Source organism: Glycine max, chromosome 9 (genome assembly GCF_000004515.6).
Source record: "Glycine max cultivar Williams 82 chromosome 9, Glycine_max_v4.0, whole genome shotgun sequence".
In the NCBI taxonomy this organism is placed as follows: domain Eukaryota; kingdom Viridiplantae; phylum Streptophyta; class Magnoliopsida; order Fabales; family Fabaceae; genus Glycine; species Glycine max.
Window position 1 is genome coordinate 21,606,135 of NC_038245.2, and position 72,089 is coordinate 21,678,223.

General features: G+C 35.7%; 2 non-coding genes across 2 annotated transcripts; both read left to right on the forward strand.

Moving 5' to 3' along the window:
• Positions 1 to 31,445: 31,445 nt before the first annotated feature.
• Positions 31,446 to 31,528, forward strand: TRNAL-UAA (transfer RNA leucine (anticodon UAA)). The gene has a single exon. It is a non-coding gene; the product is annotated as a tRNA-Leu (tRNA).
• An 11,014-nt stretch (positions 31,529 to 42,542) lies between these two features.
• LOC112997935 (small nucleolar RNA R71) lies at positions 42,543 to 42,649 on the forward strand. Its single transcript, XR_003262983.1, has one exon. It is a non-coding gene; the product is annotated as a small nucleolar RNA R71 (small nucleolar RNA).
• The last annotated feature ends 29,440 nt before the right edge of the window (positions 42,650 to 72,089 follow it).

Sequence of the window (72,089 nt, forward strand, 5' to 3'; positions counted from 1 at the left end):
AACAGAACAACGGTTATCCAGTTTAACAAGAAAAGACAAATAGGAATTATGAACAAATATTCACAAAAATAATCAAAGAATAACAAATAAAGAATAGACACCTAAGAACGAGCTAACTTCCCAAATAAAAAGAAGTTCCCCGACAACAGCGCCAAAAACTTGTTCGGCTTCTAGCAAGTGCACCGGATCACACAAGTAGTCTAAAACGGTAAGAACCGAGTATCAAACTCTCGGGGAACTTGTGTTATTTGGTAAGCTATTTCAACAAATAGGTGTCTAGTGTGTAAAGGTAAGTGTGAATATGAACAGGTGTATGAACTATCTGTGCAAAAAGAAAGAAAATCACGCGAGAGAATGATGTGTAAAAAAAAGTTGAGAACACGTTGGGCTTCCTAATAGGTGCTTGATGCTAAAAAGATATTCTCCATCTAACAATGCTCATGTGTTCTTATGGTGTCTCCTGAAATACTAAACCCCGATTCCTCATGATAGTTTAGCCTAATCCTCATCAAGCATCATCCGCAAATTCCTCTTGTAAGACTAAACTCAACCAGGACCGCATTAAGACACACACACACAACTAAATTATCGCACCCCGATTCCTCGTGATAGTACGACAACTTAGCCATGCACTAACAAGGACTTTAGAGTCAGACCAGTTTCCACTGTTGAATGACCCTAACAAAGCATGCATCTACATGATCAAGGTAAAGGCATACTGGAGTGAAAAGTAGATAGCACAGAGAACACACAACACATCATTAAATAGATAAAAAATATATTTACATCAGGTACCTACAGGGAAGATCCAACAGAGGATTTAGCTTTCCATACTAGGAAGCCTTCTTTACAAAAAAGAGAAGAACAAGATGAAAGATTGCAAAAATACAAGTGGTGAGGATATCTCCTTCACCTCTAGGATCTCACAATCACTCACAAACTCATCTTAAGCTCTCAAACTGGCTCCTGCTTCAAGCTCTGGTCTCTGCAGATCTTCACACAGCAAAATCTCTCAAAACTCTTTGGAACTTGGACCTTTCTTTCTCTAGAAACCCTAGACATGCAAAGCTCTGAATCCCAGTCCAAACTCCCTCTCTAAAATCTGATTTCAAGCTTGAATAGGTGGTCTTGTTCATGCTCATCCACTTAGCGCACTTATGGACCGCTTAGCGCACATTAGTGAATTTCGGCTTAGCGCGTGCCTTTCTCGCTTAGCGGATGAACTGAAGCGGTGCACTTAGTGAGATGAAGCGGTGCACTTAGTGAACCTGCATAGCTCATCTTCTTCTAGAGTCTTCCTCGCGCTTAGCCCATGAGTGTTGCGCTTAGCGGACGCTCGCTAAGCCAGCAGATTGGCTTAACAAGAAGGTGAAAAGCAACACTTTCCAAAGCTTTCCTAATTAGCCTGAAATTGAGAGAAAATGATTATTAAACACACAAAATGGAAGTACTAAGTATTTATTACCTATACTTAACAGAAAATACTTATAACACTACAAAATAACCATAAATTGGAAGAGTTTGATACAATTTACACAAGTTTTATACACAAAAGTTAGTCGTATTCACCGACTAACAACTCCCCCAAATTTATAGTTTTTCTTGTCCTCAAGCAAAAAGAGAACAACTCACTTGTCCTCAAGTGACAATGACATGCAATGACTATGTACAAAGGTGTATGCAACAAAAGTTACTGATTGCATGATAAGAGAATGGAGTAAAATGCCCTCATCACTTGTCTTTCACAAGGTATGCAATTATCCAAAGAGAAGAATAAAATGTAATCTAAACAATTAGATGGAGTTAGACATTAGACAGATATCAAGGAAAGTAGCTTAAACCACAGTCTCTCGGCTATTGTTTTACTCACGCACAAGTGTTTAAGCTATTTATTAATAACAACTAGCAAGAGGTCCAATCTTTGAATTTCATCTCATGCCATAAATTCATAAATGTATAAACAGAATTAGAAGGAATTTCTTAGGCTTGTAGTGAGGCTTGGCTACAAAAATTCATTGGGTTTTCTAGGATTCAAGGGTTTAGATTCTAAAAGAGCATAAACCCTAGACTTATCCTAATAATCTTGTGTCATACAAGTAGCTTTCTCACTATCTTTTCCTCTTAATTTTCTTTTGACCATATTGTAATAGCAATTTTATAAAAAAAAAAAAATATACAACTTATTTGTTGTATGTGTTGATGCTCTACCTTTTTCTTTGCATTCTAACTAACTTTACTCCCCCAAATTTGGGGTAAATTTTGCCTTGAACCATATGCTCTCCTAGAATCTAAGCAAGGTATCAGGAGATAATTATTTAAGTCCAGGGTTCAAATTATGACAAAATCATTCAGCTTAAAAAGGGAGCAAAGGATACAGTTAATTTGCAAGGTAAGATGTTTGGTCAAAAGGTTTGTGTGTACACAAATCATGGCCTTCATCATGTTCTCATTTATACATTTCATTCTAAAATTCAGAGATTCATGCAAAGATTATTACTCATAGCTAGTCATTCACTCACAGTTTAAGTTCACACTCTCACCGGTTTTGGTTCAAGCTTTTCTTTCTCAATCAATCTGTATACTGACTAACAATTCTAATTGCAAGTTCACATTCTTGTTCTTTCTTTTTCTAACATACACACTTGCTCAAACTCATGAAAAGAAACACAAATTCCATCAAAATCATGCACTCAATTCAAAATAAAGACATACACCCATTTTTCATAAAAAGACAAAAGTGTTTTACTGCCATGTCATCAAAAACTAAGTTAAACTGTTCAAAATGCTTCAGAATAAGCAAACCAACTATTCATAAATAAAACTAGTAAAAATAAATTACTGTACTAAAACCATAATTAAAATAATAATAAACCAAATGGCACAAAAAATATCATCAGGAATTTAAAAATCCTGTGATCGGTCCTGAGTATCCTGTGTTTGAACATCCTCCTTGTCTGTTAAGTGAAGCATAGGTGTAGCTGTAGGAGAGGTGTTCGGAGACAGGACTGGTGTAGTCTGATCCTCAGGAGTGGAAGGGTCTGCTGCCTGCTGAAGTGAAGCTGAATCTGCCATTGGTTCTGAAGGCTCAAAAGTGGCTTCAAGAGATTTCTCAGAAGTGGCTGCAGCTTCTTCTGTTTGATTTTCCTTCTTCCTTCTGACCAAGGGCTCTGGAGTGGTAGTTTCGGATGACTCATCCTCCATCTGCTGTGGGACCTTCATCTTCCTTGTAAAGAGAAGACTGAGTTCCGGGCCAGGCTACCCACTCATTAAACTGCTCTACCGAAGGAATAGAGTCTGGAGGTGCCATCATTTGTAAGCTTTGTAATAAGATAATCTGCTCCTGATGGATGCTTTGAAGCATGGCTTCAAAACACTGAAAATCTGCAAGAGCTGAGGCAGAAGGAGCTGCTAGGCTACGTGCTAGAGGAGGAGTTGTAGATGTGGAAGAGGCCTCAACTGGCCTTGTCCTCGCTCTCCTGGCCCCTCTGATAGTAACTGTCAGATCATCAGGGTTCCAATAGTTTTTCCTAATATAGGCCAAGTTAATGACCGGGCTCAGGCGTTTGAACCCAAGTCTAGAAGAGTTAGGCTGGGCCATAGATGTAATCTGATCAGAGATGAGAGCTCCCACATTCATGTCCATCTGAGAGACTAGGCTAAAGATCATCCTAGCTCGATCTACTGTCAGGTCCGAGGTGTGGGAAGTAGGAGCCAGGTTGGAGTAGGAGAGAACACTCCACACCTAAGCAAGAGTTGTTGAATCTTTCCTGAGAATATTCCCAGCGTGGCCTTCAGCATTCAAAACAAACCCCCGACCTGGGATACATAAGGCAACCTCAATTTCTCTAATATCAGCGGGCAACCTGCAGTATCTAGAATATGCGGGTAAGGTTTCACCCTCAGCTAGTACCACAGGTGTCTCCAGAAAGGTGTTGAGGCTGTCTACATCAATCTTCACCACGTGGCCTCTGACCCTGACTTGTTTTGGTGAAGGTCCTTCGGAGCTGTAAAGATTGGCATAAAACTCCTTCACCAAAGCTACATCTATGCTACTGTCAACTAAATTAGTGAGGCATTTATGGAAGTTACGCCTCTCTAATTCAGCCTTAAACTCGTCCAGCTTAGTGTGGTATATTTCTACCTTCCTCTCATGTAGTATATGTCTTCCTAGAACATTATTTGTGTTTCGGGTCTAGGCCTCAAAGGAGTGGAACCTCCTTGTATCATACTGAGATGTGGGCCTTGTACCAATACTCTTTCTCTTTCTAGAAGCCATCTGCAGACAAAGGAACCAAACAATTAATCAGGACACAAGTTATTCAAATTTCAAAAATTGAAAAATAAAACTGAAAAAGACCCTGGCCGCTTAGCAAGACATGGTCTGCTTAGCTAGCCTTTGCAAAAGAAAAAAAAACTACCGCTTAGCGACATGTGAAGCCACTTAGCGGAAGTTGTAGAAATTCAGCTTCTGCAGAATTGGCTTAGCTGGACAACGCCCGCTAAGCTGAACATCTGCCGCAAGGATATGCGCTAAGCTCCTTAAAGGCTGCGCTTAGCGACACAACCTCTTCAAAAATTCCACTAAGTATTGGGAGCTTAGCGAGCGAAGCTCGCTTAGCTCAGCGGATGCCGCAACAAATTGTGCTTGGCTTAGGCAAGCTCGGCTTAGCGCGCGGCTATTAACAAAAAAAATGTCTAAGTTACCTGGGCTTAGCGATTCAGCCTCGCTTAGCCACGGGTAGCTCAGTAAGAGGATGAGTGTTCATCTTCAAAGGATGAACTCGCTTAGGGCGGTAGGTGCGCTTAGCGAGTTCATCCGAGAACGCCTATATACACAATGAGTACTGATGAACTCACTTAGTGCAGCATGCTCGCTTAGCGAGTTCATCGCATTTTTCCAGAAAACGCGGTTCGTTTTCTTGCACTTTTCAAGCCTCTAAAAGGCATATCAGACATGCAATGTGTGCACCATACTCAATACAGTATACAAGCGTATATAGTCCTAATCTTAAACTAATTCTAACAAATCATAAAAACCCTAAAAATCTAAAACTACAGTTGAAGTCTTCTACCCTAAAGTTTAGACAAGAAAAAGAGAAAAAGAATCAAGGAACTTACTTGGATTGTTAATGCTTTGGGATTGGAAGTAGACAACACAAAGAGAAAGTACAAATGCAAAATGTGCAAATTTTTGGAGAAAGAGAATGCTGAGAAGGGGTTTTCGAAATTTGGCAAGTGTAAGTGTAACTACTGTTACACTCACTTAAGCAGTTTTCGACACTTTCGCTTAGCGGAACGCTGCGCTAAGCGAGCCAGAGAGACGTTTGGTTTCTCAACTAGGCTCGTTTAGCGAACCTGCGTGCTTAGCCGACGTTTCAAATTCAAAATCAGTTTTTTTTTTAACAGAGGCTTGGCTTAGCACGAGGATCAGACCGCTTAGCAAGGTTTGCAAATCCGAAAAGCAGCAACTCTAGCTAAGCCAGGCTCTGGCTGGCTTAACTAAAATGATGTATCTTAAGTACAGAGGAGCATGCGCTTAGCTGATAAGGACTCGCTTAGCGCTCACATTGCCGCAATGAATTCAGCTTAGCTGCCATGACTGGCGCTTAGCTTCATGAACCTCAAATCTGGCCGTAAGGAATTACACTTGGTGACACTAAGTTGCGCTTAGCCAAGGATAAGGGGTCGCTTAGCGGTTTGGCTGTCGCTTAGCCGAACTCAGATCAAATTCGATTAGGCTCAACTTGGCCTTGGCTAGCTTAGCGGAATGAATCAGCCTTAGATGCAAGGGTTGGGCACTAAGCGCTCGAGACTCGTGGCTTAACGCATGAACAGAGATGCGCTTAGCGCGAGGCTTGCGCTTAGCGAAAGGACTGTTTTTTAGAAAAATGTTTTCTAAGTTATTTTTCAGTCCTTTTTCCAAGAAATTGAAACCCTTATGTTAAACATTCAAAGATAGGCTAATATACTCCTATGTACAAATTATACAGCAAGTTCCAAAGGATTAAATGCATGAAAAACAAAAATAGCAGAAATTAAAATTGGGTTGCCTCCCAGGAATCGCTTCTTTAACGTCATTAGCTTCACGCTTTTACCTCACTAGGTGATCTTATGTTTTGGTTCTTACCTTCAGAACCTCTTGACCTTCTTCCATTACCTGTAAGCAGACATTGTGCTCTGGAGTAGGCTTGTTTTCAACAAACAAATCAAAATCAATTTTCTAATCTTCAAAACCTAGCTCCAGCTTCCTCTTCCCCATATCAACTATGCAGCTTGCGGTCAACATGAATGGCCTTCCCAATATCATAGGGATGTCAATATCTTTAGAGATATTCATTACCACAAAGTCTGTTGGGAAGATAAAATGTTTTACTCTGACCAACACATCTTCAATTACTCCATATGGTCTGGTAATGGAGTGGTCAACTAATTGTAAAGTCATTCGAGTGGGCATTATTTCCAACTCTCCCAATCTTCTGCACATGGAGAGTGGCATCAAATTGATACTAGCTCCAAAGTCAATAGGAGCTTTTCCCACATTGACTTCTCCAATTGAACAAGGAATAGTTACACTCCCGGGATCTTTATGCTTGGGTGGAAGGATGTTTTGGATCACAGCACTGCAGTTTCCTTCCACTATGATGTTTTCCTGATGAATATATATATGCTTCCTTGTTAACATATCTTTCAAGAATTTAGAGTAGAGTGACATTTGCTGCAAAGCTTCTCTGAAGGGCATGGTTATTTCCAGTTTCCTGAAAATATCTAAAAATTTCACCAGATGACGATCTTTTTCCTTCTTGGAAGGTACCACAAGATATGGTACTTCCACACCTTCATACACAACTTTTTCACTTCTACTCTTCTTTGCATTCTTTTTATTTTTTTCTTCCTTTTCATTTTTTTCATTTTCTATTTATTTTTCTACTTCTTTTTTTTCCACAAAACTGTTGGATGACTTGTCAGCTATTTGCTTGGCCAGTTGTCCCACCTGGACCTCAAGGTTCTTCAGTGCTGACTCAATGCTTTTATGATTTGACATTGTTACCTACATAAACTGAGTCAAGGTCTCCTCCAGCTTGGTAGTCCTCTGGAATATGTTAGGTCCTTGTTGGATTGGCCTGTTTGAAGGCCCACTCTGGTCTTTGTTGAACTGGTTACTAGGGTGTGTCCTCCACTGTCCTTGTTGATTATAGGGACCCTGCTAAAAGCCTGCAAATCCTCCTTGAGTATACCCTTGTCGCTGTTGATTTCCCATATAATGAATTTCTTGAGTGTTTTCTTCAGTGGGAATGCATTGGCCTGTTTCATGAGTCTCACCACAAATGGTACAACCTGTAACCTGCAAAACAGAAGAGTGTTTAGGTTGACCTATAGACAACTTAGTTGGCAGCTTATCGAGTGTTTCTGTTAAAATCTCAAGTTGCTTAGAAAGCAACTTGTTATGTGCCAATAAAGCGTCCTGTGATGATAGCTCTATCAAGCTTTTCTTTGTGGGTTGATGGGTTCTATCTCGTAGAATGGCATGATCACTAGCTAACATGTTCTCAATTAGCTCAGTTGCTTCTTCTGGGGTCTTCAGTTTTATCTTTCCCCCTGCAGAAGCATCTAACAGTTGCTTGGTTTGTGGTCTCAGCCCATCTATAAACATATTCAATTGGATTGGCTTGGAAAACCCATGAGAGGGAGTTCTTCTCAACAAGCCTCTAAACCTCTCCAATGCTTCACTCAGAGATTCATCAGGAAACTGATGAAATGAAGAGATTGCAACTTTCCCTTCTGCAGTCTTGGACTCTGGGAAGTATTTCTTTAGGAACTTTTCAACAACTTCTTCCCATGTTTTCATACTGTTACCCTTGAATGAGTGGAGCCACCTCTTGGCTTCTCCTGCCAATGAGAATGAGAAAAGGCTGAGCCTAATGGCTTCGTCTAGTACACTGGAAATCTTAACAGTGTTTCATATTTCAATGAACATTGCCAAGTGTGCATAGGGGTCTTCATTAGGTAATCCTTGAAATAAGTTCCCTTGTATTAAATGAATTAAGGAATGTGGGTAGTTGATGTTGTTAGCTTGCACTTCAAGACGTGCAATGCTGGTGAAAAATTGTGGTACTGAACTACTTGAGTAATCCTCAACGGTAATCCTCTGGTCATGCTCTTCTACCATGGTAATGACTTCAGGTAATTGAGTGGCGGATTCACTTGATGATGGTGAATCAGGTGATAATAAGTCAGAGAAATGAGTCTCCTCCTCAAGAATGGATGCAACTGTTCTGTCTTGCAGAAGTTTCCTTCTCCTCTCGGCTCTGTTCCTTTGCAATGTAGCCTCAATTTCTAAGTCTAGAGGAACTAAATTGCCTGTGGGAGATCTATGCATATACAATACTAACAGAACAACGATTATCCAGTTTAACAAGAAAAGAAAAATAGGAATTATGAACAAATATTCAGAAAAATAATCAAAGAATAACAAATAAAGAATAGACACCTAAGAACGAGCTAACTTCCCAAATAAAAAGAAGTTCCCCGGCAACGGCACCAAAAACTTGCTCGGCTTCCGGCAAGTGCACCGGATCACACAAGTAGTATAAAACGGTAAGAACCGAATATCGAACTCTCGGGGAACTTGTGTTATTTGGTAAGCTATTTCAACAAATAGGTGTCTAGTGCGTAAAGGTAAGTGTGAATATGAACATGTGTATGAACTATCTGTGCAAAAAGAAAGAAAATCACGCGAGAGAAATGATGTGTAAAAACAAGTAGAGAACACGTTGGGCTTCCTAATAGGTGCCTGATGCTAAAAAGATATTCTCTATCTAACAATGCTCATGTGTTCTTATGGTGTCTCCTGAAATACTAAACCCTAATTCCTCATGATAGTTTAGCCTAATCCTGATCAAGCATCGTGCATAGATTCCTCTTGTAAGACTAAACTCAACCAGGACCGCATTAAGACACACACACACACAACTAAATTATCTCACCCCGATTCCTCATCATAGTACGACAACTTAGCCCTGCACTAACAAGGACTTTAGAGTTAGACCAGTTTCCACTGTTGAATGACCCTAACAAAGCATGCATCTACGTGATCAAGGTAAAGGCATACTGGAGTGAAAAGCAGATAGCACAGAGAACACACAACACATCATTAAATAGACAGAAATATATTTACATCAGGTACCTATAGGGAAGATCCAATAGAGGATATAGCTTTCCATACCAGGAAGCCTTCTTTACAACAAAGAAAAGAACAAGATGAAAGATTGCAAAAAAACAAGTGGTGAGGATGTCTCCTTCACCTCTAGGATCTCACAATCACTCACAAACTCATCTCAAGCTCTCAAACCGGCTCCTGCTTCAAGCTCTGGTCTCTGCAAATCTTCACACAGCAAAATCTCTCAAAACTCTCTGGAACTTGGACCTTTCTCTCTCTAGAAACCCTAGACATGCAAAGCCCTGAATCCCAGTCCAAATTCCCTCTCTAAAATCTGATTTCAGGCTTAAATAGGTGGCCTTGTTTGTGCTCATGCGCTTAGCGCACTTATGGACCGCTTAGCGCACATTAGTGAATTTCGGCTTAGCGCATGCCTTTCTCGCTTAGCGGATGAACTGAAGCGGTCCGCTCAGTGAGATGAAGCGGTGTGCTTAGCGAACCTGTACAGCTCATCTTCTTCCAGAGTCTTCCTTGCGCTTAGCCCATGAGTGTTGCGCTTAGCGGACGCTCGCTAAGCTAGCAGATTGGCTTAGTAAGTAGGTGAAAAACAACACTTTCCAAAGCTTTCCTAATTAGCCTGAAATTGAGAGAAAATGATTATCAAACACACAAAATGGAACTACTAAGTATTTATTACTTATACTTAACTGAAAATACTTATAACACTACAAAATAACCATAAATTGGAAGAGTTTGATACAATTTACACAAGTTTTATACACAAAAGTTAGTCGTATTCACCGACTAACACGCACAGCTGCGCTTAGCATGCCAACGTGACGTTTGAGTTTAAAACACTAGTGCTTAGCCTAGCCTCGCGCTAAGCGCAACTTGAAGTTGTAAAATCCAATAAGCATTTGGGGCTTAGCGCGGCAGCGGCGCGTAACACTTTCTGCAACACCAAAAATCTTTCTACAATATGCACTTAGCCTGGGATGTGAGGCTTAGCGTACATCAAGCTTCAACTTACATTGAGTGATTCAGGCTTAGCGCCACTACCTGTGCTGAGCGCACTTCCAATGACTTCAAAATAGAATGATGTTGGCACTTAGTGCATCCTTCCCCGCTAAGCTCAGCTTGAAAGCTCAACTTATAGAATGAATCTGGGGCTTAGTGCAGGATGGTATGCTTAACGTAGCTATAATAAATTTTCTCATAGAGGAAGTGGCGCTTAGCACATCATCCACGCTAAGCCCACTGCTTAAGGTGCAACTTACAGTGAAGATGTAGGGCTTAGCATAGCGATGTGCGCTTAGCTGAACCATTCAGCCAATCAATTAGGGGTCTTTGCGCTTAGCGCGAGAAAGCTCGGCTTAGCGCATGAAGAGATGGCACTTAGCGCAAGGTTTGCGCTTAGCGGATAAGCAATCTGAAAATTTTTCTAAGTCATTTTCTGCTTATCTCTTCACACATAATTTAAAAACCTTTTTTGTTCATTACTAAACAAGATGAAATCAATCACAATCACAAGCAAGATGTCCTAACTACATGCAAGAAATAAAAATGAAGATAGAGAAGGGAAAGAAAAGTTGGGTTGCCTCCTAGTAAGCGCTTCTTTAACGTCACTAGCTTGATGCATCATCCTGTTATCCAGGTTCCAATAATGTTCCCACTTCAAGGACCTTCTTCTCAGGTCTTCTTTCCTCCATCACATGAACTTTAAAACAGACATTCCGGTCAGGTGGTTCTTTATCTTCATGAAATAGATCAAAGCTGATTTTTTGATCTTCTATGCCCATTTGCAACATCTTCTTTCCCATATCTACTACACAACTTGCAGTAGACATGAATGGGCGACCAAGAATGAGAGGAATATCAACATCATCTTCTATGTCTATCACCACAAAATCAGCTGGAAATATAAGGTGTTTCACCTTCACCAAAACATCTTCAATCACTCCATATGGTCTGGCAATGGAGCGATCTGCCAACTGAAGGGTCATGCGTGTAGGTATTATCTCTATCTCTCCAAGTCGTCGGCACATGGAGAGAGGCATTAAGTTGATACTAGCTCCCAAGTCTATGAGAGCTTTTCCTACAACAACCTCACCAATGGAACACGATATCGTGGCAACTCCAGGATCTTTGTGCTTAGGCAGAAGAATGCGTTGAATCACAGAACTACAATTGCCTTACACCACAATTTTGTCACTGTGGATGTACTGGTTCTTCTTTGTCAGCATATCTTTTAAAAATTTGGCATAGAGACGCATTTGTTGAAGTGCTTCTCCAAAGGGTAAAGTAATTTCTAATTTCTTGAAGATATCAAGAAATCTGGCCAAACGTCTTTCCTTCTTTTTCCGAAAAGGTACCAAAGGATAAGGTACTTCCTTGCCTTCATTTGGAGTAGTATCCTTCTTCTTTTCAGTGTTTGCTTCACTCTTGCCTTTCCTCATTTCATCATCAACAACTTCCTCCTTTTGTTTTTCATTTTTCAACTTTTTTTCTTTTTCTTTTTCTTTTTCTTTTTCTTTTATTGGTGTCTCTTCTTCCTTATCATCTTCAGTCTCCTCATTAATCTCTTCATGTTCTACAAAATCAAAAACAGGTTCAAGTGTTGGTTTAGGCGTCAGCTTTTGTTTATGTTTCTCCATCTTTTGTCCAGCTTCACTATCATCTCCTTGGATTGCCATTCTACTTCTAGTCATCATAGTTTTATATTCCTCCTTGGGATTTTTCTCTGTATTAGCTGTAAAACTGCTTGATGATCTATCTACCAATTACTTTGCAAGCTGTCCCCACTTAGAACTCAAGATTCTTTATGGCGGACTCTGTGCTCTTCTGATTGGACATAGAAACATGCATAAACTAAGCTAGAGTCTCTTCCAGCTTCATTGTGCGATCATAGAGACTAGACCCTTGTTGTTATGGCCTTGTGGATGGTCCACCTTGATCTCTATTGAATTGATTTCCAGGGTGGTTCCTCCATTGTCTTTGCTGTTGATTATATTGTTGGCCATGTTGGAATCTAGAAAATCCTCCTGCATTAAAATTGTTTCTGGGTTGATTTCCCATGTAATTGATTTCATGAGTGGGTTGTTTTTCAATAGGAATACAACATCCAGATTCATGAGCTCCCCCACAAATGGTACATCCTACAACCTGCAAAACAGAAACATGTGAAGTATGTGCAGAATGAATTTGAGTTGGCAACTTACTTAGTGTTTCAGTCAAGGCTTCCAGTTGCTTAGACAACAATTTGTTTTGTGCCAACAATGCATCTTGGGAGGTTAACTCCAATAAACTCTTTTTGGTAGGAATGTGAGCTCTATCTCTCAAAATAGCAATGTCGCTTGCAGCAATATTTTCAATGAGATCCATGGCTTCTTCAGGGTTATTCAATTTGATTTTCCCACCTGCAGAAACGTCTAATAGCTGTTTGGATTGCGGTCTTAACCCATCTATAAAGATATTGAGCTGTACCGGTTCTAAGAATCCATAAGTGGGAGTCTTTCTCAATAAACCACGGAATCTTTCCAAGGCCTCACTCAAAGATTCATCGGGAAATTGGTGAAAAGAAGAGATGGCAGCTTTGCCTTCTGCAGTCTTAGACTCAGGGAAATATTTCTTCAGAAATTTCTCCACAACCTCATCCCATGTCTTAAGACTATTACCTTTGAATGAATGAAGCCACCTCTTGGCTTCTCCCGATAAAGAAAATGAAAACAAGCTCAGTCGGATTGCATCTTCAGGCACTCCAGCCAACCTAATAGTATTGCATATTTCTATGTAAATGGCTAAGTTTGCATATGAGTCTTCATTTGGTAATCCATGAAGCAAATTATTCTGAATCAATTGAATCAATGATGGTGGATAAGTAATGGTTTGTGCTTGAACTTCTGGTTGTGCAATGCTGGTGAAAAATTGTGGTACATTAGAACTTGAATAATCTTCCAGAGTAACTCTTCTTGGCTCTTCAGCCATGATGTAGTCTTCACTAGGATCTAGATTAGAATGTTCTGCAATAGGAAAACTAGAAGATGCCTCAGAAGATTGAGGTTCTTCCTTTGGAATTGCTGCTACCTCTAAGTCCTGCAAAAAATTTCTAATTCTCTCTTGATTACGCCTTCTACAAGTGGCGTTAATCTCCAAATCAATGGGAATCAAATCACCTGTAGAAGATCTTCTTTGCATACAAAAACAGTACAACAGTTATCCAATTCAAAAGAACAATGAATGTACTAAAACTACTATGTTAGTCAAAAGAATAAAAAAATATTGAAAAAGTAAAATTAAAGCAATGCTGCAAAACTGAACAAAACTCTACTAACAGTTTAGTTCCCTAGCAACGGCGCCATAAATACTTTGTTTGATTTCCCCTGCAATTACTTTTTGTTCCACTTTTTCTTCGTTCAAATATATTCAAGGGAAATCCGGTTTACCGAAAAGCGCACTGGATCGTCAAGTATTTAAAAATTAAAACGGGTGAATCTGAGTATCAAACACAGGGAACTAATGTTAGCCTGAATTAAGTTCAGAAATGAAGCATAGTTGAGAGAACATGTATGATTGATAATTTCAAACAGAATTTAAACTAACTTTTATGCTAAAACTATAAAAATGCAAGGTAAATAAAATGACAGCAGTAGGTAGAAATGTTTGGTCTTTCTAACAAACAAGTTGATGCATAGAAATATATTTCTTTAATCAATCGTGCTCTTGTGTTCTATGTTGTAGCCTAAATTACCAAACCTTCGATCCCTCGTCAGGCCGAATTAATCCAAGCTTCGTCCACAGATCCCTCATGTAAGACTAGGCCCGATTTAGATAGTCCTCTTAGGTTTAGACTAACTTAAATTGAGTTTCGTCTGTAGATCCCTCATGTAAGACTAGACTCAACTCAAGTAGCTTACGAAAGTTTAGCCTAATTTAGCCTAAGCTTCATCCGCAGATCCCTTATGTAAGACTAGGCCTAAACTAAACAACATTATTGTAACAACATAATTAAAACCAAAACTTAACCCGCAGATCGCTCATGTAAGACTAAGTTTCGATCCTGCTTCAATCAAGTTCTAAGGCAACAGTACATTTCCCAATGCTAAAGTCACCTAACTGCGCACACAAATGGGTGATCAGACCAAAAGCATACAAACATCAAGCATTGAATGAATCATTGAACACAAAAAACACAATCAATTAGATATTATGTATTTACATCAGCTATTCATTAGAAATCCCCAACTAGGGTGTTTAGCTAGCCATTACAGAAGAAACCCTAACAATAATAAGGTTACAAAACCTAGGTATCTCTGCAAAAGCTACTTCTCTTTGCTGCTTCTAGGGCTCTTGTCCCAAAATGGGCACTGTGGCTGCTGTGTAATTCTGTGCACTGGGTCTTGTCTAAAGTGTGTAAAAGCTATACCCTAATTCTGCACAAGACAAGCTTTAAATAGGCTCTGAAATCGCAATGTTGCGCTTAACGCCACCCTCGCACTTAGCGCAGGTAAGTGGATTCGGGCTTAGTGTCAGTCGTGCGTTGAGCCTGGCTAAAGATACCTGCTGCGCTTAGCGCACTGATCTCGCGCTTAGCGCGCGGCCTTGATATTGATGCCCTGCCAGATTCTTCTGTCGCGCTAAGCACGCTGAAGCTGCGCTTAGCGGTGGATGCGCGCTTAGCCCAACTGCTGAGCTAAGCTCAACTGTCACTTTTGACACTTCATGACTTAGCCTCTTTTTCACCTGAAATTGCACATATTTCATCATTAAATCCAATGGACATATTCTAGAGACAGCTTTATCCATAAAACAAAATTTATTTACAAAAATCACTACAAAATAACCATAAATTGGCGAACTATATAAGTTTTGAAAAACGATTTCTATACAAAAGTTAGTCGTATAAAGCAACTGACAACTACCATTTCTAATTGTTTCTTCACTTGGCAAGTAAGAGTATCTCTCAAATGTCATCTATTTTTTCTCATGGCATTAAATCGATTCCATAAACTCCCGTTAATCAAGCCAATGTTAATTAACAAACTTCTTTTGGCTCAAATTTTACTTATTTGTCACTCAATTTGCCCATATCTACCAGGGACACTACATGAAAATGATATTTCAAATGTCCCTTGGTTCTCCCATTATCCCATGCATAAATTGTGACTTAAACCCTTCTAACATTATTAATTAAGAACCATTTCACTAACTACAGTTGCTAATGGAATCAAGATTAATTGTTGTGAGTTGATCACTAACAAACTAATCAAAAAATAAAGGCAAGTATGAAGTATCATGTTAAAAGACCATCACAACCTTACCGCTCCCAACCACAAGAAAAGGCAAGTTTAGTGTCTAAGGTCTTGTTTGGACTTTGGATAAACTTCTCCATAAACACTTATAAAAGAAGAAAATAAAAGGATAAAATAAATCGAGTTTTTTTTTTTTTTACATAAGTTAAAATCTTCAAATGCACTTAGCTTTTATAGATGCTTTCTCGTTTAACTTCTCCAAAAGTTGCATTGCACAAGTTGATTTTAGCTCAAGATAGAACCTCAAACTATTTTATCCTTTTATTATTATTATTATTATTATTATTATTATTATTATTATTATTATTATTATTATTATTATTATATAAGTACTTATAAAGAAGTTAATCTAAAGCCTAACAATGAAATGTACAAAAGAATATCATTATCCTTGAAGAAAAATTAAAAGTGGTTATGTTAGGACTTAGGATGATCACTATATTATCTTATACCTAAAATGCCAAAGGTATCATCATCATGCCAATTTTTTATATTACATTTTCCCATGTTGGTAATCCAAAAAAAGTTGTTATTAAGATTAAATTCATGGCATTAACAATTAAAATGAAAAATAACAGAGCAGCAACTCTTCTAGTTCAAGACAATCCATCCAACACGTGAAGAAAAAAGGGTACCTTCTGAAAGACAACCCCAATTAGTGTTGTGTAGAGAAAGCAGCGAAGTGAACAAGGCAAAGGCAATAACACTATGCAACGATGTCAAAGACACTTGTGCACCAACCAACTGCACCAAAAGCCTAAACAATAGAAACCATAATAAAAATTGAAAATTTTATTCATTTTGATATTTCACAGTGGAGTGAAACAAAAGGGGTAGAGCAAATATGAAGGTGCAGTGAAAAATGTGATTTTTATTATCGGGAAAACAAGAGGGTGTATTTCTAGGAAGAAGAAAAAGAGGCAAGTCCATTAAGCTTAGTGGCACACAAAGATCGATGAGAGAAGAGGGTTTTGGTGGTAGAGGAAACAAAAATCATTCGTGTATATCAAGAGAGTACAACATTATAAAAAAGGAAAAAATCTAAGGAAAAAACAAAAAACAACAAGCATCATAAAAAGGTGAAAAGAAATGAAAATTGAAAGTGAAAAACCTAAGTGTAGAAGCAAGCTTCATGATGTTGAATCAAGATTGATTCAAGGAGTTTTGATGATAACAAAGATGATGACAAAAAGCCCAAGAGAATGAGTTCAAGATTGAATCAAGAACACTTCAAGAATCAAGAGGAAATTTGATTTCAAGATTCAAGAATCAAGTTTCAAGAATCAAGAATCAAGAATAATCAAGTTGAAGATTCAAGAATCAAGAAAAGACTCAATCAAGATAAGTACTAAAAAGTTTTTCAAAACATTGAGTAGCACATGAATTTTTCACAAAACCTTTTACCAAAGAGTTTTTACTCTCTGGTAATCGATTACCAGTAGCAAAGATTGTTTTCAAAAAGCTTTCAACTGAATTTACAACATTCCAATTGATTTCAAAATGGTGTAATCGATTACAATGATTTGGTAATCGATTACCAGTGTGTTTGAATGTTGAAATTCAAATCCAAATGTGAAGAGTCACATCCTTTCACAAAAATGCTTTGTGTAATCGATTACAATGATTTGGTAATCGATTACCAGTGATAAGTTTTGAACAAAAATCAAAAGATGTAACTCTTCCAAAGGTTTTCAAATTTTTCTAAAAGTTATAACTCTTCTAATGGTTTTCTTGACCAGACATGAAGAGTCTATAAAAGCAAGACCTTAACTTGCATTTTACAACACATTGAATACAATCATTACAATCCTTTACAACCTTTGAATCTCTTTAAGCATCTTCTTGAATTTCTTCTTCTTCTTCCTTTGCCAAAAGCTTTCTAAAGTTTTCTGATTTTTCCAAACCTTGAAAACAAAACTTGTGTTATTCATCTTTTTCATTCCCTTCTCCCTTTGCCAAAAAGAATTTGCCAAGGACTAAACGTCTGAATTCTTTTTGTGTCTCTCTTCTCCCTTTTCCAAAAGAACAAAGGACTAACCGCCTGAGTTCTTTTGTGTCTCCCTTCTCCCTTGTCAAAGAATTCAAAATGACACAGTCTAAGAATTCTTTTGATTCTTCCCTTTCCCATAAACAAAAGATTTCAAAGGACTAACCGCCTGAGAATTCTTTTGTTTCTCCATTCACAAAGTTTCAAAGGACTAACCGCCTGAGAACTTTGTCTTAACACATTGGAGGGTACATCCTTTGTGGTACAAGTAGAGGGTACATCTACTTGGGTTGTTGTGACTGAGAACAAGAGAGGGTACATCTCTTGTGGATCAATTCTAGTGGAGGTTACATCCACTAGGTTGTTCAAAGAGAACAAGGGAGGGTACATCCCTTGTGGATCTTTGCTTGTAAAGGAATTTACAAGATTGAAAAGAAATCCCAAGGACCGCAGGTCGCTAGGGGACTGGATGTAGGTACGGGTTGTTGCCAAACCAGTAAAAACTCTTGTGTGTTTGTCTTCTTCTTCCCTACTCTTTTATTTTCTGTTGTGCACTTTAATTATTGCTTTTACTTTTGGTAACATTAAGAAGGATAGATTTTTAATTAGTAAAGGTTCATTAATAATTAATTCAACCCCCCCCCCTTCTTAATTATTCTGAGGCCACTTGATCCAACACTAAGTTCTAGTTTCATTACATTATGCATCAAATCAAACAAACAGAAATCGAGTTCTAAAAGAATCCAATCCTTGGTTTTGGTGGCAATGGACCAGTGAGTGCGGAGGTCGGTGTCAAGAATGTGAAGTGCTTTCTATGACGATGATTCTCTCGATATCACTTTCAGCTTAAAAGGAAGAGCCTTCACATGAGGCTTCCTTTCAATCTCTTCCTCCTTGTCCCTGAAGGTGGAGACCTTGACATCTCTTCATCTTCCTTCGAAAAATCGCTTCTCATGTTATATGGGTTGCCCCTTTTCTTGCGTCAAACCCACTTACCTTACCCCCTTTGCCTTTATGGACCAAACATTTACCTTCACAGAGAGGGAGCTTCGACAGCAGCAGCACAGGAGTAAGACCGAAAGAGTGAGGTATGTGAGCAAGAAAGGAGAGGAACGGGCACAGAATTGAGGAGGGGGAACGAAAACGAGTAGGTTGGAGGAGAGGAAATATAAAAAATGAAGGTTCGTTCATGATGATTCCATTAAAATCGACTTTGAATATCTCATTTTAAGACGGCTATGACAAAAGCCATCTTTGAAAACTTTTGATTATTTATAAAAATACCACCACTTTTTTAAAGATGTCAGTTTTGTAGAACCGTCTTAAAAACAATGTTGTAGAAGAGTGTTTTTGTGGTAGTGTTCCTAAATGATCATTTTGGTCTTTTGAATATATAAATTAATAATGATTTAATCTATAAAGAATTAAAATTTTAATTTAATTTTTATATTTGTAAAAAGTGAGACAATATTCTTCTACCATTGAGTGCATCATTGTGTAACCGTCATAGAAAGAAATAGTGTCTTAAAAGAGTGTTTTTGTACTAGTATTCCTAAATGATGATCATTATGGTCTTTTAAATATATAAATTAATAATGATTTAATCTATAAAGAATTAAAATTTTAATTTAATCTTCATATGTGTAAAAAGTGAGACAATATTCTTCTACCATTGAATGCATGTTTGTGTAAACGTTTCCATCATTGTGAGGTGCAAAATAAATCCAAGTTTGTTATTTTTGCATTTTATTCACAGAAATTGGGCAAGTGCATATTCATCGAGGAAAAAAAAACATCTTCAAAGTCTGTGAAATCATTTTGTCATTCAGTTATAATGTTTTTAAGAACTAATTTGATGATAAAATATATTTTTTGAAGACCAAAATGAAAGTTATTGAGCTGGATATTTAATTATGTTTTAAAAATAAAAATTTAATAAAACTTATTAAATCAATTAAATTTGAATAAATAAAAATTATAAAAATATTATTTATTTATTATTTCAAAATGCAAAAGAATAAATTTAGTTACTTTTATTGAATTTTTAAAATATATTTAATTAAATAAAGTTGACACAAACATATGTCGTTATAATATACAATTACATTTCATTAATTACATATACAATTGTCACCGAAAAAAATAATTGCATTGCATATACAATGTAATTATATTATATTAATTAAAAGGATTCATTTCAATTGGCTCCTAATATTGAGCATGGAAAGAATGACACCAAATATCATAAGAGTCAAGTGGAATAACGTTCATTTTTCTTTCAAAATGGATTAATGGTCCATTTTCATTCATTTAAAAATATTAAATGAAATGGACTACATAATGGACCCTATTAATATTTTTTATTTCATTGATTAAAAATATTATGAAATAAAAATTTGGTTTATATATTAAATAATTATATATAATATTTTGAAACTAATTTAATTTGTTAATGTATTATCTCTTAAAGAATGAACATGTTATTTTAATTTTAATCTTTTTTATTTTCAGATTTTGTATAAATTAATTATACATAATATTTTAAAAATATTAATAAATTTAGTTATTTTAAAGTAATTTATAGAAACATTCGTTGAATTAATATATATATATATATATATATATATATATATATATATATATATATATATATATATATATATATATATGGCATATCAGGTGAGCGGAGTATTTTATTGTGTTTTTCTCTCACTCCATTTAATTAGCAATTAAATCTGATTATTATTTGATTTTCTCACCTCTCATAATAAAACACTCTACTATATATATATTTTCTAAAATTCGAAAAGAACCTTTGTTTATTTCTACTACTCCGACTTGATAAGAATCTACTGGAATTTAATCATCCGTTTTTTTTCTATTTTGATTTTTTTTAATTAGTAAAGATACTGGAAATTGGTTCACATCGAGATCCATTTGTTTAATTGCATTAGAGATTATAATTCTTAACAAAGTCAAGGCATGAAAATGTAAAATATAGTTTTTTGTCATCTGTTCACACTGCACATGTGAACATGTTTCTTCTTTCTTTGTTCAGTAGGTGAAAATTTCTTCATTTGAAGTCAATTCTAGAGCTAACAACAAAACATCACTAATCAAATTAGGTGCTTAGATATTAACTTAACCATTGGTGTGTAGTCCCATTCCTGCATCCTTTTACGTACCTCCAATCAAGGTGTTCATAAACTATATATTATTTTCCCAATGGTCACTTTTCAACTGTAGTGATGAAGAGTGTAAACCTAGTCTACACATTTCTCTCTAATGACATCAAAACATAATAAGATAAATGAAAGTTCTCTTGCAAAACACATTTTGTAAAATGATAGAAGAGATTTAAATCTAAAATTTTAGTTTTAGTTTTAGTTTTTGTAAGATAATAAAATACTTAATTTGTACATAATTTAGCAAACTCGACTGTTAAAAGTTGCATTAAGTACTAAAGACTACCACAACTAAAATTCGACTGTAAAATGATAGACACTATTAAAATAATGTAAATAACATCTAATTTTAATTAAGGGTATAGTTAAGTAGAAAGAAACAATAATTTAGAAACAAAACAAAGCCAAACAAACTACTGTTAGTTGAAGATAAACATGCCAGCTTTGCACTTCTAACTATACATGTTTTAAGTTTTTTTTTTTATTATTAGAATAATAATTTAATGAATCATTAGTTTTCAGCACATGTTGGAGGAAAGTTGACTGACCAGAATTTCCTGGTGAATAATCCATCGATAAGACAAAGGTCCTTTAGCAGCTTGTATTAACAAAGTCAAGGAAATGGATGTGTTAAGATCAATAGCAATCATTAACGTCATTTATTTTTTTTTTGCAATTCTGACCAAATTAACTATCAAATAACAATTTCGAGGAAAAGTCATATGTGTCACAACTTGGATTTCGATTTTGTATATATCATGAGGTCATTGATGGTTTTATTTAGTGAATTTTTCTTTCTTTGAATATTTTTGTGTGTACAATGTTGCATTGAAGTTATAACCTATTATTCTTTCGCTTAATACTGATTAGTGGTTTCACTTATGCACAGAAAGAGTCTACATCTCAAAGTTGGAATGTCAAGGTCCACACTAAACTTTTATCCTGTGATCGCAAATATTACACTTGAATGGTGTAGCCCATCATTATCACCCTCTTCTAATCATATTGATATGATCTAACCAACCACAAGTAAAAAAGAAAAATTAGTAAGGGTATTGCTATTGGTAGCATTGTAGCGTTTTTGACCGTGGATTTTTTAATGGCTCACATACTATGATATTTTACATAATGATATTTTACTTAATATTCTTGTTGGTCAGAACCCTCTGTAAGTAGTCATTTTTGATACCTTGATAATCAGTTATGTCTGCTTCCAGGATCAATGATTAATCCCGCAAACCAACACGAGATTTTTGAGAATGTTTTGTCTTCATTCTCGCTTTTTAGGAAACATCCCAGAAGGTCATTCATCCCGAAATCGCTCCAAGCCAAGCACATTTAATTGTAGAGTTTTTAAGTGATATTGAAAAATAGATGTATCTTGTTAGTATAGGTAATACCAATTAATTTTTTTTAAGTTATCCTTAACTGTACAATATCATACTTGCACAAGTTCTCGATTCTTCTCATTCTAGTGTGATTTGTCTGGGTATTACAACTACCACTATTACTAATGGCACTACTAATTTTGAAGTTGCCCCTTCGATGGAAACATATTTTCGTTACATAAATGGGGGAGAAAAAAAAAAGAAAAACAATGAAAATATGATTTTGTTGTACAATATGGGAGTGAGATAATAAATAACAGCAAAAATACGATTCTGTTTCATGTTATTTTTCACCCCTTCTCAATAAAAGCAAAATTTCATTGCATAATATCAAACAAAAAAATTTATTGGCAAAGCGATCAGAACAAAAATACATCCATCGTCTCTCTTCCTCCCACCCTTCCCTCCTCCCCCTCCACACAACCCTTTAGACCAAATCAAAACAAGATCAGTGCAACCCATTATAGATCTGAAGAAGAAAAGTCATGTGTGCATAGCCTCGGAGGTTGTGATTGCGCATGCAAGGGTTATGGGTCCTAGGAGGGATGGCAACGCGACACTGTTGGACCATGGTGGTACTGCGGTGTGGTGAGGGGTCGTATGCGAATCTGGCCAGAGTGGGGTGCCTCGGTGAGAAGCTTGAGGGGAAGGAGGGGTGGGGGTGTAGGGATTTAGTGAGTGGGGAAAAGAGGAATTTCCTAAGGATTGGTAGTGCCAATAGCATTATTGGTAGTGAGAATAGTAATTCCTAATTAGTAAACCTAGATTCTAGTTGGACTATAATACAATTGTTAGGCCCTAAACAAGATTATGGTTGATAGAAAAGGCCTATGCTATTTACGTTCCTTCTTTCTTCTTCCTATCCTTCACTTTTTTTTCTTTTCTAAATTAATTGCATAAATAAAATATAATTTATTCATTTTTTTAATAATTTTCATAGTTTATGAAAAATAAATTAAAATTTAATTTTTCAAAAATTATAGGTAATTTTAATGAAACAATTTTTTTAATTTGAGCATATCCTATCATTATATGTGTACACATCAAACATTTGAAAGGATTAATGTTTATCATGTTCTTATTTTACATGTTCTTATCTTGACCACCAAACGAGTTATTTTTACAAGTCTCTTTTCAAAAAATTGTTTGTCCTTTTTTCATAAGATCTTTGCTTAATTGTCTTCTACATTAATTTTTTTTTCAAAGTACCCTTACTTAATTAACAAATAAATTTATAGTTAATGGGGGAATCTGTTGGACTTATTTCTCCAGGGAGAGAGCTAAGATAGGGTGACCTAGTGTCACCTTAACTGTTTATCATATTTATAGAGTGACTTTCATCACTTCTAAAGAGAGTTGAGAGTAGATGAGACATCCATGATTTAAAGGTGTGTACAGGTGCTTCGACCCTCTCATCTTTTTTGCTAACAACTATTTTTTATTTTGCAAAGCTAATGAAAACGAGACTTTTCACTCTTTTGTAGATGCTTGATACTTATGGGAAAGCATTCAACCAATTCATAAATCATCAAAAGTCAGAGATCCTTTTTAGTAGCAACACCCAACAATCGATGAAGTCCTTGATCATGTCTGTTCTCAGTGTTTCTACTCAAATTGGTTCAAGAAGATACCTTGGCCTTCCTTCCATCATTGACAAAATTAGGAGAGTTGTTTTTTGCTTTCTAAAGGATAGAATATGGAAGAGAATCAACCAATGGTCCGGAAAGCACTTATCCAAAGCAGGTAAAGAGGTGCTCATCAAATCTTGTGCAAAATATATCCCATTTTATTGCATTGAGTGTCTTCCTCCTACCCACTTCTTTGCCAGAGGAAATTCAAAAAATGATGAATTCATTTTTGTGGGATTCTAAAAATGGCACTTCAAAAGGTATAAATTGGCTTAACTAGGAGAAATTATCTATAAAGAAGGAGTTTGGAGACATGGGCTTCAGGCATCTACATGGTTTCAACTTAGCTATGCTATGGAAGCAAGTTTGGAAATTCTCTACCAACCATGATGCTATAGTTACAAGAGTGTTCATTCAAGGCTAAATATTTTGCATATGATGGATTTTTGGAAGCTCATTTAAGGCAGAATCCAAGTTTTACATGATGTAGTAGCATCCACATTTTACATGTATTGGTAAAGGAAGGAATGAGATGAAGAATTGGAAATGACCATAAGATAAATGCTTGGTCACAACCATGGATTCGTGCGACCACTACCTAAAAAAAAGCCTTCTACATCGTTTCTAACGACCTTTTTACATCGGTTGTGACGCGTGGTTGTAAACCGGGGTCGTTAAATCACAACATCGGTTTTATGACCGTCTTTGAAGGGTGACTTTTCTACATCGGTTGTGTAGCTGCAACCGATGTAGAATGGGTAGGTTTCTACAGCGGTTCTAAGGCAAAAACCGATGTTGAATGGGTATGTTTCTACATCGGTTGGCTGATAACCGATGTAGAAAATGAAAGGTTATTACATCGGTTATAGTTCAACTGATGTAGAATGACTAGATATGGTAACGTGGCTACATCGGTTATCAATCAACCGATGTAGAAAATGAAAGGTTTCTACATCGTTTATCGTCCAACCGATGTAGTATGAGTAGATTTTCTACATCGTTTATCGCTAAACCGATGTAGAATGGGCACGAATGGAAAAGTTTCTACATCGTTCTTCAATCAATCGATGTAGAATTTGAAGATTTTTTACATCGTTTATCGCATAACTGATGTAGAATGAGGATATTTTCTACATCGTTTATAGTTGAACCGATGTAAAATATGAATTTTTTTTTACTTTTTGGAAATTTATATATGTAATACAATACAAATAGACAGTACTAAATATCTAAAATGAAATTTATGAACTGCAAACATATTCATCTTGCAAATGGCATTGTAGCAATAAGGTAAGCAAACCAAAATGAGGAACATTTATAAGATTGCTTTCTAAAACATCCCACAATTTGGAGAACCTAAAATAGTTCATGACCATAAATAAGTCTTAAATCCACCAAATGATGTCCTCTACCTTGACTGCAAGTCCTAATTACTTAAATTACACTCTCCCCTAGTGAATTGTAGGCACCAAATCAGCTCCATTTATAATAGAAGTAATAAAACTATCACCTAACTCTGCCAACTCCATGTCATACAAGCAGCTGCAAGAGTAACAAGATGTTAGGTTCAGAAGACTTGGTATAGAAAAAACATACATAAGTGGAAACGAGTAATATCACACCAATTCCAACAGGATGATTTGTTTATTACCAAAGGGTAAAAACCTTGGTATCCTATTACTGTATGAAAATGGTTGTTTCATTTTGAAGAAACAGTCCATGGTGTAAACATGCATGTGAAAACATAGTTGTCAATCCTGGATGACCCCAAAAACTAATATAGTGGGAAAACAGATACAAGAATTGCCATTAATAGTAAAAAATGACATAGTCCATAGTTCAGACACTATTTATCCAAGAAGTATAAGGGAACAATAAGGGAGAGAAACAAAGGTGATGGAAATTAATAGAAAAAACAAAATGGAATAATAAGAACATAATCATGCAATCAAATTTAGTGAGCTGTGAGCCTGTGACCTGTGAAGTGCAGTACATGACAACAACAAAAAAAGAAGAGAGAAATGGAAACACTGATGTGTGCATGAATCAGTCCTACGACAGACAAGGGCACAAAGAAAGAGTTTTGTTGAAACCCAACCAACAAACAGGCATTAGTGGGTCACCAGAAAACACAGGGCTTAACAAAGGAAAAACAATAGCGAATAGATGGTCAAACAAGTGGACAGATTGGAAGTGCAAATGTTTTCCTTTTAGTTTAATGAAGTTTCCATAATGGTCTTCAAATAAATAACTTGGCCAGATAAGAGCCTTCAATTGACCAACACTGCAATCTGATGGCTTTACTGGAGACTGGAAGCAAAAATGGAAACAGTAAACAAACATACCTTGAGTTAATTCAACAGAAGGTCTCTGTTCCTTTACCCACTGATAACTGTGTACAAGTCTCCATCCTTTGGCCTAAAACAGGTAGTAATCCGTATACACCTATAATACATAGGGACTATATTGATTATGTTGAATGAACAAAAAAAGATGACACAATATTTTTATTATCATTATTTATAAATCCATTATATTTAATAATTAACATATATAAAAAAAAATTGATATAGTTAATAATTGATTGATAAACAGTCACCAGAGGCAAAGCAATTGCAAAGTTTCATTAAATATGTACATTACCTTGTATTGGAGTTATATTGACCCTTTCCTTTAGCAATAAAAAATCAAACACGATGTCCCAACTATACTTAATTATTCAATTCAAGAACCTGTGATTACAACAAAAAATTGATTTTTAGGTTCAAGTAGAGATGACTTCTAGCGTGTCACAGGAAATAAAAACCATCTATTACGAAAGATAGATGTAGAAAATTAAAATGAAAATAGTACTGTATGCATCAATCACAAGAAATAAATAACAGGCAAGACCCTCGATATTGTTCATCTAACACGTGAAAAATATATTATTATATTGTATGAAGTATTTTGATCTGGCAGTATAATTAGGGTCAGTGCTTGAGCAGTTCAGAACAGAGCGCTGCAGTGCAATAACCAAGACAACAAGGACTGACTTTTTTTGGTTGCACAATAAGTACTGTCTGACACTATGATTGCCACAATAAATAGTTTAAGAGCAAATTAGTAATAAATGTCAGTTTGATTTAAACAATAGTATTACACTCCTGGGCTCAGTGGGCTTTATGCATCGAGCCAAGTCCAGCGAACGTGTAACACACTCCAAATTTTATTTAATAAATTTGTTACTATTTAATTTTTAAGTATTATTTTGTGCAAGTTGAAACTTCCTCAGTTCCATAGCACTATTATAGCAGCAATGCTTAACTAGACACTCAGAAGTTAAAACAGAAACCTGAACTATTAAGTAATAAAAACTAGTTAACTGTTATAAACACCTTCAAAGTATATCAGTATATTCCATATACCTAGGCTTATTTTTTTGGAGGCAAGAAGTTTCTGGTACTCTGCTGCCTCTGATTTTGCTTTGGCAATTCTCTTCTTCTTATCTGCAATCCTTGCCCTATTTCTTTGGAGGGTCAGGGGAGTGACCAGCCGTTGTATCTTAGGAGCTTTGCTCACCTTTTTCCCTACAACCAAACATCTGTAACTCAGACTAGAAATCATCACAATCATGTCCAAAAATAATCTCCTTCAATGGGTCCTACCCATCAAACAACAGCATAAATATGCAAAACAAAGTTTTCAAATTTGAACGAGAAGTGATAGATCATAGGAGATAACCTCTTAAGATACATGTACTAATTTTTTAAGATTATCAAAAAGAATGACCTGAAGAAAACACATTTTTATCAGAAGTCCTATTTTTGCTACACACACAACTCTGAATGGATAATTTAGATAAATTCTTACTGCAAACAAAATATATATACAGGACCGCAGATAAATTTCAAAAGAAATTTTCAAAAACCAGATAAGCTCTATTAAATTTATATATTTCATAGAATTATATAATTTTTTTTGTCTCTATCAATTATATGAAGCTCTATAAGCTTGTTCAATGGTAATAGAGGCAATTAGAAGGTAAGACATGCATGTGTACTTTGTGAGAAGTTAACCAACTAATTCATTTGCTGTGACTTTGTTAAAAAAAATAAAAATTGTGAAGAACAGCTTCTCTGCCAATTAAGGTGTGTTGTTTGGAGAAAAAGAGGATAAAAGAAAGTAGAAATCAACAAAGTGAGATTCACATTTCTACACTTTAGTTTTAAATTTTTATCTCACTTTAATTTTTTTTTTCATTTCTTTCCACTAACAGACCCTTAAAAAATTGAAAAAATAATGTGGACAATTTAGTCAACTCACTAACACTATTATAAGCAAGTGGGTTTTAAATTTTGAAAAGCATTACGCAATAAAAAAAATTAAATGTTAAACTGCAAATCATGAACAAAATCATATATGGGATTTACTAGATGAGAAAATACATTGTTTAATTTCCTTGAAAAGCAATTATTACTCGGGTTTTTTTTCCTAAGCAATTAAGCAAAGAGATATCATTAATAAAAAAGCTAGAAGAATGTACAAGATTTACCTAGGCCAAGTCATAAGACAGCATACAAAGTTTAGAAGCAAATACATCAGAACATAAAAAATGCAGTAAAAACCAGGATCATCCTTTACCAGTAAAAACCAGGTTATCATCCAAACTTGGCCTTGTTCCTCTCTTTCTCTTTTCGTGTACCCGTTGCTAACCACGAAGCTTGATGACCATGACATGACCAAAAATAAAATATATCAGAAAACGATAAGGCCGAATAATACGTTAAAGGGCAAGGTTGAAGCTTGATGCTTCACGTTATTTCGCTGAGTCTTGTAATCAAAACCGCTAAGCTGATGCTATAACATAATTGCCAGCAATGACTCACCTTACAAGTAAGCTCTCCTTGGAAGCCACCAGCAACAAGAAGATTTGCAACGAAAGAGGGGCTAGGGTTCTGGTGCTGCTGAAGTCGAGCTACGGAAACAACAGATAAAACGAAACGAAAGAAGAATAAAAGAGAAGCAAGCACAGGGTTCGATTTGCAACGAAAGAGGGGCTAGGGTTCGATATGCAATGAAAAGAGAAGCAAGCACAGAGAAAGAGGGGCTAGGAGCTGAGTGCTTCGAACTTAAACCCGTGGGCGCTTATGAGTACTTCGAACACGTGCAAGCCTAATTTTTTCCCCCAATTACGACGGGCTTCAACTTAAACCCGCTGTAAATATTTTTGCATATAACATTCTAAGGCGGTTTTTAATAACCGCCTTAGAAAGTACGTCGTAAAATGCACATTTTTTACCAATAATTACAAAAATGCCACCGCCCCAGCTTTTACATCAGGTCTACAATAACCGATGTAGATCAGCAGTCGTAAAAAGTACTTTTTTTAGTAGTGGACTCAACAACCATATGTTACATCTACCCCTTCTCCCGGTCTTGAAAATCTTCTTGTAAGTTCTCTCATCAACCACAACATACAATGTTGAAGATTTGATATTATTGAGCAAGTTTTTAATGATTATGACATGCAAGCAATAACAAAGCTTCCCTTAATTGATGTTTCTGATGAAGACAACCTAACCTGGAGATTAAGCCTAAATGGAAAATACATAGTAAGGTCCGCACACCACCATCTCATGGAAGCAATGATCCAAAATGATGCCCTCAAAGTTAATGGAAACTTGATGTTACTATGGAATCTGGAAATTCAACCAAAGGTGAAGCACTTCCTTTGGCGCCTCCTCCGTCAATGTCTTTCAACACGTCAAAGGCTTCAAAATAAAGGTGTTAGTTGTTCTCCCTTTTGTGCTTACTGCTATTCCAACTACGTATGAGAACGATTGTCATGTTTTTTTCGGTTGTGATCAAGTAATGATGAGTATTTGGAAATCTACTGGTCTATGGAATTTAATTTCTGCCAAAGTTCAATTAATAAATAGATGATTTAATTTCAAAGAACGACTGGCATTCAACTTGTTAAAGTTCCTATCATTGGATCACAAGTGCAAATTTACTGTGATTTTATGGTGCATATGGTGCAGTTCTACCATGAATGGAAACACACAAGAAAGCCCCAACCAAGACCAGTCCAACGTAAAGCAACTAAAGCTTAAACTTCAGGAGTGTCAACATTTGATATTAGTTTTTTAAAGTAGAAAAGATCATACAAGTTGACTAAAAGATCTTAGATATTACTCTTTTATTTAAGGTAAAAAATCATCTCTAAATTTTTATTTTAAGCCTCACATTTTGTTGGGTTGGTCCGAGCCACAACATCAATTTTTAGCTCGTGATCAGATCAATTCTCAGCTCCTAGAGGCAACCATAGCAATGTCGACACAATCATTTTCAAAGATAACAATTGTTTTGGAGTTGGCATTTGCCTTAGAGATGAGCAAGGACAATTTACTCTTGCAAAAACACTTGCTGGCCTGAGACACTTGACCCTCGAGAAGCTAAAGCCTTGGGGCTGTATGAGGCAATAAAATGGACTTCTCAGATGAATATTGGCTACATAAGTTTAGAGACGCATTGCAAAATTGTGACAAACTATCTTCAAATGCTAAAGGCTCTTCGGAATTTTATTTTATTTTATATAAGTGGAGACATGGTCTTTCTAATCTCCCAACTCTAAGGTAAATTTTGTATGGAGTCAAGCTAATCAATTTGTCCATTGCTTGGCAAAGGCATCTAGATTGTATGCTAACATCCAATTTTTTGTATTATATACCTCAGTGTATGTTTTCCTTTATTACTAATGAAATGAAGTAATCCTCTTTATTTCAATTTTTTTTAACAAATTTATAGTTAAAAATAATAAATACTAAAAATTAATAAGATAAACTCATTCTCTCTTATTAGGACTTGAAGAAGATAGATATTCACAAATTACATAACCATTTTTTTTCTCAAAACATATAAGTGAGAAACAATTAAATGAAACAAAAATTATTAATTTTAAAAAATTAAGAATAGTTTTGGAAGAATAATATAAATTATTGGCAAATTTAATATCAATAACTAAATTAACCTATTTTCTTAAAGAGTATAAATTAATTGAAATAGTCTTATATAAAGGAACCAAATGAGTATTGGTTTAAAATTTTAAGAACCAAAGTTTAAATTTAACAAAACACAATTTTAAGGCTAAATTAGCGCTGCAATGGATCAAGAGGCAGGGGTTTATCAAGTCTTTTGTGACTACTCAAGAATATTTTAATGGTTAAAATATATAGGTCTATGATAAATTATCATCTTTTGTTTTGGATCTATGATAAAAAAAATCTTGTATTGAATCTCTAATAAAACCAAAAAAAAAATTAACTCTTAATATTTTGTTTTAGTCCCTGATAAATTAAAAGATTTTGTTTCTAATCTCTAATATTTTTTGTTTATTTTGTGTTAGTTCCTTTGAAAAATACTTGATAGGAACTAATAACAAAACAAAATCTATTAAGAACTCAAAAAAAATTATTTAATTTATTAGAGAATAAAATAAAATATATAAAAAATTGTTTTATTAAGAATTTAATAATTTTTTTATTAAGAATCTAAAATAAAATTCGTTAATTATCATGTAACTAAAGCAAATTTAAATTTATGAGCACTTGAAGTTCATCCTTTAAAATTATCTCCATCTATTTTTTTTCTTCTAAAACTCTAGTCAACAAAAATAAACTAATTTTCATGTTTATTATCACAACAGTCATGTTAAACAAAAAAATCTGCATCAAAAACTGAAGCCGGATAAATAGCAAATAGCAATGAAATCAATAGCACTGAATATAAAATGTCCAAGTAATTAAGACAAGCAGGTTTGCCCGAGTGGTTAAGGGGGAAGACTTAAGATCTTCTGTACAGAAGTGCGCGTGTGTTCGAACCCCACAGCCTGCAACTTCAATTATTTTTTCAAGAAGAATTTTAGTTGCGGGATAAAGTTTTGTTTTTGTCTTAAACATAAACCCTAAACATTTGAACATAATTTCTCTATATCAAATTCATTGTTTTAAACCGAATTGGCTTTAACAGTTTCAAAATTTACGGCAAAATATAGCCCCATACAGCTGCTAGCAATTTCTGAACTAAACTTACACACTTATTAAGTTAGCACATTCCCTAGACATTCTTCATCGCTCAACCTTTGAGGTCGGTAATATAAGAATATTTAATTTCATTTTTTATCTTAATTTTTAGGTTAAATTAATTTTTTATTCTTTATTTATTATTTATGTTAAACTTAATTCTCTAATTTTTAAAATCAATTTATTTTTTGGAAAATCTGTTTTTTGGCGGTTTAAACTACTTAATGACGGTTTGAACTGTTATAAAGTGTAATTTTTTATCATTTAAACTGAAGGACTAAATTGAAGAAAAAAATAGACGATCAAATTGAATCTAAAAAATAAATTAGAAGACTAAAAATTAATTTAACCTAATTTTTATTTTTTTGGCAAAATTTAACAAATTATGTTGGCATATTTTAACTCCACTATTAAAAATTTGACGAATTTTATTTTTTGTCACCTATTCATTGATTGACTAATGAAGCTAACATTTTCCAGCGGTTTTTAATAGTCACTAAACACATATTTTACATAAGTATTTTGAACATAGAGACAACTAATTAAAAACTATCATTATTATTAAGTTTTTATTTTTTTTTCCTTTCCCTCTCTCAAAAAGATCTAGGCCTACCTTTGTGTCACCACATGCTCCTAAGCACGTTCATGTCGTTGAACGTGTCGACGATGTTGTGATTGTTTGTGAGCTTGAAGGTGAACCTGCTCGAGTTCTCAATGCATGTTAGGCTCAATTGATTGCCAATACTAAGAGGATCTTGTTTAGTTGATTGAGTAGAGTGTGTGAGGGTTATAAATTTCTTGATATCTTATTCAATTCCTATAGATAAAAAAATTGATTGCCAATAATAGATATGAACAAGCACAAGTAAAGTTGCATTGCGTTGAAGGACTCATTGATGTTGAGGTTGTTGATCTCTATTATGTTGAAGTAGCAGTACAGGGAGAAGAAATGGAAGATTTGGTTGAAATAGCAATATTCTCCCATCTTTTTTTAAAAGTGTAAAAGGATTATGGAATAGTTGATAAAGGTCTCTATAGAGCTTTTAGGGAGAGGGTGTTTGGGAACCTCTTATAAGGCAGTTCAATCTCACGACAATAAAACATAAATAAAAAATAATAATTTTAATTTTTATAAGGCAATTCAACCTCTTTTTCATATTTTAATTTTTAGTCCCTCATAAATATTTGAACAACTTTCAATCTTTCCTTAATTATCTACTAGCCTTTTTAGTCATCCACGTTAACATGAGTATGCTAAGTGCTAACATGATAAACAAATATCCACATTAGCATGAGATCTGGGAGCCGTGACATTCATGCCACATGACACCACATGGAGGTGTCATGTGGTAGAACGTGGAAGTGTTAGGTGACACGGTACCCCATATGATGCCACGCGACACTCCAAGAAAGTGCCACATGTTAGCCTTGATGGTATGCCATATGATACTTTCATGTGGTGTCACGTGACACAATGTTTTTGTTATCCTTTTTAGTTGAAACAAAATTTTGAAATTGAATTTTTATTTCTTACAAAATTTCCATTCTACGATTCAAGTCCCCAAAAAATTGAATTTTGGTTTATAGTCCTTAATTGATTTGTTGTCTTAATTTAGTTTCTCTTCGTCCATTTTAGAATTTAAATTCTTATTCACCTAAACTGGAAGCTTACTTGGTAAAAATAAGCCTAAAATAAAATAATCGTTATAGAGACAAAGGTGTGAGGGTAACCTTTTTCCCTTTATGTACAAATGAAAATTTGTTAGTGACACCCTTATGGACAACATACCTATCATATTGCCAAGGCCTTCTAAGTAAGAGATGACTAGCCTCCATAGGGACTACATCAAACAGTATCTCATCAACATATTTTCCAATGGAGAAGCATATAAAAAATTTTCTATCTACAACTAGCTCACCATTCTCACTCAACCATTGTAGTTTGTAAGGCCTAGGATGAGGGAGAGTTTTTAAATCAAGCTTTTCAATCAATCTTTGGCTAGCTACATTGGTGCAACTACCCCCATTAATAATCAAAGAACATATTTTCCCTATGACCATGCACATAGTATGAAAAACGTTCTCCCTTTGAGTTTCATCTCTATCCTTAAACACACTACCCATTAATCTCCTTAAACACACTTTAACTCTTATTACAAGAACTAGAAGATATCCCATTACCCAACACAACCATAGTCCTTTTGTTAGGACATTGGGAGCAATGTGACCATTTCCCAAACACTTAAAACATTTAACAGAACTCGTTTTTTGAAGAAGTGAGAGTAGGGTTAAAATTATTTTTACTAAGTGCAACACCTTTCTCATGAGATTTGAATGAACCTCCTTCCTTCTTCTTAAATGTTTCCTTATCTTTCCAAGTTGAAGAGCCATAGGGGGACTTCTTGTATATTTGCTTCCTCTTTAATTTTTGCTCCACCTTCATAGCTTGATGAATGAGATCCTCCAAAGAGACATAGTGGTGCAACTCTACAATGTATTGGATCTCCCTATTGAGACCATGCAAAAACCTTGTCATGGTGGCCTTTTGAGACTCCTAAATTTGAGCCCTAATCAATGAAATCTCCATCTCTTTGTAATACTCATCCACACTCATATTTCCTTGAATTAGTCTTTGAAACTTGTTGTGAAGGTCTCTCCCATAATAAAATGACACAAATATCTCTCTCAAAACTCTCTTCATGTCTAGCCAAGTATTAATCAAAGGCCTTCTCGTCCTCTCAACATCACTCCTCACTTGGTTCCACCACACTAAGGCATATCCCTCAAACACCAGGGAGGCCAATTCGGTCCTCTTCTCTTCATTGTAGTTGTAGCAAGAAAAGACTTGCTCAACCTTTATCTCTCACTCAAGATATACTTTTGGATCATAAGTCTCGTTAAAAGTAGGGATCTTCACCTTCACTCCCTCAATCCCTTCCTTTCCTTGCCTACCTCCATATCTTCTATGATTTCTTCTCTTCCTATACCCCTCATTCCTTCTTCATCCCTCATCCTCTTTGATCGAGGCCGTACCCGAATCAAATAAACATGAAAATGCAGTAACTAGGAAGTGATCCTAGGTCGTTTCCCAACGAGCAGTGACAAGCCAAATGTTCATAATATACTTGCAGTAACAGTAATAGTAACGATGGGGGGGGGGGGGGGTTGTTTGCTTTTGTAAATTAAACAGCGAATATATGTGAATTAGAAAATATCAGAATTAAAACACGTTGCTTCCCCTTGATTCACAAGCAAGTCTCTTATCCTAGGTTACGAGAGTTTATCCTTTATCAGTTTAACCACTTAATCCAACCCTAAATTAAATTACTAAGCGAAATTCAACATAAGGCATTCATTATGTGATTAAGCATCACATACACCAATTACTCATAAACGATCATTAAGCATGAACGTAAATTAAGCGCAGAGACAATTAATCAAGCACTAAGCATGCATGAATTAAAAGCAACAAATTCAAAGTAATTAGTGAAGAGGAAAAACTAAACAGAATTTAACAGTAATAATAGAACCTCAAAGAGAACTGTGCTTGATCCTCAAGGGAAAACAACGCTGCGGACTAGCCTTCCATTAATCAAATAGAGAATGAAATTTTATTGATAAAACTAAAAGTCTGAACTGGAATTGAAAAAAAAACGAAAATAAAAGAGAAAGAGAAGAGAGACTAAAACTAAAAACGAAAAATAGAAGAGAGAGAGGAGAGAGAGGGAGTCTCCCGCGAGGGAGAGAGGGAGTCTCCCGCGAGGGAGAGAGGGAGTCCCCTAAACTAGAACCTTGGTGCTGTTATATAGTTTTTTTCAGCCCCAAAGCTTACAAATATGTTTTAAATCCAGGCCCATAAATAAATTAAATTCAAATCTAGATAAGATAAGATAAGATCTAGATTAAATAATATCTAGATGATAAATTCAAATCTAGATAAGATAAGATAAGATCTAGATTGAATAATATCTAGATGAGAAATTCAAATCTAGATAAGATAAGATCTAGATTAAATAATATCTAGATGAGATCAAATCTAAATAATATCTAGATAAGATAAAGATAAGATAAGATCTAATTCTGTAGAATAAAATAGTCTGCCCTCTTCAAGTCCAAGCTCAATTCTGGATTCAAGCCCAATGCTAGATTCAAGCCCAATGCTTCATTAATTCCTGAAATTAGATTAAAAACATCAAATTGGCTGAATGGGCCCAAATAATAAAACTGTCTAATTAATTGACAATTAAGACCAATCAATAATTAAAATGGTGCAAAAAGGGTTTAGAAAATAGAAGAAAATGATGGCACATCAAAACCCCCCATACTTAGCCTTTTGCACTCCTGGGCAAAATGAAACAAAGAACAAAATCCAAGGATATCAGAGGGAGACAAACAAAAACATTCACATATTTCTCAATGAACATCAAGGAATAAAAGGAATGGGTAACATCTAACATAAGGAGATCCAAAAAGTCAAGACATTCATGAAAATCATCCAAGCAACCCAATCATGGCAAAATAGTTAATCAGCTCAAGAATGAAAAGTGATAAAACCTCACAAGATATACACTCTATCTCTCAAGTGTCTAGGCTACTATTTACCCTCAAAGCACCCATGAAAGCAAACACCACATAAACTTGGCAAGATTCTAAAATTGACAATCAACCATAAACACAAGCACATGAGGATCAAAAGGTCTTTTAAGGTTGTAATGGGGCCAAGGACAAGGTATGGAGAAATATGGAATAAGTGGCTAAATCCCAAAGGAATAGAGGAGCAAAGGGGAATAAGTGCATATTAAGAAAAAAAATAAGAAAATAAAAAGAAGTAAAGATAAAAATTAAACATGAAGAGTAGAACCAAGAGTTTCATCATTCTTGTGCCATTAAAGATCTTATTCACTCAACTTTATTGCTTTTTTTTTTGTTTTTTCTTTTTTTTTTTTCGAATTTTTTTTTTTTTTTTTTTCGAATTTTTTTTTTTTTTTGCCTTTGAGAAACAACATTTCATTCAGCATGTCCAACATTTAACCAATATACAATGTACATCAAGTATGGCCCAAAATACATCATGAAGCATAGTCAACAAAACAAGTTGTCCAATGAAACAAAAACCCCCCACACTTATTCCCAAAACAATTCCAAAGCTCCAAAATTCCTTAAGGATATGGTAATATCATGGTTTTTCACTTAAGGCTTGTAGTGAGCTTCAAAACAAGGAAAGGGACACAAGGCTCAAAAGGGCTATCAAAGGAATTAATTCAAGGTAAGTCCATTTGGCTAGAAGCTTATAAGAACAAAATTGCCTTAATCATTTCCAAATATGCATGTGAATTAGGACGCATCAACAAGAATCAAGCCAAGGCTATTGTGCAAGCAATCAATGGGGCAAAACACACCAAATGATTATAATGATGGATGGCTCAAATTCTCACAAAGGTAAAATCATCACTTTCAAATTGAGCTTTCAAAACTATCATGACATGTAGAGAAGAATCAAGGATTTCAAGTCACAAAATGTCAAGAACTTTTATTTTCAAAACAATTACCCATTTCTTGAACATATCCTATAATTCAAAGAAAAACATGCAAACTCGTACGTGCACACAAAATTGACCCAAAATATTAAACTGAAAATCCGACGAAACTAACAACATTAACAAATTAACACAACTAACAAATTAACAAAACCAACAAAACTAGCAAAACCAAAGAACACTCCCCCCCCCCCCCCCCATACTTAAACAACACATTGTCCTCAATGTAGCACAATTAAAAGATTAAAAACAATTAAATCATCAAAGAGAATCGGACAAGTGTAATAAAAGCAAAGAAGGAGATAGGAAAAGAAAAACTCCCTAAGTCATGGTGGAGGAAGAGTAGGGTGGAGTAAGGAAGTCTCTTCCACCACTACGTCCACTAAAGAAGGGTTCGTGAGGAATGGCTTAAGTCGATGTCCGTTGACCTTGAAGCTCTTGTTTGTGGAGTCGCTTTTGATCTCAACTGTACCATAAGGAAAAACATTAGTAACAACAAAAGGATCAATCCACTTAGACCTCAACTTACCACTCATGAGTCCAAGCCTAGAATTATACAATAACACTTTTTGCCCAACCACAAAGTCTTTTTTAACTATCATGCTATCATGGAACTTCTTGGTCTTTTCTTTGTAGAACTTGGCATTCTCGTAGGCGTCTAGGCGGATTTCATCTAACTCACTCAGTTGCAACTTCCTTTCCTCGCCAGCTTGATCCATAGAGAAGTTGCAAGTCTTCACTGCCCAGTATGCTTTGTGCTCAATTTCCACTGGAAGATGACATGCCTTTCCAAAGACAACCCGATAAGGAGACATTCCTATGGGTGCTTTGTAGGCAGTCCGATGTGCCCAGAGAGCATCATCAAGCCTGGTACTCCAATCTTTCCTGCTTGGCTGCACAATCTTCTCTAGAATTCTCTTGATTTCCCTGTTAGAAATTTCTGCCTGTCCATTAGTCTGGGGGTGGTATGGTGTGGATACCCTGTGTACCACCCCGTACTTTTTAAGCAGGGCATGCATTGTCCTGTTGCAAAAATGGGTTCCTTGATCACTAACAATTGCTTTAGGTACTCCAAACCTGCAAAACAGATTAGACCTGACAAAGTCTGCGACAACTTTAGCATCATTAGTTCTAGTGGGCTTGGCTTCCACCCATTTTGAAACATAGTCAACTGCAAGGAGAATGTAAACATAACCAAAAGAGACAGGAAAAGGACCCATGAAATCTATACCCCAGACATCAAACACCTCACAAAATAGCATAGGTTGCTGAGGCATTTGTTGTCGCCATGTAAGTGTATGTCCTGCTCTCTGACACTGCTCACAAGTGCTGCAGATCTTCCACGCATCTTTAAATATGGTGGGCCAATAAAAACCACAATCAAGCACTTTGCGAGCTGTCCTTTGAACACCCAGATGACCTCCTGGTGCGGAAGAATGACAGAACTGCAGGACTGAGTCAGTCTCATGATCTGGAATGCACCGTCTAATGACCTGATCACTGCACAATTTCCACAAGTAGGGGTCATCCCAAATAAAATGCTTAGCATCACTTTTAATCTTATCTTTTTGGGCCTTAGATGCTAAGGGAGGAAAAACAGAGGCAACTAAATAATTGACAATGTTAGCAAACCAGGGAGTAGAAAGAGAGTCAGAAATACTATACAATATATACAAATGATCATCCGGGAAATCATCCCGAATAGGTGAATCTGCATCAGAGACACGTTCGATCTGGCTCAAATGATCAGCAACTAGATTTTGTGCTCCGCTCCTATCACGGATCTCCAAGTCAAACTCTTGGAGCCAGAGCATCCATCGGATCAACCTAGGCTTAGAATCAGCCTTCTTCAACAAGTACTTTAGAGCTGCATGGTCAGTATAAACAATAATGCGAGTACCAAGCAAATAAGATCGAAATTTTTCAAGAGCAAAAACTATGGCTAGAAGCTCTTTCTCAGTAGTAGTATAATTTGCTTGGGCAGCATCTAAAGTCCTAGAAGCATAATATATCACCCTGGGCAATTTATCAATTTTCTGAGCAAGGACAGCCCCCAATGCATAATTTGATGCATCACACATAAGCTCAAAAGGGGCTGTCCAATCGGGTGCCTGGATGATGGGGGTGGTAGTTAACGCTCTTTTGAGGCAATCAAAAGCCTCTTTGCATCTGTCATTAAAGTCAAACTCAACCTCCTTTTGCAACAAGTTGGACAGTGGAAGGGCTACTTTGCTAAAATCCCTTATAAAGCGCCTGTAGAATCCTGCATGACCAAGAAAAGATCGCACCTCTCGCACACAAGAGGGGTAAGACAATTGTGAAATAACAGAAATTTTTGCAGGATCTACTTCAATGCCCTTATTGGAAATAATGTGGCCTAAAACTATACCTTTCTCAACCATAAAATGACATTTTTCAAAATTTAGAACAAGGTTAGTTTCAATGCATCTATTCAAAACTTTTTCCAAACTATTCAAACAACCATCAAAAGAGGATCCATATACAGTGAAATCATCCATAAACACCTCTATGCAATTTTCTAAAAAATCACTGAAAATACTAATCATGCACCGCTGGAAGGTACCAGGGGCATTGCACAGGCCGAAAGGCATCCTCCTATAAGCAAAAGTGCCGAAGGGGCAGGTGAATGTGGTCTTTTCCTGATCCTCAGGAGCAATAGTAATTTGCATATAACCAGAAAAACCATCAAGGAAACAGTAGTGGGATTTACCTGCCAGGCGTTCAAGCATCTGGTCAATGAATGGCAGGGGAAAATGGTCCTTTTTGGTAACCTGGTTCAGCCTCCTATAGTCAATGCAGACTCTCCAACTGTTCTGCACCCGAGTAGGAATCAGCTCCCCCTTCTCATTTCTGATCACTGTGAGGCCAGTCTTTTTCGGGACTACCTGGACGGGACTCACCCATTGGCTGTCGGAGATAGGATAAATGATTCCAGCTTGCAAAAGCTTGGTTATCTCCTTCTTCACTACATCAAGAATCACCGGGTTGAGTCTTCTCTGTGGCTGTCTTACTGGTTTAGCTCCATCCTCTAAATTTATTCGATGCATACATGTGGATGGGCTAATACCAGGAATGTCCGCCAGGGTCCAGCCTATAGCCTTCTTATGCTTCTTGAGAACTGACAACAACTTCTCCTCTTGCTCATCAGCAAGGGAGGTAGATATAATCACTGGAAAACTCTTGCTATCATCCAAGTAAGCGTATTTTAAATTTGATGGCAGAGGCTTCAATTCTGGTGTGGTCGGCTGGACAGTGGTAGAAGGAGATGGTTTCTCAGCCTTGACCTCATAAAGAAAGTCAGAGGTATGTGTACTTCCTGAAACATGGTTAGTCCTATCTGACTCTATAAAATCAATCTCAAGAGGTAAAACACCACCACCAGGCATGCAATCAATATCACTCTCAGATTCACTCTCAGCATCAAATTCAGACATATGATCAAGTACAATTTCAGACTCAATGCATGAAGAGTGAGAGGCATGCAGATTAGAATAAAGATCAGTCATGTATTCATCAACAACATGGTCAATTATTTCAGCACGAAATACAGAAAGATCTTCAGATGAGTATTTCATAGCATCCAGAATATTAAAATGAACAGTTATATCACCAAACTCCATAGACAGTGTGCCTGCATAAACATCTATCTTAGTTCTAGCAGTTTTCATAAAGGGTCTGCCTAGAATGATGGGAACTGATCCTTGAGAAAATCCATCTTCCATATTCAAGATATAAAAATCAACAGGGAAAATCAGTTCACCAACTCTAACTAAGACATCTTCTATGAAACCAACAGGATAGGCAACACTTCTATTAGCTAAATGAATTACCACATCAGTTGACTGCAAGGGACCTAGAGATAGAGAATTAAAAATAGACAGAGGCATAACACTAACAGAAGCTCCTAAATCTAGCATGGCATTGTCAAACTTACTATTCCCTATGATACAAGGTATGCTGAATGTACCTGGATCTTTGCATTTTTCAGGAATTTGAGGAACAGATTTACAAATCAATGCGGAGACATTTCTGCCCACGCTAATCCGTTCACTTCCTTTAAGCTTCCGCTTATTAGTGCACAGCTCCTTCAAGAATTTGGCATATCTTGGAATTTGCTTTATTGCATCCAACAGAGGTATGTTTACCTCTACCTTTCTAAACGTTTCCAAGATCTCTTTCTCTGCCTCTTCCATTTTTTTGTTGGAAACTGCTCTTGGAGGGAATGGAAGAGGGGGAATGTGCTGCTTCTGCAAATCAGAATTACCTGTGGAAGAAGATTCACCTGCACAGAAATTGTTAGGTAAATTTTTGTCATCACCTTTTTCTGGAATAGAGTGAAGTTTGGCAGGTTCATTTGCAGATGAGGAAGGTGCTACGGGTTGAGGTCCTTGACATTGCTTTCCCGACCTCAATGAAATGGCATTGACATTTTTGGGGTTTTGGACAGCTTGAGAAGGCAGCTTGTCAGAATTCTGGGACTGTTGTTGATTCAATTGAGTAGCTAATTGTCCCATCTGATTGGTTAAGCTCTGAATGGAGGCTCTGGTCTCTTGCTGAAACTGCATGTTCTGCATAGTCATTTGCCTCACAAGTTCTTCGAGGGAAGGTTGTGGAGGGGCCTCAACTGTTGGCTGTTTCTGGGGTTGTTGCTGTTGTTGGATTGGTGGAGGAATGTATGGTCTGCTTGGGCCAGCAGCATTTTGGAAGGAAGGAGCAGGCTGCTGTTGTTGTTGAGGGCTGGACCATCTGAGGTTAGGGTGATTCCTCCATCCAGGGTTGTATCTGTTGCTGGAAAGGTCATAATTGTTCTGCTGTGGTTGATTTTGCTGCTGAGGTTGAGGAGGTCTATTGTAAATATTTGCAGCATAAGCTTCAGGCTGCTCAATTGCTCCAGGTTGCTGCATGGAAGGGCAAAGGTCTGTATGGTGGTCAGCAGAGGAGCACAAACCACAAACCCTTGCGACAGGTACAGATTTCTGATTCAAGGCCAGCTGGGTTACCAAGTTGACCAACGCATCCAGTTTGCCTTCAAGCTTCTTAGTTTCAGATGATGCAGATGGGTTTGTAGCTACCTCATGCACTCCTCTAATGACTATGGCATCATTTCTGGCACTAAACTGCTGGGAGTTGGAGGCCATCTTCTCAATTAAATTTCTGGCTTCAACAGGAGTCATGTCTCCAAGGGCTCCACCACTGGCAGCATCTATCATACTTCTCTCCATATTACTGAGTCCTTCATAAAAATATTGGAGAAGAAGCTGTTCTGAAATCTGATGGTGGGGGCAACTGGCACATAGTTTCTTAAATCTCTCCCAGTACTCATACAGGCTCTCTCCACTGAGTTGTCTAATACCTGAGACATCCTTCCTGATGGCTGTGGTCCTGGAAGCAGGGAAAAAATTTTCTAAGAATACTCTCTTAAGGTCATCCCAGCTCGTGATGGACCTTGGAGCAAGGTAATACAGCCAGTCCTTTGCCACTCCCTCTAATGAATGAGGAAAAGCCTTCAGAAATATGTGATCCTCTTGGACATCTGGGGGTTTCATGGTAGAGCAGACAATGTGAAATTCTTTCAAATGTTTGTGCGGGTCTTCACCTGCAAGGCCATGAAACTTTGGAAGCAAATGAATTAGTCCAGTCTTAAGAACATGTGGGACATCCTCATCAGGGTATTGGATGCACAAGCTTTCGTAGGTGAAATCAGGTGCAGCCATTTCCCTTAGAGTCCTCTCACGAGGTGGAGGTTGTGCCATGTTCTCAAAATGTGCAAAATCAGAATGCTCAGAATCAGAATGCTCAAAATTATAATGCTCAAGATCAGGATGTTCAAAATCACCAATAACAGAATGCACAGATTCACCAGTTATGGAATGCTCAGAATGATCAAAAGGTATAAAATGATGCCTAACTAATCTATGAAATGTCCTATCTATCTCAGGATCAAAGGGTTGTAAGTCAGATGGATTGCCTTTAGTCATACACTACATTCAGCATGCACACAACTAGTTGCCTTGTCATGTAAATAAAGGTGTAGGTTTGAACTACAGCTACCCTCAAATGATATCCAAATGACTTGAAATTTTGTGAGCAACCTTATAAAATGATGAGAAGATAGCACAAAAAATTTCAGACAAAAATTCAAAGTATAACTATGAAAGCTAAAAATGGTAGGTTAAGAAAAATAAGTGAATAAAACTTGAAAAATAAAAAACTTTTGACAGAATCGGTTTTTTTGGACGATGGAGACCTCAGCCGGCCATAGGCCGGCTACCATGGCGTAGGAAATTTTTTTCTACCCCAAATGCATATATAATAATTGCGATTCTGATAACCGGAGCAAAAGTTATGGCCGTTTGAAGTTTTGACAAACACAAAATTTGCTAGTTTTTTGGAACTTTCAAATCTGACCAAACTAAAGGCTCTAGCTATTTTTCCCACAAAATATGGATTAAAAGAAGTTACCACAAAAAAATTCAGCCAAAAATAACAACCCTAGCTACTAAAACAAAAAATCCCAAATAATTCAGCATGGGTGGTCGCTAAAATCCGTCTCTAGCTGATTTCTACTACTACCCTGTTTTTCCGCAAGCTGATTTCTACTACTACTCTGTTTTCAAGCACAATCTTCACAGCAAAACACCCAAGACTGAAACAGGGACTTTGTTTGTATTTAGATTAATGCAAACCCAATTTAAAAGCAAGAGATAAGAATTTAAAATAGAAGATAGAAGATAAGGTAAAGAAAAGATAAGATATTTAAAGATAAAATTCGAAGATAAAAGATTGAAAGATCAAAATAGAAGATAAAGATAATAGATAAGATAAGATAAAAAAAAATTTAAAGATAAGATATGATAAAATATTTAAATTGCGATAAAGATAACTACTTCTAAGAAATTCAAATAAATAAGATCTAAATCTACTAAATCTAAATACTTACTCCTAAAACCTAACAGTAAAAAATAAGGAATAACTACTTCTAAGGAAGACCGACAATGAAAATAAGGACTAAAATCTATATATTAAAATCGCTAAAACCTGACAAGTCTAATTAGCCTAGATATATGGATTCTGGATTTGTCTGTTATCAATACCAGTGAACTAATCAACACTAACACACATACTAACACAATACTAACAATTAAACATAAAACACGAAAGGATTAAACACACAACAATAACTAGCTATTATGAACCTTTGGACACTGCTCCCCGGCAACGGCGCCAAATTTGATCGAGGCCGTACCCGAATCAAATAAACATGAAAATGCAGTAACTAGGAAGTGATCCTAGGTCGTTTCCCAACGAGCAGTGACAAGCCAAATGTTCATAATATACTTGCAGTAACAGTAACAGTAACGATGGGGGGGGGGGGGGGTTGTTTGCTTTTGTAAATTAAACAGCGAATATATGTGAATTAGAAAATATCAGAATTAAAACACGTTGCTTTCCCTTGATTCACAAGCAAGTCTCTTATCCTAGGTTACGAGAGTTTATCCTTTATCAGTTTAACCACTTAATCCAACCCTAAATTAAATTACTAAGCGAAATTCAACATAAGGCATTCATTATGTGATTAAGCATCACATACACCAATTACTCATAAACGATCATTAAGCATGAACGTAAATTAAGCGCAGAGACAATTAATCAAGCACTAAGCATGCATGAATTAAAAGCAACAAATTCAAAGTAATTAGTGAAGAGGAAAAACTAAACAGTAATAATAGAACCTCAAAGAGAACTGTGCTTGATCCTCAAGGGAAAACAACGCTGCGGACTAGCCTTCCATTAATCAAATAGAGAATGAAATTTTATTGATAAAACTAAAAGTCTGAACTGGAATTGAAAAAAAACGAAAATAAAAGAGAAAGAGAAGAGAGACTAAAACTAAAAACGAAAAATAGAAGAGAGAGAGAGGAGAGAGAGAGAGTCTCCCGCGAGGGAGAGAGGGAGTCTCCCGCGAGGGAGAGAGGGAGTGCCCTAAACTAGAACCTTGGTGCTGTTATATAGTTTTTTTCAGCCCCAAAGCTTACAAATATGTTTTAAATCCAGGCCCATAAATAAATTAAATTCAAATCTAGATAAGATAAGATAAGATCTAGATTAAATAATATCTAGATGATAAATTCAAATCTAGATAAGATAAGATAAGATCTAGATTGAATAATATCTAGATGAGAAATTCAAATCTAGATAAGATAAGATCTAGATTAAATAATATCTAGATGAGATCAAATCTAAATAATATCTAGATAAGATAAAGATAAGATAAGATCTAATTCTGTAGAATAAAATAGTCTGCCCTCTTCAAGTCCAAGCTCAATTCTGGATTCAAGCCCAATGCTAGATTCAAGCCCAATGCTTCATTAATTCCTGAAATTAGATTAAAAACATCAAATTGGCTGAATGGGCCCAAATAATAAAACTGCCTAATTAATTGACAATTAAGACCAATCAATAATTAAAATGGTGCAAAAAGGGTTTAGAAAATAGAAGAAAATGATGACACATCACTCTTCATACCCCTCATCTTCTCCACGAAAAGAATTAGATGATCTGTTCTCTCTTCTTTGCTCTATATTTTCAATCCTCACACATAAAACTTCACTATTCTTGTGTATTCTTCCCAAACTCTCCTCTTTCTCCTTTCTCATTCTCTCCATCCTTTATTCATTTTCATAACTCATTATTCTCATTTGATCACCAAGTTTAATCATCTCTGCCATGAGCCTTGCAGTTTTTGGAGATGGTGGAGTAGCATCTCCACTTGTGGAAGCCATACCTACAAGGAAAGTTAGTGCACAAGTAATAAACAAAATATGGCATCATCACTCAAGTTAGTGTTTCACTGAAGTTCACTCGTGTATCACTATTTCAAGGCCTTTTCTTTTATGATATGCACTCTTGCCTTTTACCACTCTTGCTCCTCTTCAGCTCTTAACCAGAACCTTTGAGTGAAATATGTCAAATTAAAAATCAACTCAAGAAGCCAATAATAGAAATACTCTAAGACAAAACTTAAGAATTTTAAAGACAAGAAAAAAAATAATACTCAAAATGAATGTCAAGGAAGAAAAACTAGAAAACTCCAGAATCAAGAAAAGGATTGTCCCAGAATTGAACTAAACTAGATGTAAATAACCAACAAGATATTTTTTTTAAGTATAGGTATGTGAAAACTAGAAGGGAAACAACTCTGAAGCATAACCTTTTTTTGGTGCATTTCTTTTGCTCCCTTTTTATATCTTTGCACTTTTTTTTTGGCATGAAATTCAAATTTAAACGCAAATTAGTGATTAGCCAGACCCAAATATAGTATGTCAATTATCCAAATCTAGATTGTAACATAATTTTGGCTCCAAATTTGAAAATTGGATTTTTTTTACTTCTTTCTTTCCATTTTTTTTGCATGAATTTTTTATAATATATATATATATATATATATATATAGAGAGAGAGAGAGAGAGAGAGAGAGAGATAAGAAGACAAAAAGATATTGATACTAGATAGAATTTAGAAAAGAAAGATAGACTCAAAGAAATAGAACAAAGGAAGATGAAACAATAATATAGACTTAAATAAAAGGAAAAGAACAAACAAAGGAGAAAACACGGAAGAAGAAAGAAAACACAAAGGATAGATAACACCTGATTTCAAGAATCAGAGATGGAAAGAACAACGTCACAGTCTTGAAAGATTGATAAGTTGAGGATGATTTTCCACAAAGAATAAAATTATTTGATCAAAACCTAAGGTTTCACACAAGAATCAAGAGAAGTACTCTCTTAATTGTGTCTAATATGAAATTTCAACAAAAACTGGCAACAAAGTATTTAAGGAGTTTACTTATACTCTTACTAATAACCCTAATTAGGCTCAAGGCCCAATACCTAATCTAATAATTAAAAGACTTAACAATAACAATAAAAGGTCATGGAAACCCATTACAAGTCCAAAAATAGACCTAAAATACAATTAAAAAATGAAAATAAATCTTTTTTTCTAAAAGTTGGTTAAAATTTATGAGCTTCTCTTCTTCTTCTCTTTCCTCTATGAGAGAATTTAGTCTCTCACTAGGCTTTTCTTGAAATCTCTTACTCCTTACTCTAGTGATTGGTCCATCCATGTTGAGACCAACCATGACGAAGCTCCATGTGGAGCTTGTAGGCCTTGAATCTTCTTCATCAATGGAGTCCTTTGCTTCTTGAAGTTCAATGGCAGTGGCATGGAGAAGGAAGAAAGATGATTGGAGACACCACTTCAAGGAGAAGATGAGTCAAGAACAAGCTCACCACCATAGGAAGCCATGAATAAGAGCTTGAAGATAGAAGAAGATGAGTAGAGGGAGAAGAAGAGAAGAAGCACGAAATTTTATGCCTCGAATGAGGTATGAACTTTGAAGTGTAATTCTCAAATGATCAAAGTTGAAAAATGCACACACATGACCTCTATTTATAACCTAAGTGTCACACAAAATTGGAGGGAAATTTGAATCTCACTTGAATTTGAAATTGAATTTGTGGAGTGAAATTTTGGAGCCAAAATTTCACTAATTATGATTAGTGAATTTAAGCTATGGTTCAGCCCACTAATCCAAGATTCTCCACTAAGTGTGCTTAGGTGTCATGAGGCATGTAAAGCATGAAGGACATGCACAAAGTGTCACTATATGATGTGACAATGGAGTGTAGCAAACAAATGCTCACCTCCCCCTCTAAAATTTAATTGGATTGGGCTTCTCCCTATTCAATTAAATTTATTTTCCAACACACATATCAAATATTCACTTAATGCATGTGAAATTACAAAACTACCCCTAATACAAAAACTAGTCTAGGTGCCTTAAAATACAAGGGCTGAAAAATCCTATATTTCTAGGGTACCCTACCTACATTATGGAGCCCTAAATACAAGGCCCAAAAATAATGAAATCCTAATCTAATATGTACAAAGATAAGTGAACCCAACCTTGGCACATGGGCTCAAAAATCTACCCTGAGGTTCATGAGAACCCCAGTGCCTTCTTCAGCAGCTCTAGCTCAATCCTCTTGGAGCCTCTTGCTCATGGCTCTGGTGACTTGTCCCTTCCTAAGGAGGATTGCATCATCCCCTCCCCATTGAAGAGGATTTGACCTTAAATTTGTTGGTTCCTCCTCCTCAATATCAGTTCCACATGCAAAAGGAATTAAATCAGAAATGTTAAAAGTGGTGCTGACTCCATACTCTTCTGGGAGGTCCAACCTATAGGTATTGTTATTGATTCTCTCTGAGACCTGAAAAGGTTCATCCTCTCTAGGGCTAAGCTTGGATTTCCTTTTAGAAGGGAATCTATCCTTTCTAAGATGGAGTCAAACCCAGTCCCCCTCATTAAGAACTAGCTCCTTTCTTCCTCTATTGCCTTTAGTTGAATACACCTTTGTTTAGTTCTTAACCCTCTCATGCAACTTCTTTATAAACTCTGACCTAGATTCCCCTTCTTTATGTATAAAAGAAGTTTCAATTGGGATAGGAATGAGGTCTAAGGATGTTAGGGGATTGAACCCATAGACAACCTCAAAAGGGGATTGCTTGGTGGTTCTATGAACCCCTTTGTTGTAGGAAAATTCTACGTGAGGAAGATACTCATCCCAAGACTTATGGTTGTCTTTTAGAAGAGTCCTTAAAAGGGTGGATAAAGACCTATTCACTACCTCTGTTTGCCCATCAGTTTATGGATGGCAAGTGGTAGAGAAAAGAAGCTTAGTTCATAGCTTAGCCCATAAGATTTTCTAGAAGTGGCTAGCATCTCTATCTGACACAATGGTCCTAGGCAAACCATGGAGTCTCACAACTTCCCTGAAAAAGAGTTTTGAGACGTGGGAAGCATCATCCACCTTGTGACATGGTATAAAGTGTGCCATCTTGCTAAACCTATCCACCACCACAAAGATAGAGTCTACACCTCTTTGGGTTCTAGGAAGCCCAAGGACAAAGTCCATACTAATGTCTACCCAAGGTGTTGATGGGATGGGTAAGGGTGTGTATAGCCCATGAGGCATCACCCTAGACTTGGCTTGTAAACAAGCCACAACACACCTAGTGCAATGCTTATGAAGATCTTTCTTCATATGGGGCCAATAGAACTTTTCTTTGAGTAAGACAAGGGTCTTGTCTATCCCAAAGTGACCCATGATCCCACCCTTATGGCTCTCTTTCACAAGTAATTTCCTGATGGATCCTTGGGGTATGCAAAGCTTTCCCTCTTTGAACAAATACCCCTCAGCCAAATAAAATCCATCATGGGCCTTTTGCCCATAACTCTCATAAATGGGAGAGAAATTTTCATCTAAAGCATACAAGTCCCTAATGTTATCAAATCCTAAAATTTGAGCTCCTAGGGAGCAAAAAAATGTGTGCCTCCTAGAGAGGGCATCAACTACAACATTTGTTTTTCCCTGTTTGTATTAGATAATATATGGAAATTGCTCTAGGTACTCTACCCATTTTGCAGGCCTTTTGTTTAACTTGCTTTTCCCTCTAATGTACTTAAGTGATTCATGATCACTATGAATGACAAATTTCTTGGAAACAAGATAATGTTCCCAAGTTTGGGGGGCTATTATTAAGGCATAAAGCTCTTTATCATAGGTGGGGTAGTTGAGGGTGGCACCATGAAGTTTTTCACTAAAATAAGCAATAGGGTGCCCACCTTGCAACAATACATCTCCCACACCCACTCTAAAGGCATCACATTCTAGCTCAAAAGTTTTAGAAAAGTCAGGAAGAGCTAGAACAGATGCCTTGGTGAGCTTTTCTTTTAGCAAAGCAAAGGCTTGCTCTTGTCTTTCACCATAAGTAAATGCCACATTCTTCTTCACCAGCTCATTGAGAGGTGAGACAATTGTAGAGAAATTAGGAATGAACCTTCTGTAGAAGCTTGCTAACCCATGGAAGCTCCTAATATCTCGCACACTTTTTAGGGTGGGCCATTCTTAGATGGCCTTTATTTTCTCAGGGTCAACTTGGACCCCATTTCTACCAACTACAAACCCTTAGAAAACTATATTTTCTAAACAAAAGGTACACTTCTCTATATTTGCATAGAGGGTGTTTTTCCTAAGGACTGAAAGAACTTGCCTGAGATTTCCTAAGTGATCATCTAGCCTCCTATTGTACACTAAAATATCATCAAAATAAACAACTACAAATCTACCTATGAAATCCCTTAAGACATGATGCATAAGCCTCATAAAGGTGCTTGGTGCATTAGTGAGCCCAAAAGGCATTACTACCCATTCATACAAATCAAACATGGTCTTGAAAGCAGTTTTCCACTCATCACCCTCTTTCATCCTGATTTGGTGATAATCACTTTTAAGATCAATTTTTGAAAAGATGTTGGCACCGTGCTACTCATCAAGAAAATCATCAAGTCTAGGAATGAGGTGCCTATACTTTACTGTAATGTTGTTGATGGCCCTGCAATCTGTACACATTCTCCATTTACCATCCTTTTTGGGCACCAACATTAGCACAACACAAGGGCTTAAGCTCTCTTGGACCCAACCCTTCTCCAACAATTCTTTAACCTGAGACTCTATCTCCTTAGTCTCCTGAGGGTTAGTCTATAGGCTGGCCTATTAGGAAGGTTTGCTCTTGGGACTAAGTCTATTTGGTGTTCTATTCCCCTAAGAGAAGGTATCCCAGGGGGTATCTCTTTGGGAAATATATCACCAAATTCATGTAAGAGTTTTTGGACCTTTAGGGGTAAGGTCTCAAATGTAGGAATTGTGGCAGCGCTAAGGGAGGTTTCCCTTAATAAGAGAAGGTAGAAGAATTGTTTAAGAAGGATTGCTCTTTTGATATCACCTTTTGTTGCGACATAAATTTCCTTCTCAACAATCTTCTTGGAGGAATCTTTTTCCTCTTTTTCCTTCCCCTTGGCCTTTGAAGACAAGGCCTTACTATCCTTTTTTCTTCTTCTGTTTTTCTAGTTTTTCTTCCTCATCACTCTTATTTTTCATAGTTAGTTGATCTTTAGCCACCTGTAAAGGTGTTTGAGGATGCAACACAAACTTTGTTCCAAGGTGGGTGATGGTTATCTTATTAGTAGGCCATTATAGATGATTTTCCTATCATATTGCCATGGCCATTATAGATGATTTTCCTATCTTATATGTTCCAATGGAGAAGGGCTCTTTCACTTGTTCATTGACTATCATCTCCCCTTGATCATTGAGCCATTGAAGTTTGTAAGGCTTTGGATGGGAAGTGATAACAAGGCTCAACTTAGAGACTAATCTTGTTCTACAATAATTCCAACATGAACCACTATGTACAATGAGACAGCATGTGTTATAAAAATTTTTACACCTTGTATGAAAAATATTCTCTCTTTCAGATTGGGTCAAGTCACAAGATTGACCTCCTAGAAGCCTTCTGACCATTAGAAGGTCCCCTTCTTCTTGGGGACAGATTTCTTCACTAGATTCTTCCATTTTTGCTTCTTCACTTTCACTAGAGGAAGGCGAAGTAATAACCTCATCTTGGCTACTATTGTCGCAGCCTACCCTTCGGTGGGAGGGCGAGGCGAAAAACCAAATGTGTGTCTTCTCATGAAGAAAACGCGTGGATTCGCCACCAATGTTTATTAGAGGAAAACATTAGAAAAACCAAAAAGAGGTTTGCAAAACTTGAGAATAAGGGTTCGGGAGTTGTTTACGTATGGGGAAGGTATTAGAACCCCATGCGCCCGTCACAAGGGACGACAGCCTTTAATCGAGTGTGCAAAATATGACTTCAAAATTATGTATTTTCCCTTTTTATGTTTCTTTATTTTTTGGGGTCAAGAAGGGTGTTGCCCTTGCTCCTACGTATCCTCAGGTGCGATGGGGAATTCAGACCTACGTAGTTCTTTAAGTCTGAAAGTTCGTGTGTTACATTGATTTTATGTTTTTTGAAAGATTGATTTTAATTGCGAACAAAAGTCGTTTAAGGCGTTGGACCTTGAAACGATGTTTTAAACTTTGAAAAGCGGAGAGAATCGTTAAGGCATTGGACCTTGAAACGATCTTTTAAATTTGAAAAGAGGAGAAAGTCATTAAGGAATTGGACCTTGAAACGATCTCAAGTGATATTTGATAAAAAGAAATTAGTTATGAGTTGGTTTTATCTTGATTTTGTTTATTAACATCCAATCTTTTTAAAAGAGAACTTGCGGCACTAATGATCGGTTAAAACTTACTTTACAAAAGAAAAGCGATTATCGATGATAGAAGAAGGAGATGAATATGCACAAAACAACAAAGAGGACCCCCTAAGGGTGCATAGATCATGTTTAAATCCTTAAAAACAAACACTAACCGAATGGCGGACGAAGAACACCGAACAAAGAATGATGTAGAAGTCGATTACGGTCGCAATTCGGTAGCGCCTCGACCTGGTTTTTCTCTTCTTTCTTCTTCTTCTCTCCGATTTCTCTCAAAATCTCTCAATGCTAACCCTTGGAACCCTTTACTCAGCCTCCCTCATGCCTATTTATAGCATAAGATGACATTAGGGGTCATGGCAGCTCGCCCAGCGAGCTGCTGCTTAAACCTGAAGTAACCTTGCTCGCCTAAGCGAGCTGGTAACTTCACCCCTAAGCTATTTGGGGGCCCAGGCAAGCCAGGGTCCATAAAAAAAAGCTAAAAATGACCCTTTTTCCCTCCCCTTTGGGTATTTTTCGCATTCTTCACCAAAATGTCGAATGATCTTTTTTCTTGCACGGTAATTGGCATCGAATAGCTCAATTCGGCTAGCGAAAATCAAAACATCAATAAATGATAGTCCTCGGATGAAATTAGGGTTTGACAGTTACCCCTCTTTACTTATCTTTTATTTGAAAAATGAAAAGGTAAGTAAAGATAAGGACACTAATTTCATCCAAGCAACCTTGCTATCCGACCGGCAACTAGCGAAAACCAAGGAAGTGAAACCGAGAAATCATGATGACATTGAAGTTTTGTAGAGTAGAAGACATCTGAAGTTCTTTTTTTTCTTTTTCTTCTCTTTTCTTTCAAAGAATAGAGCAGAGGATGTTGAGTCCTATGAAGCACAAAGACAAGGACATTGAATCCTATAAAAGAAAAAAGACGTTGAAGTCTTTGAAAGTGTAAAAGACGGAAGACATTGAAGTCTTGTAAATGTAAATGAAGACATTGTAGTCTTTGGAAAGCGTAAATGACTGAAGACATTGAAGTCTTTGAAATGTAAATGAAGACATTGTAGTCTTTTGAAAGTGTAAATGACTGAAGACATTGAAGTCTTTGAAATGTAAATGAAGACATTGTAGTCTTTTGAAAGCGTAAATGACTGAAGACATTGAAGTCTTTTGAAATGTAAATGAAGACATTGTAGTCTTTTGAAAGCGTAAATGACTGAAGACATTGAAGTCTTTGAAATGTAAATGAAGACATTGTAGTCTTTTGAAAGCGTAAATGACTGAAGACATTGAAGTCTTTTGAAATGTAAATGAAGACATTGAAGTCTTTTGAAATGTAAATGAAGACATTGTAGTCTTTTGAAAGCGTAAATGACTGAAGAAATTGAAGTCTTTGAAATGTAAATGAAGACATTGTAGTCTTGAAAAAAGACATTGAAGTCTTTGAAATGTAAAGAAGACATTGAAGTCTTGACAAAATACATTGAAGTCTTTGAAATGTAAATGACAGAGGACTTTGAGTCCTATGAAATAAGCCAATAGGTACTAGTACCAAGGGGCTCAACCTTATGAGAAAGCAAGAGGTTGACTCTTTGAGAAGGCCTCTCATCCTAAACTTTATAACATAGGACATTAGATTTGGGAAAATTATGTATTTACGAACATGATTTTTGATATGCAAAAGCATGCAACCTTCACCTTGAAATGTAGTAAATGTATGCTCTGCATCTAGTAATGCAAAAGGTTTTGAATCATGAAAATTGTGTAATGCTCATGACATTCTTTCCTATTTTTGTGATTTTGATTTAATTTGTTTTGCTTTTTTTTTTCTTTTCGTGGAAAACACAAATTGACTGTTTCTTTCTAAAAGACATGATAACTCATGAGACCTCATCCTATCTTTTTGCAAATCTCCTCGGGGACTCCATTAGAGTGTATGTTTTGTTTGATTTAGTCACTTGATAATTTTCGAGTGACGACAATGGAGTTGTTTGACATTTAATCAATCAACCGAAATATTGATCCTAGGGTTTTCCCCTTTCTTTTCAAAAACTTCGATTATTCTGTACAACAATAAAACATAAGGCTTTGGGATTGATCGTGCGCCCCATAGAAGGATGACAATGGATTGTCACACTTTGGTATGTGACCAAGTGAAACTTTCCTGATTTAAAGTCATAGAGTGATGCCAAGCGTCTGTGGATCCCGCTAAAACTTGATGGCATGGGCTGATCCCAAAAGAATTTATACAACAAAGGCCACCCTTGGATTCAAAAGGAATCCTAAGGAGTCTGCATGAGCGACTAACATCAGATGTACCCTACTATCACAATTGTCTTTGGGCATTTTCCACGAGCTCCTGGTCGAATGAGTTTTCTTCTCAAATGTGCAAGTGCGAAACCTCGAGGATTCTTTTTTTTTTTTATACATATATATTTTTCAACAATCACAAGCGTGTGCGGGTTTCATTCCAGAATCCCAACTTAAAAGAAAATTAGTCATTCCTTGATCCACATGGGCTTTATTAGGCTTGTAATGTGGTCAGGGGTCAGAGGGCTATGAAAGAAAAGATCAGAGAGGCTCAAAGAGTGTTTGAGGGTTATATTGAGTAAGAACCTTGAGAATCTTGCTTGTACTTTTGTTCCTTTCAACTCTTGGGTTGGGCTCTACTCCTTTTGTCTTATACATTAATCTTTCATTGCATTTTTGCGCCTTTCTTGTAAAATCTGGAGATCTTTGTCTCTCTTTTTTTCTTCACTCGCCTTTGGCAGATTTTATTTTCTTTTTTCTTTTCATTGTTGCCCAACTTCATGCATGTGTTGTTTGTGTTGCTCTTCCCGTTGGTTTAGCGGTGGTTCGTACTCAAGGTTTCTAATTTGCTTTTGCTTTTTTTTTTGTTGTTTTCAAAAAACAAATATGCTTTGGCTCAGAGGGGGTAGCAAAGGATAAACTAGTGTTTTGGAGGTTGAAACATGGTCATGTGTCATTTCAAATCTTGACTTGGATCATTTTGTAGTTTGGATTTTGGGACAAAACCTTTGATAAACACGCTCCTGATTGTTTTTTCCTTTTTATTTTTTATTAACCCTAATTTTTGCCTAGGCCACCCTTTCGGGTTTTCGACCTACCAGGTGAGAACTTCTAATCTGGCCCTAGGTTCGCTTGAGGCTCCTGCATGGTGCCTCTCATTGCCCCAGTGTAGGGCTTTAAGGTATCTATTGCTTTTTTTTGTCATGACCTTGTAGTAAGGAAAAAAAATGAAAGAAACTGTGCAGGTTCTCGAAAATGAATTTTCAAGGACGAGAAACATTTACAAAATTTTCAATTGACAGATTAAGTCGAACGACTCCTGTTCTTGATAACTCACTTTTCTCTCAAAAAGACAACATTTAGGAATGATAAAATAAGGTCACATGAATGTCTGTACTTTTTATTTGAAACATAGTCAATCAAACATTTTTTTTTAACTTTTTACTTTACTCGTCATTTACGGTACCCACACCAAACATGTAGAAGGAGAAATTTCTGATTGAACAGACTTGGAAGTCAAACTCAGGAGTGCAGGTTGCTTGGGCAAACAAACCATCAGCTTACATTCACATTCCAGTGAAAGTTAAATAAGCAAAGATGTAATTGAGAATGTGAGACATCAAATTTATCCATATTATTAGCATTGTGACTGTTGTTTACAGTAATGACATAAACTTGAAAATCCTAATGAGTCATTGGAGACATATAACAACAACCTTCACATTTCCCCAAGCATCATACATAGTATTGCTTGACAACATCAAAATTCATGAGCGATTCTCCTCCTTAAATCTCAGCTAACCTGCATCAATCTGACTTTGCACCTTATGTTTCAGGGTCATACAATGCTCAATGGAATTCCTCGGAACTCATCCATGATAAGCACATGTTGCATTCGAGTTGTATCCTCGGAAAAATGGAGGTTGAGGAATCTTTGTTGGGATTATGGCTACCATTGCATTATTGTGTAGATATGGGAGTAAGTTAGCATATGACACCAAAATTGGGGTGAATTCTACAGACTTCTTTTATGGAAAATTCCTTCCCCGGTTGGTGTTTTGGTTTGTGTTAAGGGTGGTGTTTGGTATTGGATGTGCAGCAGGCGGGTTTTGTGGCTGATTTAAAGGTGGCCTTTGTGGATGATTGGGTGTTCTTGGCTGATAGGGTGGTGGGTAATGAGAAGGGCTGATATTGGCTGGGTATCGACATTGTTGAGCTGGTGGGAAATTTGGCCATGTAGGAACGACAGTCACAACACGGGTTCCGCCCTCCTTCTCATTCTCTCCATTTTCCCCAGGCTTCCTATTCATCAAAGCAGGATAATCAAATTTGCCTCTTCTCAGACCCACTTCGATCCTTTCGCCGGAGAAAACTAAATCGGGAAAGCTTGAAAGTGTGTAACCCACCAACTTCTCATAGTAGAACACTGGTAATGTGTCTACTATCATTGTTATCGTCTCCCTCTCCATCATTGGAGGTGCTACTTGAGCTTCTAAGTCCCTCCACCTCTGGGTGTATTCCTTGAAAGATTCATGCTCTTTCTTACACATGTTCTATAGTTGCATTCTGTCCGGAGCCATATCAGAATGGTACTGATACTGCCTAATGAAGGAAACCATTAGGTCCTTCCAAGAATGGAATCGAGAAGGTTCCAGATTAGTATACCAGGTGACAGCTGCCTCAGTAAGACTTTCCTGGAAGAAATGCATCAACAATTTTTCATTTTTCGAGTATGCCCCCATTTTCCTGTTGTACATGTTCAGGTGATTCTTGGGGCAAATAGTCCCTTTATACTTATCGAAGTCTGGCGCCTTGAACTTCAGAGGGATGACGACATCAAGCACTAGGCATAACTCTACCATGTTAGCAAAAGCATAATCTTCACCTCCTTCAATGGCCCTCAGCCTTTCTTCTATATGATCAAATTTTTCCCTTTCTACCATGGCAGGAGGCAATCTTTCCACCGCAAAATGTAAGGGTTGTGGTTGTAGGCGATACTGAGGGCCCTCCAAAGTGTTTGGCAGGGGTATGCCACCAAACGCCTGCCCTTCAGTGGCATATCCGAGGTGAGGTTCGAAGTCGGCTAGATTGTGGTCTTGGGGTGCTTCATGTGTCTCCCCCATAGGTTGAGAGACTTGTGCATGATCAGATTGGGGTTGTTGGCTCTCAATGGGTATGGGTGCAGAGTTGTCGACATTCTCATTGGGAGTGTGTGCATCATTGGGTGGTGTATAGTTAGGAGGTAAGCCATATAGTGGGAAGGAATTCTTGTTTTGAACTTGCACAAAATGGGGGCCGCCCGTACTTCGTAGCGCTTCTCCTCCCTGACCTACCATATCTAAGACTGGAGGATTCACTTGATTGAGGCTCGATGGGTGAGTCGGGTCTACCTCAGTGGCGGCACTCGTAGTGGCAACCGCAACCACATTGTTTTCCATTATTTTCTTCATGCTCAACATGGCCTCCATCATGGCGGCCATTTGGCCTTTCATGGCCTCCATGTCAGCCTTCATCTGTTCTTGCACCTCCTCTATTTCACTCATTACTCTAGCTCTGGCGTGCGTTCAATAAGGGCACCGTAAAGAGCATTCTTTCCTTTTGATTACAATGATTACAGTTCTAATTTCAAGGAAAGAATGCAATGAGCAATGCTACCAAATGTGAAAAGAAAAATAAGCATGGATGTATGTGAATGATGTATTGTTGAAGTATTGCGAATTTTTACACATGACATAGGATCGAATCAATTCAGATTAAAAACAACATTGTTCCTTACATCTTGTCAGAGTTAAAGTGAAACTGGAAATAAAACATAGACATCAACAATCCTTAATTTTGTAAATTATTTAGCTCAATCATGTGTTCGCAGTAGACAAAGAAGCGATGTAACTTGATCCATCTTCTGCCCCAACTTTTGTAAGCCGGTTACTTCCATACTTAACTTTGAGTTGATGAAAACCTTTTCTTAAAAGCATGTGCTTGGCTCGACCCCATAATCCAAGGAATAGAAATTTTGATTGTCAATACTTCGACAATGTATCATACAGATGAATGATTGGGGCATACTTATGCTATGCATGACAAATGTAATTATGAGATCGGCATGAGATGCTCGAAGAACCATCCTTTCCTAGTTAACCATGCATTAGGTACCTTGCTCACGTGATTCTCAAACATTTTTTTAAGAGAAATGAGGGTATAATCCTGACATGTAACTAAGAATATGGTGTGAACTTCATTCTTCTTTGTGACCTTTTTTGTTGTTTGTTTTGTTATATTTTTTTGTTTTGTTTTTTTTTTTGCAAAGGAAAATGAAAGGATCATGCATGAGTGCACATACCATGCCAACGATGAAAATAAAATATATGCAGTTGGCAGAACAAAAGCATGCTAAATGAAAATGTATGACAATGCAATGACTTATGCAAATGCGACTCATGAATATGATAAATGATAAATGCAGGAATGATATGTCCATTACGATGCCATGAAGAGATGCATGATGCAATCAAGGAACATGCCAGAGTGAGTTTGCTATGTGCCCCTTAATTCAGGAACCTAATGGAAAGGATCCAAAAGTCCAGTTCTAGTGATAATTCCCAAGGGTGGTTTCATGTAACTTTACTGGCTTCTAGAGATATCATCCTCTTAGGTAATACATTGTGGTGATAGGGACTATCAGCGACAATGCATCACCAACCGAGGAAAACTCTAGATGAGGCTTTACTATTACCAAGCGAGTCGGAGACCTAGCATGACCACAGATTGACCTCCACTCCTTATGGCTCACATGGACTCAGGTATAGGGCCTAATATCTCTGTATGTATGCGAGGTGTAGGTGCCATGTGTGTGTAGACAAAATATTTATATCTATGAATGTAATCGATAGACAAACACACACCAAACACAACAATATAGCAAAGGTTATATACAAATATGGACAAAGCAAAAGATAAAAGGGAAAATGGAACATAAATAAAGAAGAAGTCATGATAAAAACATTGCACACTGACTAAATGGCCTAACTCTCTGACGGTCCGCAGTGGAGTCACCAACTGTCGCAACCTACCCTTCAGCGGGAGGGCGAGGCGAAAAGCCAAAGGTGCGTCTTCTCATGAAGAAAACGCGTGGAGTCGCCACCAATTTTTATTCAAGGAAAACGTTAGAAAAAACAAAAAGAGATCTGCGAAACTTAAGAATAAGGGTACGAGAGTTATTTACGCACGGGGAAGGTATTAGCACCCCACGCGCTCGTCACAAGGGGCGGCAGCCTTTAATCAAGTTTGCAAAACATGACTTCAAAATTATGTATTTTCGCTTTTTATGTTTCTTTATTTTTTGGGGTCGACAAGGGTGTTGCCCTTGCTCCTACGTATCCTTAGGTGCAATGAGGAATTCAAACCTACGTAGTTCTTTTAGTTTGAATGTTCGTGTGTTACATTGATTTTATGTTTTTTGAAAGATTGATTTTAATTGCGAACAAAAGTTGTTTAAGGCGTTGGATCTTGAAACGATGTTTTAAAATTTGAAAAGCGGAGAGAATCGTTAAGGCGTTGGACCTCGAAACTATCTTTTAAATTTGAAAAGAGGAGAGAGTCGTTAAGGCATTGGACCTTGAAACAATCTCAAGTGATATTTGATAAAAAGAAATTAGTTATGAGTTGATTTTATCTTGATTTCGTTTATTAACCTCCAATCTTTTTAAAAGAGAACTTGTGGCACTAATGATCGGTTAAAACTTACTTTACAAAAGAAAAGCGATTATCGATGATAGAAGAAGGAGATGAAGATGCACAAAACAACAAAGAGGACCCCTAAGGGTGCATAGATCATGTTCAAATACAAATTATCTAAGAATTATTGAAATTATTTATTTTCTGAGAATTATTTATTTTCTAGAACTGCTGATTTATTTACTATTATATTTTTGTGATAAATACAAAATTTGATGACTGATGATGCATGCTCTGAAATTGTGATGATTCTCCGCTACTAAAATTACAGAAATGTGTGCATGTAATTTATTATGATTATTGAATGATAAGACCGACAGAGTGTGAACTCCAAGAATTATATTTGTGGCATGTGAATTTATTTTCTAGTATATATGTTTGTATTTTGTCATTTTTTATCTGTACGCGCTTTGGTTTGGGTCTGGGGGTGTTCGACCCTCAGCAAATTGTTTGTTATGTTTGGTTAGATAGCTATAATGACAGCCGTTATGTTGTTCATTTGTTTGTGTGACAAGTGGTTTCTACCGCTTAAGGGATCATGATTGGTTCCCTGAGAGTAGTACGTAGGCCTAAGCCTCGTTTATCTTTCTTGTTGCTTGGTTGTATATGTTCATTGATATAAGTGGTACGAGGACTAAGCAAGCGATACGGTGGCAAGATTCAAGAGGATTGGACAAAGAGTAAAAGAACTAGTTGTTTTATTTCCTTCTATGAGAAGGTGAGGTTGCATTGAGGAAGTGGATGATGGACAAAAATACGATGGGATGTAGTGGGCGGAGAGGTTCAAAGAACCTAAGGGAATTAGCGAGTGGTGACTACCCAACATTTGATGCACTCATTTGGCGCAGGTAACTCACAGGCCTCACTTTGCTACTCCTAGTGGGCTTTGAGACTATGCTTTTTGAGTTGGTCGGTGTACGATGAATCTGTATGTAGCGATCACTCCCGACTGTCATCCACATGATTTTTATGACCATCAAGACCTAGGGGGATTGGTGGCAGTGTTTGGGCCCTATTGTGAATTAAGTGTGATAGTTACCTGCTTAGGATGCAAGAGTGTTGTTTAACCACACGCAGTGCTTATAAATCAGACCAAATTCTAATGTGACCAGCCATGCTTCAGTTGGGTGGTTTTGCTTTTTGTAAAACTACCAAAAATGGAAGGGAGACTTGCCAAAAATGGGTACTTTTGCTTTTTACCAAAACTAGTTAATCTTATCTTAATCGCCTAGGTTATTGTGCTAATCTCTTTGTGAATATGTGTACCCAAAGTGAACCTCACGTAGAGAACACTCTCACAGAGTTAAATTACATTGTTGCTCAGTGCACGGTGCAATTACATTGTCCCTATTAGGTTAACACGTTACAAGAAGGCTATGATCCCCAATATACTGAGACGTCACACACAATTTCTCTTCTCCCTATCTGAAGAGTTATGAAGGTCCTTTTGAGGAATAAAGAGGTTCCGATTGAGAAAGAATCATGAAGCCACCGGTTACGCTATTTGTCAGTTATCCATTGTCTCTATATCATTCCGTAACAGATCTTAAGAAGAGCGCATAGATTAGAAATCACCTACGGATTCGGGTATTTGTCTATCCTTAATAATCAAACATGTTGTAGATCTTAGGACCTTCGGTAATTATTCTAGGTTAGGACCTACTCGTTCCTTTTAGCTTACGCATAAGGAATAAAGATTACCTAAGGATAAAGGTAAATTTCCATCAAATGGTATTAGAGCCAGGTTCCCATCGTTTGATTATTAGGATAAAATTGATGTTTCAATCATATTTCCATAACCATAAGTACTATATGAATTCATTGATTTTTGAGATATTTATTTATGAATTATTTGATTAATTTGAATTTAGTCCCCTTTTGCGTTCTTATTCTGCAATAACTATTTTATTATTGTGTTCAGATTTTATTTTATTTGTTCGGTAATATTGCCTCTTGACTTTTGTATGTGATAACAATCCTAATTGGCTTGAAAGGTTTTGCGTCTTATTAATCATAATTCATAAATATTAAATGGAATGTGGTTTTTGGCTTTCGATATTTTTTTTCCTAGGTTGTATTTCCTTTTGGCATATAATATAGTTTTTTTGTGTGTGTGATATTATGACTATACAAGATACATTTGTGATAGGTCTAAATATATTCCAGTAATATTCAATTTTTTAGAATTATATTATTTTGTAAATAAGTTTTTTATGGGATTAAGGAAATAAGATAATTTTTTGTGAATTATATTATTGCCTTTTCATTTCTTTTCTTTATTATCCATAAAGATTCTTTCAGAAATTAATACATGATTTATTGTTTTTAATTCCTTTCATAAATTTGTGATAGTGTTATTTACTGATGATTTACTTGTTGTATTTTAAGTATAAATCAATGATGGTGTTAAATATAATTTAAGGATATTATATTTATTTGCTGTAATTAATGTTTTATATTTTTTTGCTATCATGATTGGGTGTAAATTTAACAGTAACAGATTCTTTTCATTTATTTGTTTGTCTAGTATTTTTTTAATTAAATTAATCAATGAATATATTGCCAAAGTAATTCCTATTGTGAAAATCGATTTGATTAAAATTACATAGACATCAGTATGAAATTATTTATACGAATTATGTTCAGCCCAAAGGAACACAAAATTTGGTCAAATAATATTGTACTTGTGATGATAAATGTGTGACAATTATAAGGTATTTTTATGTGAATAATAGTCGGTCCAAAGAAAGACTATTATAGACTATTATTTGACAGAATTTATTGTCAATATTTAATCATTGTGTTGAAAGTACCAATTACAAATTAATTTCTCTGTCCAAAGACTAGGAATTAATGTTGTACAATGTATCTTGTGATGGGTTTGTTCTGCAAAATTTTTACATCTCTTATTATATATATTTTTATATAACTTACTTGATTATATATGAAAGTTGTGTAATTTTAAGACCTCTCATTTATTATATTAAATCGTCTTGTATTTTTTGGTTAAATTGATTGAAACAACATGTTACCAAAGTAACCTTTGTTGCGTAAGTTAAGTTGATTGAATTTACATAGATGTTGCATGGAATTATTCATGCGAATTGTACTCGATCAAAGGAAGACACAATTTGACAGAATAATTACATGCTTGAGATGGTAAATATGTGGTGATTATAAATAGTGCGATCTTCCATGTGAATAATGAAAATTCCAAAGACAACCATTATTTGAGTAGAGTAATCATCATATAAGTTTTTCATGTGAGCATTGGAGTATCCAAAGACAACATTTGTTTGACAAGACATATTACCAATGTTTGATCAATGTGTTGAAAGTACCACTTGCAGATAGTCTTTTTCAATCCATAGATTGAGGATTAATGGTGCGCTAGGTATCTTGTTTGGGTCTTGAAATTTACCATAAAGATTATTTATGCATTGTATGTTTATTGTTTTCTTCTTTAATTGTTGTTCTTGCTACTACTACGGTTTAAATTACTCATATTATTTGAATCCCAAAGTCACATGTATAAAATTTAGAGTTTGAAAAGAGTTAATTGAGAGTTGAGGATATTGCATAATTTTTTTTAGAAGAAACAAGAGAACAAGATAAGGAATTTTCTTGTTACTTTTGTAGGATGAGGCATAAAAAGAAAAAAAAAGTGTCCCAATTACACTATTTAGTGTGTGAAGAATGATAAACTTCTCATTTTTGTTTGTCTTAGAGTTAATTTAGTTTTGTACTGAAGGACGCTAGTGGGTAGATTTTGGTTCTACTACTCACATAAGCATGTCTATACAATGTTACCTCTAGAATCATCTGCCAAGTGATAATAAAAGATTCATCTATTTGGGCGATGACATAAAGTTGAAGTTGAAACTATATGAACTTTTGTGTTGCTCTAAAAGACTCTATTTTATTTACATTTGGTTGAGACATATATTGAGTTGTTTATTAGACCAAATTTTAATTTCTAATTTGGACAAATTCAATTATTCTTGTTCAATTAAAAATAATAAAGTTAGTCTATCTTGTGATTCAAATGTTGCTAGTTATGAGTTCTTTTATGGATATTTGAGTGTTTCCACTGCAAACAATTTTAGGTTGGTACAAAACTTAAAATTAAATGAGAATTTTATCACTTTATAACATAAGCGCTTAAGTCATATATCTTAATAGAGAATTTGGATGCTTGTGTTATAGGAAATTATGGATCCTTCATATCGGTTGGACCTTATAGTCTACATATATAAAGGGAAAATTAACAAACAAAATGGAATTTAGGTGCTAAAAGAACTAAGGATATATTAGAACTAATACATACATATATTAGTGTTATATTCCTTATGGATTCATGGAATGAGCAAATGTATTTTATTATGCTCATAGATAATTCCTCTTTATTTAAATTATGAAAAGTTTTGGCCTCTAGAAATTTAATCTTTCAAAGTTGAAGTTGAATTTCAACTAGGAAAGAAAATTAAGATTGTCAAATCTGATCGTGGGAAATACTATGGTAGATATGACATAAGGTGCAATGTTTGGAGTCTCCCGTGTATTTTCTTCAATAATTGTGAAATTGTTCTACAACATATAATGTTAGGCAAACCTACCATGAACAAAGTTGTAGAATGATGAAACAAGACTTGTATAGCTATGGTAAGAAGTTTGATTCTTCTCTACCAAAGTCGCTTTGGAGAAAGACATTAAAGAATGCTATTTATATCCTTTTAGGGTAGCAATTAAAGTAGTCACTAATAACCCCTATAGGTGCGAGCTAGGGAAATCCCAACATTAGGCATATGCACATTTGGGGATGTCCAGCTAAAGCAATGTTAGCTATAATTTTTTGTTATAATTAAAGCTCTCACATGTATAAGTTTTACAATCCCACTTTAAGATCATGTTTGAGATGTGCAAGACTCCTTGAGGAAATTGAGTTTGGAGGGAAAGGAAACATAAGGAGTGTTGTCTTTAAAGAATAACATGTTATTGACAATAGATAGATCTTTGTAGTTACCATTGTTCAAGAAATGAACATGGTAATTAAATAATGATGTTACTCCTAACATTATTAAAAGACAAGACAACACCGAGATTCTCTCTCAAGCACCACCTAAAGTTCAAACTCAATAGCCTCAAGAAGCATCATTAAGAAGATCCACTAGAGAAAGGAAAATATAATTTGATATGATTATGTCATATTTCTTTAAGAACATGAATATGACATTAGGTTGACTGAGAAGGTCTAATTGACTTTAGTCAAGTCATGTTGTGTTCTAACTCTAAGTGGATTGATGTCATAAATGATATAATAAAACTCATGGTTGAACATGACATTTGGGATATCGTCAAATTGCCTGAAAGTGTGAAACCCATAAGTTGTAGATAAATATCTATAGTTGAAAGGTATTCAATGGGTAATATTGAAATATATAAAGTTTATCTTGTCGTCAAAAGTTTTACAAGAAGGAAGGCATTGATCACAAAGAGACTTTCTCTTTGATTTCTTAGAAAAATTCTCTTACAACTATAATGACATTGTAGATGATTTTGATGATTGTTTTACATAGATGGATGTAAGGATTATGATTCTAAATGGAAACATTAATGAAATAATTTATATGATACAATCAGAAAACCTTGTTTAAGATGATTCAAAGTCTATGGTATACAGACTAAAGAAATCCATTTATACTTTTAAACAAGTCTTTCGTCTATGGTATTACAAAATTAATCAAGATTATCTCTCATGGTGTTGAGGTAAATTTGGTTGATGATTGTGTATACTAAAAGTTCAGTGGAGTAAATTTATTAATTTGGTATTATATGTTGATGATATCCTACTAGCATCATATGATTTATTGTTGCAAAAGAGTTATATTGTAATTTATCATTTATGCTTAAGTTTATTCTTTATTGTCCTAAAATAATTTTTTGATGAGAGTCCTAAGGTGGTATATTAGTAATCTTGGTATGCAACACTAGAAAGTAGTAAATTGCATAATGCACTAATTAAAGAGAACAAGAAACTACATGCTTTCATATCGAAAGTCTAGAAGTTTAGAGATCATTAGGTATTCTGACTTTGATTTTTATGGAATGTCTTAATAACAATCAATCCACATAAGGATCCACATTTAACCATGTTGTTGGAGTTAATATTTTTCCATATTAGAATTTATGACTGCTAAGTTATTGTAATTGGCTTGCCTGTTGTTGGCAACATTAAGAAGCCATCGAGTGTTTATTGGGACAATATCTTAGCGGTCTTATTTCAACCAAGTAAAAGTTTGTTAACATAAAGTTTTGGTTATTAAATAAAGAATTCAGAAAATACAGATTTGTATAGAACATATAGGAACTCATTCCATGCTGGCTGATCCACTTATTAAAGGTCAGACACTTAAAGTTTTTCATGAGCACATTGTTCATATGAGTGTAATTCCTGGTAGTACCTTAGTTTAGTGGGAGTCTTTCTTATGTTCTATATCTTATGGTTTACAAACATTTTGTTGTTTGGATTTTCTGTAGAAATAAAGTTGAAGTTTATCATTTCATTCTGAGTTTGTTTTGTTTGCAATATTTATTTTGTGTTTGTATTAATCTCTATAAAGAATAAAGTTTGGACCAATTGGAAATAGACATGACTGAGATCACATTACATATAATTTCCATGTTGCTTATCCATATTAACCTATGTCATTGAGTGTATTGATGTGGTGGTCATTAGGGTCTAGTTACATTTGTTGTAGTGACGACAGCCGTAATGATTCCATTACTGATACATGAGATGAACCAGGTTGTTAAGGTAGAAGTCTAAAGGTAAATAGCGTATGGATGCACGCTTAAGGATTTTGATATAATTGTTACAATATGTAGCCCAAGTGGAAGATTGCTAGAATTTTCTATTCCAATAATTAATGTAGACTAATATTATAGGGCAATTATATTAGCTATTTATCATTAGTGGGTTTTATTTTATGTGATCAAATTAAGTGAGACCGTTAGACAACTAAATCAGATGATATGGACTTAAATGAGCAGATGTCAGTGTTGATCCATTAGAGAATAATGGGAACCCTATTAGGTTAGTACATTATAAGAAGGATGTGGTCCCCAATATACCAAGCCGCCACACATAGTTTCTCTTCTCCCCATCTGAAGAGTTACGAAGGTCCTATTGAGGAATAAAGAGGTTTCGGTTGAGGAAGAATCATGAAGCCACCGATTATGTTCTTGTCTCTATATCATTCTGTAACAAATCCTAAGAAGAGCGCATAGATCAAAAATCACCTACGGATTCAGGTATTTGTCTATCCTTAATAATCAAACATGTTATAGATCCTAAGATCTTCGGTAATTGTTCTAGGTTAGGACCTACTCATTCCTTTTAGCTTCCGCATAATGAATAAAGATTACCCAAGGATAAAGGTAAATTTCCATCAGTTGTATCTCAAGAACTATAACACCCTGAAATATTACTAGTTATAAATCGATGTTTAATTATATTCATTGTGTTATTTGACTATATGGTTGACTTGAATGAGTTGAGGTATGGCTTGAATTAGTCATGTGTGAATTTCTTGATGTGGATGTTGAGTTATGTGGAGTTTTGTTGACCTAAGTTGAAATTATGAGATTTCAAATTTTACCCAAAACTATTTCAGAAAAATCACAATCTTGGATTCGTTAACCGTTGGATTATCTTCAAATTTTGTCTAGAGCTTCCTAAGACAATTTTCCAGAGTCTGACCGTTGGGATATTGAAAATAAAAAATTCTAATGTATCACTAAGTGCAAAGGGTGCGCTAAGCGCAATTCCAACCCGAGAGGAAATTGTGCTGAGCTAGCAGAAGGGCGCTAAGCGCGATTCCAACCTGAGAAGGAATTGTACTGAGCGAGAATCGGCCCGCTGAGTGAGCCCTAGTGCAGAGGGAGTTGCGCTAAGCGCAAATTGTCGTGCTAAGCGCGAAAAGTGGGCTCCCGCTTAGCGAGATGAGCTCGCTAAGCAAGATCTGCAGATTATAAATACGTTCCTCAGCGTGAAAAACACGATTTTTCACTCTCCTCTTCTCCAAAATGCCACCTAAACCCTAACACCTCCTTTTCCACCACCCACGACCACCAGTGGCCGCTACGAGTCGCCGCTGCTTGCCGCCGAACCCCCACACCAAGAGGAACATTTTAATCGGAGCAGAATCCTCAGAATCCTCTTCAAGGATCCAGTGTCAAAAATTCCTTAATCCTCCATTTCAAAGCTTCTTTAAGGTGATATTGACTTCTAAGCCCTTCTCCTAGTTAGTTTGAGTTTCTCTTAGTGTCTCTTGTGTGTTGGGGTACTATAATAGGGTGTTTTTAAACTTCCTTTGAAAAACCCTTGAGAATGAGACATTGTAAAAGTTATCTTTTTATAACATTGATGTTATTTTCGTGACCTTCACTAAACCCCGGTCACATTGACATGATCAAAATTTTAAAATGATATCTCCTTTTAGTAGAATTTGAAACACCTCTCAGCCCTTTATGTTTTGACAAGGGTATTTGACTCCAAATTGTGTCATTAACCTTGTTTCTGAAATCTATACTAAATTTCCTTCAATTTGGTATATAGAACCTTGCTTTTGGACTGACAAACGTGAACGAGAGAGGTCTCTGAGCGACACAAAGAGAAACTGACATAGAGCTCACGATAGGTAAATGGAGTTTATTATTGTTTACAGTTTTTAATACCATAGTTGGGGTCAGGGAACCTAACTATGGGGATGTATGCCTGTCCCTGTTGCATGATGGTTTTCAAGAAAAAAAATGTTTTTGACTAATGGGATACAATATATCTATTATTGATTAATAACATTATTGTTTCTATTAGACTTGTGTTTTCTGAAGACCTGGGGAGTATGAATCTCATGCATGAACTGTATATGTATATGCAGAGTGTGACTTACTGATGATATTTCTATTGATGACATTAATTGATATGAGGTGATGTTGATGTTTATAATGATATTGATATGAGATGATGTTGTTATTGATGATTATGTCAATATGAGTTAATGTTGTTATTGATGATTATGTTAATATGAGATGATGTTGTTGTTGTTGATAATGTCATTGAGATGAGATGATCTTGATGTTGAGAGTGATATTGAGATGAAATGATGATGATGTTGAAAATGCACTGTGATGAAGTTTTTTTGTGTATGTACATGGGGGGTGCAGTGACCTTGTTGGATATCCCTGGTGGAGGAAATAGAGTGGTTAAAGAGTTTTAAGCATCTCTGGAGAGGGATGGCTTAGAATCTTTAATTATCCACGGTCAATGCATTGATGGTGCCCATGTTTCATACTTCATATGACATGGAAATAGTATAAACTTTGTCAGTAAGTATTTGTAGTTTCTCATGAGGAGGAATACTTGTACTTGGGAACATGTCACTCGGTTTGGAACTCCCTTGAGACTCAGGCTGATCACCGTGGGGGGGGGGGGGGGGGGAGTTGTCTGTGCACGAGAGGGTGACCTCGACACTTACTGCCTAGTTTTCCTAAGTGAGAGTGTCGTGTGGACACGCTTAGGCTATTTCCTTGGGGATGGTACCACATTGCATTTGAGAATTGAGGTCAGGTGCATGCATCATATTGAGCATGATTGATTGGAACTATGGACTAATAATGACTATTTTTTGAGCATGTGTTGGACTAGTGAATGTTTGTGTAAGCTTATGATATTTGTTAATGTCTTCTTACTAATTATGGTTATTTGATCTTTGTATTAATTTATTTTATAATAAACTCACCCCTCACAATTTTTGTAACGTGTGGTTGATACCTGTGATGATTGCGAACCTTTGTTCGTGGGAGCAAAATGATAGCAGTAGAGTACGAGAAGTAAGATTCTTTTGTGGAGCCGCCGAGCCGACGTGATGACGTTGGGATTATTTTGGCATAGAGTTGTGTTTTGTTAATCAACTCCTCCATAGTTGGTTCCATAATTCTTTTTGTTGAATTGAGGATGTAAATCACAAATTTAATTATATGTATGAACAAATTTACTTTCCATTATGTGAATGATGTGTACTGAGTTACTATATATATATATATATATATATATATATATATATATATATATATATATATATATATATATATATATATATATATATTCATTTACTTAAGTAATGGTGCGTTTTTTGGTGAATGTATATCGAGAAAAAAATTACTTTCATTTTTCATAAGCAAATTAACGGAGTTTTCACTTAAAAATTAAAATTCTCGCGGTTTGAAGTGGTGATATCATAACGACGAGGTGGGTCGTTACAAGAACAGGTAGAGGAAGTGCAACAACAAGTTGTTTGAACCAAAGACATGGAAGATGTCTAATCCCTCAAAATATAATAGTTTTGATGATAACAAAGATATAAAATTTTGATAGACTAATGAGGATTATTAAATGTTATAGGTTAACATGTGTCCAATATGGATATAGGTATTGTATTTCATACTTTATATATATATATATATATATATATATATATATATATATATATATATATAATCTCTTTTTGAGTAATTAATTATAATTACTCTCTATGCTAATTGTTTGTGTTAATTGTGTACAGTAAATTGTTTGTAGTGTGTATTTAAATGTTTATTTCAGTGTGAGAATTAATTTAATTTGTTTGCATGTGGATTAATTATCTTGAGTTCTAAATTTGTCAGATAAATTAGTACTCGAGAAATTTTACCTATAAATACATTTTACAAATGAAATTTAATTAATCCACTTATCTAATTTTTTATTTTAATAGTTTCTAAAATTTAATTGCATTGTATTACAATTATACTATGTAAAATTATATTGTGCCAATTAACTCTAAGTTATTAATTTTATATGGTAGATTAGGAATAGTTTAAATTTTTATATGATAGATTAGGTTTGGTTGAATTTTTTTATATAATAGATTAGGAATAATTTTAGGTACCATAACTTATTAATTTTAGATTAGCTTTAGTTTAAATTTTGTATATGGTAGATTACATTTAGTTTAAATATTTGATATGATAGATTAGGAATAATTTTATGTACTGTAAATTATTAATTTTAAATTAGGTCTGAATTAAATTTTTTATATTAGTTAGTTTTAGTTATTATTAGTTTCATATGTTATGTTTAAATTAGAATAGTTTTATGTATTTTAAATTATTGATTTTGTATGTTAAATTATTTTACTCGTAATTATTTGAAGTCATTAATTTTGTATATATATTATTTTAATTTTTAGTTGAAAATATAAATATTATGTTATATATTTAAATTTATATTTGTATGTAATTTAATTTATTTGTAGAATATATATAATTTTTTATTTAGGTAAAATTGTGTTTAGATGTGATTTAATTTATTTGTAGAATATATTTAAATTTCCGTGATTGTATATTATATTTTGTTATTGAAAAATGTAATTTTTGAAAAATATAATTTATTTATTTTAAGTTGTGTTTGCATGTATTTGAAATTATTTGGAGAGTATATTTCAATTATATTATTCATATAATTTATTTATTTATTAAAATATATATATTTTGTTATTGATTTCACTCCATTTGTTTTACATATTTAATTATTTTTTTGTAAATATACTTAATTTGTGTATGTATAATTAATGTATAAATTTTATCGTCAATTAATTGTATTATATTTTATTTTGTAGGATCAATGGCATCTTCGTCGTCATGCTCATCAAATATACAAACTAGGTCTGGTCCAATTGATGGTGACGTTTTGTGGATGCAACCCAAGCATGTTTCAAAACATGTTTGGAATGGGAAACCAGACAGAAAATTACACATCAGACGAGCAGTCC